General features: G+C 42.6%; 3 protein-coding genes and 2 long non-coding RNA genes across 9 annotated transcripts; all 5 read left to right on the plus strand.

Moving 5' to 3' along the window:
• Positions 1-17,607: 17,607 nt before the first annotated feature.
• On the plus strand, positions 17,608-17,980 carry LOC145430339 (uncharacterized). The gene is made up of 2 exons (XR_013910856.1): positions 17,608-17,746; positions 17,880-17,980. It is a non-coding gene; the product is annotated as an uncharacterized LOC145430339 (long non-coding RNA).
• Positions 17,981-25,019: 7,039 nt separating this feature from the next.
• On the plus strand, positions 25,020-26,750 carry LOC145430465 (uncharacterized). The gene is made up of 2 exons (XR_013911042.1): positions 25,020-25,408; positions 26,204-26,750. It is a non-coding gene; the product is annotated as an uncharacterized LOC145430465 (long non-coding RNA).
• Positions 26,751-27,192: 442 nt separating this feature from the next.
• On the plus strand, positions 27,193-28,461 carry LOC145430535 (kinesin-like protein KIF1B). The gene is made up of 5 exons (XM_080305758.1): positions 27,193-27,466; positions 27,645-27,826; positions 27,919-27,991; positions 28,092-28,204; positions 28,305-28,461. The coding sequence occupies exons 1-5, from the start codon at positions 27,326-27,328 to the stop codon at positions 28,459-28,461; spliced, it is 666 nt and encodes a 221-aa protein (XP_080161884.1). The 5' UTR covers positions 27,193-27,325.
• LOC145430466 (uncharacterized) lies at positions 27,919-42,240 on the plus strand. 4 transcript variants are annotated; one of them, XM_080305626.1, is made up of 15 exons: positions 27,919-27,991; positions 28,092-28,211; positions 28,305-28,457; positions 29,615-29,779; positions 31,030-31,170; positions 31,985-32,102; positions 38,528-38,629; positions 38,731-38,765; positions 39,478-39,630; positions 39,803-39,931; positions 40,142-40,180; positions 40,328-40,453; positions 40,963-41,089; positions 41,833-41,997; positions 42,106-42,240. In XM_080305626.1, exons 4-14 carry the CDS (start codon positions 29,711-29,713, stop codon positions 41,940-41,942), a joined length of 1,149 nt encoding a protein of 382 aa, XP_080161752.1. In that variant the 5' UTR covers positions 27,919-27,991; positions 28,092-28,211; positions 28,305-28,457; positions 29,615-29,710; the 3' UTR covers positions 41,943-41,997; positions 42,106-42,240. The 4 variants fall into 4 exon arrangements, with proteins under 4 accessions (XP_080161752.1, XP_080161753.1, XP_080161751.1 ...); XM_080305627.1 differs by lacking the exons at positions 41,833-41,997; positions 42,106-42,240 and adding an exon at positions 38,320-38,395 and having other exon boundaries at positions 40,963-41,803; XM_080305625.1 differs by lacking the exons at positions 41,833-41,997; positions 42,106-42,240 and having other exon boundaries at positions 40,963-41,803.
• Positions 42,241-42,276: 36 nt separating this feature from the next.
• Positions 42,277-47,190, plus strand: LOC145430467 (uncharacterized). Of its 2 annotated transcripts, XM_080305629.1 has the most exons (6): positions 44,630-44,709; positions 44,834-44,857; positions 45,095-45,350; positions 46,358-46,474; positions 46,549-46,670; positions 46,762-47,190. In XM_080305629.1, exons 3-6 carry the CDS (start codon positions 45,146-45,148, stop codon positions 46,834-46,836), a joined length of 519 nt encoding a protein of 172 aa, XP_080161755.1. In that variant the 5' UTR covers positions 44,630-44,709; positions 44,834-44,857; positions 45,095-45,145; the 3' UTR covers positions 46,837-47,190. The 2 variants fall into 2 exon arrangements, with proteins under 2 accessions (XP_080161756.1, XP_080161755.1); XM_080305630.1 differs by lacking the exons at positions 46,358-46,474; positions 46,549-46,670; positions 46,762-47,190 and adding exons at positions 42,277-43,807; positions 43,889-44,029 and having other exon boundaries at positions 45,095-45,235.
• Positions 47,191-70,297: the final 23,107 nt, after the last annotated feature.

The following is a 70,297-nucleotide window of genomic DNA, read 5'->3' on the forward strand; positions in this document are numbered from 1 at the left end:
AGTGAGGAAGGCGAAAAGCAAAGAGAGCATATGAAGGTAATATTGAAGTAGGCGCAGTTTTGAAGTGGTGAAAGGCAAAGGCATGAGTGCAAGCGTAATAAAAGGTAATAGGAGAGATGTCGAGCAGGCGGAGGACTTGGCTGGAGCAGGCGGAGGAATTGGCTGGAGCAGGCGGAGGACTTGGCTGGAGCAGGAAAAGGCAAAAGGGGAAACGCGAGTGCGCATCCCCGCCCCCCAAGCTAGGGCCGTGGCAGCGAGATCGTGGGGGTTTGAACTGGCGGCGCTCTGTACCAGAGTGCTCTGCCACACATCATACGCCAAACGGCCGGCCGAGAGAATGGTTAAAAAAAAGGACATTTATCATTTCTTCTCCAGCCAGCCAGCCAGCCAGCCCTTCTCATGGTTTTTCCAAAGTACACAGCACAGCAGATCCTGCAATATTCTTACACATCAATTACACATGGAAACCTACCTACCTACTTCTGTCTTCATTCTAAACAATTACACTTTCTGGAAAGTGCTTTCAATAAAACACAAAACAAAACCATCTTTTCTTTGCTTTTTTTTATTCAACATCTCTTCACGGTGTAGTGAGGAAGGCCAAAAACAAAGAGAGCCTACCAAGGTAATATTCAAGTAGGTGCACTTTTGAAGTGGTGAAAGGCAAAGGCATGAGTGCAAGCCTAATAAAAGCTAATAGGAGAGATGTAGAGCCGGCAGAGGACTTGGCAAGAGCAGGAAAAAGCAAAAAGGAAAGGCGAGTGCACGTCTCCCCGCCCCCCAAGCCAGGCCGAGAGAAGGCTTGAAAAAAAAGGACATTTATCATTTCTTCTTCAGCCAGCCAGCCCTTCTCATGGTTTTTCCAAAGTACACAGCACAGCAGATTCTGCAATATTCTTACACACTAATTAAGCATTGGAAACCTACCTACTCCTTTGTTCATTGTAAACAATTGTACTTTCTGTAAAGTGGTTTGAATTAAAGAGAAAAGAAAAGTATGTTTTGTTTTGTTTTTTTTCTTCAAGATCTGTTCACATGTACTTAGCAAGAGTGAGTACACAGCGTTAAAAAATGGTACTTAGTGTAGTGAGGAAGGCGAAAAGCAAAGAGAGCATATGAAGGTAATATTGAAGTAGGCGCAGTTTTGAAGTGGTGAAAGGCAAAGGCATGAGTGCAAGCGTAATAAAAGGTAATAGGAGAGATGTCGAGCAGGCGGAGGACTTGGCTGGAGCAGGCGGAGGACTTGGCTGGAGCAGGAAAAGGCAAAAGGGGAAACGCGAATGCGCATCCCCGCCCCCCAAGCTAGGGCCGTGGCAGCGAGATCGTGGGGGTTCGAACTGGCGGCGCTCTGTACCAGAGTGCTCTGCCACACATCATACGCCAAACGGCCGGCCGAGAGAATGGTTAAAAAAAAGGACATTTATCATTTCTTCTCCAGCCAGCCAGCCAGCCCTTCTCATGGTTTTTCCAAAGTACACAGCACAGCAGATTCTGCAATATTCTTACACACTAATTAAGCATTGGAAACCTACCTACTCCTTTGTTCATTGTAAACAATTGTACTTTCTGTAAAGTGGTTTGAATTAAAGAGAAAAGAAAAGTATGTTTTGTTTTGTTTTTTTTTCTTCAAGATCTGTTCACATGTACTTAGCAAGAGTGAGTACACAGCGTTAAAAAATGGTACTTAGTGTAGTGAGGAAGGCGAAAAGCAAAGAGAGCATATGAAGGTAATATTGAAGTAGGCGCAGTTTTGAAGTGGTGAAAGGCAAAGGCATGAGTGCAAGCGTAATAAAAGGTAATAGGAGAGATGTCGAGCAGGCGGAGGACTTGGCTGGAGCAGGCGGAGGACTTGGCTGGAGCAGGAAAAGGCAAAAGGGGAAACGCGAATGCGCATCCCCGCCCCCCAAGCTAGGGCCGTGGCAGCGAGATCGTGGGGGTTCGAACTGGCGGCGCTCTGTACCAGAGTGCTCTGCCACACATCATACGCCAAACGGCCGGCCGAGAAAATGGTTAAAAAAAAGGACATTTATCATTTCTTCTCCAGCCAGCCAGCCAGCCAGCCAGCCAGCCCTTCTCATGGTTTTTACAAAGTACACAGCACAGCAGATTCTGCAATATTCTTACACATCAATTACACATGGAAACCTACCTACCTACTTCTGTCTTCATTCTAAACAATCACACTTTCTGGAAAGTGCTTTCAATAAAACACAAAACAAAACCATCTTTTCTTTGCTTTTTTTTATTCAACATCTCTTCACGGTGTAGTGAGGAAGGCCAAAAACAAAGAGAGCCTACCAAGGTAATATTCAAGTAGGCGCACTTTTGAAGTGGTGAAAGGCAAAGGCATGAGTGCAAGCCTAATAAAAGCTAATAGGAGAGATGTAGAGCCGGCAGAGGACTTGGCAAGAGCAGGAAAAAGCAAAAAGGAAAGGCGAGTGCACGTCTCCCCGCCCCCCAAGCCAGGCCGAGAGAAGGCTTGAAAAAAAAGGACATTTATCATTTCTTCTTCAGCCAGCCAGCCCTTCTCATGGTTTTTCCAAAGTACACAGCACAGCAGATTCTGCAATATTCTTACACACTAATTAAGCATTGGAAACCTACCTACTCCTTTGTTCATTGTAAACAATTGTACTTTCTGTAAAGTGGTTTGAATTAAAGAGAAAAGAAAAGTATGTTTTGTTTTGTTTTTTTTCTTCAAGATCTGTTCACATGTACTTAGCAAGAGTGAGTACACAGCGTTAAAAAATGGTACTTAGTGTAGTGAGGAAGGCGAAAAGCAAAGAGAGCATATGAAGGTAATATTGAAGTAGGCGCAGTTTTGAAGTGGTGAAAGGCAAAGGCATGAGTGCAAGCGTAATAAAAGGTAATAGGAGAGATGTCGAGCAGGCGGAGGACTTGGCTGGAGCAGGCGGAGGACTTGGCTGGAGCAGGAAAAGGCAAAAGGGGAAACGCGAATGCGCATCCCCGCCCCCCAAGCTAGGGCCGTGGCAGCGAGATCGTGGGGGTTCGAACTAGCGGCGCTCTGTACCAGAGTGCTCTGCCACACATCATACGCCAAACGGCCGGCCGAGAGAATGGTTAAAAAAAAGGACATTTATCATTTCTTCTCCAGCCAGCCAGCCAGCCAGCCCTTCTCATGGTTTTTACAAAGTACACAGCACAGCAGATTCTGCAATATTCTTACACATCAATTACACATGGAAACCTACCTACCTACTTCTGTCTTCATTCTAAACAATCACACTTTCTGGAAAGTGCTTTCAATAAAACACAAAACAAAACCATCTTTTCTTTGCTTTTTTTTATTCAACATCTCTTCACGGTGTAGTGAGGAAGGCCAAAAACAAAGAGAGCCTACCAAGGTAATATTCAAGTAGGCGCACTTTTGAAGTGGTGAAAGGCAAAGGCATGAGTGCAAGCCTAATAAAAGCTAATAGGAGAGATGTAGAGCCGGCAGAGGACTTGGCAAGAGCAGGAAAAAGCAAAAAGGAAAGGCGAGTGCACGTCTCCCCGCCCCCCAAGCCAGGCCGAGAGAAGGCTTGAAAAAAAAGGACATTTATCATTTCTTCTTCAGCCAGCCAGCCCTTCTCATGGTTTTTCCAAAGTACACAGCACAGCAGATTCTGCAATATTCTTACACACTAATTAAGCATTGGAAACCTACCTACTCCTTTGTTCATTGTAAACAATTGTACTTTCTGTAAAGTGGTTTGAATTAAAGAGAAAAGAAAAGTATGTTTTGTTTTGTTTTTTTTCTTCAAGATCTGTTCACATGTACTTAGCAAGAGTGAGTACACAGCGTTAAAAAATGGTACTTAGTGTAGTGAGGAAGGCGAAAAGCAAAGAGAGCATATGAAGGTAATATTGAAGTAGGCGCAGTTTTGAAGTGGTGAAAGGCAAAGGCATGAGTGCAAGCGTAATAAAAGGTAATAGGAGAGATGTCGAGCAGGCGGAGGACTTGGCTGGAGCAGGAAAAGGCAAAAGGGAAACGCGAATGCGTATACCCGCCCCCCAAGCTAGGGCCGTGGCAGCGAGATCGTGGGGGTTCGAACTGGCGGCGCTCTGTACCAGAGTGCTCTGCCACACATCATACGCCAAACGGCCGGCCGAGAGAATGGTTAAAAAAAAGGACATTTATCATTTCTTCTCCAGCCAGCCAGCCAGCCAGCCAGCCAGCCCTTCTCATGGTTTTTACAAAGTACACAGCACAGCAGATTCTGCAATATTCTTACACATCAATTACACATGGAAACCTACCTACCTACTTCTGTCTTCATTCTAAACAATTACACTTTCTGGAAAGTGGTTTGAATTAAAGAGAAAAGAAAAGTATGTTTTGTTTTTCTTTTTATTAGTAATATGTTAAACTTGTTTAAATATTTGCAACATTATAATTATTTAAAAACTGTGTTTTACCATTTAAATAAAAAAATGTTATTCTCTTATCTTATTCTATTCCATTATTTTTCTTTTTGCTGTTGTTACTTTGCACAGTCCACTTTCTGCTGTGACACAACTAATTTCCGAGATGTGGGACTAATAAAGGTTTATCTTATCTTATCTCTGCTAACATAGCTGTAAACTTTTACAGCTATTACAATGAAAAGAAAAAGAAATAAGGTTTGAGTAAGCATTGAGCCACCAACCAACCTAATAATGAAGTGCCTAAAAATACAATTTAAAATGACTCTTTGCTAGGTATGAAAATGTGCCCGATATCCTCTGAAAAACTTTGAAAGAGCTTCTGAAAGTCTGGACAGCTATTACTCAAAAACACTTAAAGTTTGGCTTCTTTGAAGCAGAGTACAGTACTGTGTAACGCAGACACTAAAGCTGATGCGCCAGAATGTCATACGAACGATTCCTTAAATACATGGGGGAGCAAGCGAGTCAGATACCAAGGGCACAAAGATGAAGCAGGTCTGATCAGCAACAGTTTATTTCCCGAGGCAGTAGAAATAAAACAACCCAAATACTAAGAAAAAAGTATACACCAAAGGCCTATCTCCCCTCACCACACTCCCTGCCGGTAACTGATGCCCTCAGGGGTTGGTGCGTTGGTGGTTCTTGGTGTCCGGGGCTGGGCGCTCAGGTATGTACCAGCTCACTCCCAGTGACTACTTGGCGGGGCCTGGTGCCTGTTGCTCGGTCAGGCCTCTTCCGGGGCAAAGGGGGCCCTCGGGCCTCCGGCCTCTGGGCCTGGGGCTAGGTTTACTCTGGCACAGCTGGCCGCCGGCAGAGCCGGCGGGCACGCCACTGCAGCCCCCTCTGGCTTCTCCTCCGTGGCCACCAAATGGGACAGGCAAAAAAAAAAAAAAGAAAAGAAAAAAGTATACAATAAAATGTTCTCCATATGCTAAAATTCCCACGGAGACTAGATAAAACAATTCTAAAACCCATAAAAATACCATTTTCTACTTGCACTAAGATCCACTGGTGTAATTGTCCCACAACCCCAGATGAATGCTCATTATGGGTCCACCAGCAGGCCAGAAATTCCTTCTCCAGAGCGGGCTCCACGCCAGCCTCATCCCAGAATGACGAGGAGGAGCCTCCTGTCCCCCTCTCGTCCCTTCACTGGACCCGTCACATCCCAGCCCACCTCGCATTTTGCACCGGAGTCTGTCCCTATCAGCTAATTGTCCCATGCCCAGCCAATCCACAGTGGATTAAAACAATGTAGAATAAAACGCTAAAAACCATGCAATACGAACATTAGAATAAAATCATGCAATAAAAACTACTCGCAAATAAACGCTAAAATCAAAATAAAACCAATATAAAAGATAAATACAAAGTTCCACTGTGTGACAACTGTACTTGAGTTGTTAACAGCAGATGCGTAACACTAAAAATATATCTATAATACATAATACATAATAACTATATATTATTATGTATTGTGGCATGAATTATATTACTTCATGCCATTTATATATAAAAAAATATAATGCAGGTAAAAATAAGGACCATTTTGAAAACCTCACAGTCAGAAACTGTGAAATCTTTGCTTTAATCGAGAACTCGACACCTCATGTTTCAGGACACTTCTTTGAAGGCGAAGGGCATCTTCATTCGTGCAGTGGTCCCAGACTCTCCAGCTGCCCGGTGTGAGAAGCTGTTACCAGGAGACAGGATCTTGGCTGTTAATGGAATCAGCCTTCTTGGACTGGACTACCAAAAGTAAGAAATCTATCATATCTCATATTTAAAGAATTTTGCACGAGCAACTTTGTTTTCATATCTTTCCCTGTTTCAGCGGGAGGGAGCTGATCCAGTCGTCAGGGACCAGACTGAGGTTACTCGTGTCCAGATCAGACTGGATGGCTAAGATTATACAGAATGAGTGCTGACGCTACATTTGCTGAGAGACTTGTGACACACCATCAGCACTTAAAGATGATTCTGAGAGCTTTTGGAACTTTCAAGTGTTATGACCCAGTGATGTGTTTGTTGGTGTTGTGCCTCCCACCGGAGGATGGTGGCGGTATTTTCCCTTTTTTCTCTCCTAGGAGGTGGACACCTGGGCGTGGCTGCTAGGTATCTGGGTGGAGTCTCTACACACCTTCCGACTGGATAATTGATGGACCACCTCCAGTACTTAACGTCCGGATGACAGTCACCTGGGAGTGCTGTTTGGAACCCCGTTGACTCGGTCACAGAGTTGTGTGTTGTGTCATTGTAGTGCAGGCTGGAGTATTCACGTGTACCTCTAGCCTTGCCATGTAAATAATTGTAAATAAGTTAACCAGTGGCGGTCACTTTTTTGTTCCTTTGCTGTATAACTTTCACTGTCGCAGCCTAGTAGGCGTGAGAAGCCGTTTTCTTTTGTTGAACAAGTTTTCTCCTGTTTTTTGTTAGATAGTTAGGTAAGTGACTTGTCTTTTGTTTTGGCTTCTTTTTATTTTGGTGTAGGGAAGACTAGGGATTGTTTTATAGGGAGTTTTGTTTATTGTTTTGGCATTGCTCACTGCTGATGAAAATAAATGGCTGCTTAAATACTTAAAAAGGGTGTCGTTGTTGGGGTTTGTGCGTGGGTGGGAAGTGAGTGGGGCAAACTATTTGTTACGTTTATTTACTTGCCGGGACCAGAACGTAACATATTGGGGGCTCGTCCCTTTGGTGGTTCTTTTTGTGGCTTGTTTTCTTGGTTGGCGGTTTTTTCTTGTGTGGGGGGTGTGTGTGTGTGTGTTAGGATGGAGTTTAAGTTGGAGGACTTCACTCTGAGCCCGTCTGCGGAGAAGTTGGACAGGTGTAAAAAGGCTGACCTCTTGCTTGTTGCTGAATTCTTTGATGTGACTGTGCCGTTGACTGCGAAGAAGAAAGAGCTTAGGGAGCTCCTGTGTGTCCAGTTGACGGACAGGGGGTTGTTTGGTGAGCCGGGTCCTGCAGGGGGGGTTGAGCTGGGGGCTGTTGCTGGTGTTTCTGCCCCACTGAAAAATCTCCCTTTTCCACCTAGCCCTTCTGTGGAGGAGCTGCGGTTAACGCTGCGCATTAAGGAGGTGGAGCTAAAGAAACAGCAGTTGGAGGTGGACGCTATGCACTTGAGGATCAGGGCTCTGGAGGTAGAGAGGGGAGCCTCTGTGTCTGCCAGTCCTCCTGTACCTCGGTTAGCCCCGCAGTCACCATCCCCGCAGGTACCCTCCCCGGAGTCATCATCCCCGCAGTCGCCATCTCCGCAGCCACCGGCCCCGATGCCAGGTGGTGGCTTTGATGTGAGTAAACACATCAAAATGGTGCCGGCGTTTCGGGAAACTGAGGTGGATTCGTATTTCACAGTGTTTGAACGTATCGCAGGTGCGCTGCACTGGCCAAAGGATGTGTGGTCTCTTTTACTCCAATGTAGATTGGTGGGGAAAGCTCAAGAGGTATGCACCGCTCTTTCTCTGGAGGACAGTTTTGACTATGATACGGTGAAGGCTGCTGTCCTGCGCGCTTACGAGCTTGTGCCAGAGGCTTACAGGCAGAGATTTAGGGATGGGAAAAAATCCGCCAACCAGACCTATGTGGAGTTTGCCAGAGAAAAGAAAACTCTGTTTGATAAGTGGTGTCATGCTACAGAAGTAAAAACCTTGGAAGACCTGCGTGAGTTGGTGACGTTAGAAGAGTTTAAAAATCAACTACCAGACACTGTGGTAACCTACTTAAACGAACAGAAGGTTACGACTCTCGCCGCTGCTGCTATACGGGCTGATGAGTTTGTGTTGACACATAAAGTGGTGTTTTCGGCTCCTGCTCACAGTTTTCCGTCTTCCGGTGGCCCGCCCCGATGGTCTCCAAGGGGCACCCGCCGTGCCATCCCCTCATCCGTTGAGAACCGCGTGTGTTTTTTTTGCCATGAGCAGGGACACCTTATTGCGGTTTGCCCTGCTCTGAAGAGAAAAGAAATGACCAGGGAGGGTACATCTCCTTCCCCAATAAACCTTCTACAGACAAACTCTCCTACTTGGGGGGAGGTGATGGCACCCGAAAATGATAAAGTAGATAAGGAGTTTAAGCCGTTTGTGTCAAACGGCTTTGTTTCCTTGATAGGAGAAGATCGGCGGACTCCTGTCAGTATTTTGCGAGACACTGGTGCGAAACAGTCGCTCATTCGTGAGGGGGTCTTACCGTTTTCAGCTCAATCCTGTTGTGGGGCGGATGTGTTAGCCTGGGGAGTTAGGATGTGTGTAATACGGGTTCCTTTACACTTGGTGCAGCTTTCGTCTCAGTTTTTGTCTGGTGAGGTTAAGCTTGGAGTGCGACCCCAGTTACCGGTTGCAGGTATTGACATCATCTTGGGAAACGATCTAGCTGGCGGCACAGTTTTTCTGTCGCCAGAAGTAGTCGATATACCACTTACAGATAACAGTGGTTTCGATCGTGCCACATCAAAGGCTGTTCAAACCGTCAGTGTAAAGACATTTAGGCAGAGGAGAGGTGCGAGTGGATCCCAGCAACAGCAGCAGCAGAATAGGAGGCAGCCCAAGGGGACGAGAAGAACAAATATTCAAACCACAAGGGTCGCTGAAGCCACCATGCAATCAGACCCAAGTAGATTCACTTTTCAGGACAGTCAGCAGCAAAATGCTGCAACCAGGCCACCTGCTAGAAAAAGACAAGGACCTCGACGGCATAGGGACCGCAGAAGAGGCCAGCTGATGGTGGCTAATGCTCCATCTCCCACCCTTAAATTTGACACAGACTTTGATTTTGATTCCTCCAACGCGCAATTCATTAAGGAGGCGCTTGAGAAGAAGTTACAGGAGGGGCTGAATCTAAAAGATGGGAATTCTGAGGGAAGGGAAAAGGAGGGGTTGCAGCTGAGTTCAGGGGAGGATCATTTTGGTCCAAAGTGCTACTATGACAAAGCAAAGTTTTTCTTTGACAACATCTCATCTGATAATGGGCTCAGACTGACGTGGGCAGAAGAGCGAAAGCGCAATCTGGAGACTTTTGGTGTCCCTGGGCGGTTCCTGAGGGGCCAAGGATTCAGAGGTGGACGCCAGTGTTTTGGGGGCGGGTGCAGTGCTCGTGCAGGAGGATGAAAATGGCATTGACCACCCAGTCTGTTTCTTTTCTAGAACATTTCTAAAACAGCAACCAGCGCCTCATGCGTTGGTCCTTACTCCTACAGGATTTCAACATTGAGATCCGATATATAAGAGCTTAGAGAATGTTATGGCTGATGCCCTCTCTAGGTCGTAAATCAAACATCTTTGTGTGGGGTTGGATGTTTGATTTTTTTTGGGTGGGGGAAACTGTTATGACCCAGTGATGTGTTTGTTGGTGTTGTGCCTCCCACCGGAGGATGGTGGCGGTATTTTCCCTTTTTTCTCTCCTAGGAGGTGGACACCTGGGCGTGGCTGCTAGGTATCTGGGTGGAGTCTCTACACACCTTCCGACTGGATAATTGATGGACCACCTCCAGTACTTAACGTCCGGATGACAGTCACCTGGGAGTGCTGTTTGGAACCCCGTTGACTCGGTCACAGAGTTGTGTGTTGTGTCATTGTAGTGCAGGCTGGAGTATTCACGTGTACCTCTAGCCTTGCCATGTAAATAATTGTAAATAAGTTAACCAGTGGCGGTCACTTTTTTGTTCCTTTGCTGTATAACTTTCACTGTCGCAGCCTAGTAGGCGTGAGAAGCAGTTTTCTTTTGTTGAACAAGTTTTCTCCTGTTTTTCGTTAGATAGTTAGGTAAGTGACTTGTCTTTTGTTTTGGCTTCTTTTTATTTTGGTGTAGGGAAGACTAGGGATTGTTTTATAGGGAGTTTTGTTTATTGTTTTGGCATTGCTCACTGCTGATGAAAATAAATGGCTGCTTAAATACTTAAAAAGGGTGTCGTTGTTGGGGTTTGTGCGTGGGTGGGAAGTGAGTGGGGCAAACTATTTGTTACGTTTATTTACTTGCCGGGACCAGAACGTAACACAAGTTAAAGGATATGGACAATTTAAAGAAAATCTTCAATCTTCTATCAGGTTTTAGATGTTTTGCAGCTTTTTAATTTACATCACAGTGGCATCATAGTCCTTTTTTGTGTATGGTCAAGGTTACATTAGCGTTATCATTTCCATTGGTAGAAGACAAGACCTTTTCTCTCCATGCTCTCTCCAACTACAAGACCATCACCACAAGAACAAGAAAGCTGATGCAATAACACACATGGAACATTTTTCACAGTGTTATTTAAGTTCAACTCTCTTGTTTAGTCATTAGACATTTCTGGGTCCAAGTATTTCTTCACTTCAAAAGAAGCAGATGAGCCCTGAGGCACTACTGGGAGTAAAAAGCGTGGCTGTTCTCCGAAGTTTTGCAATATCATTTAACATTCAGACATCCAGAAGTAAGTAAGTTAGCTTGTTGACATGTTGATATACCATACTCTGATTCAAATATATTTTTAAAAACAACAACAAACAAAAAATTAACATGTAGACCACTGCAACAACTGTAAAGGTAAATGAAGACAGAAATCTGTCTTCCAGCAATGTTTGGAGGCTTCTTGACATATGATCATCTGCTACTTATGACAATAAAGCACATATAAGCATATCGACTAAGTGAAGATGTAGGATGTGGATTCAGTTGTTCTTATTGTACATGTCAAAGAGAAGGCTCTGAAAATGGACAAAACTTCAGTCAAGAGAACATCTGAAATAAGACCATCTAAAACAATGTGTTACTGGATGGTCTGGATTTCTTACCATGAACAAGTCCTGAATACTTTGAAAAACAAAGGGTTTTTTCTAATTGTATGTGTCTTGGCCCTTCATTCACATGTCAGTGTTTAGATTTTCAGACGTTTTTTTTTTTGCATTTATATATGGACAAGAAAAACAAAGATTTTGTCACGCAATGTCAAAGTTGTACACCTTTTTGATGACAAATTGTGTTAATGTTTGTAGGTTTCTTACTGGCTAACGTGTCTATAAACAGTTAGGATTATATCACTGCAGCAAAAGTGGAGAAAAAAAAACAAAAGCAGAAAACCCCTTTTTTAAAAATAAAATATGCAGATTAAAAGCCACTTATGCAGTGCCTTCACTTTTTCAGACTGTATTTTTTATATTGTCTATGGCTGCATATCAATAACTTGTAAAAAGAAAGATCAAACTCAACTTAAGAGAAAGTTGTTTATTTTTCTTCAATCATAATTGGAAATCAAGAGACAGGAAAGAGAAAGGAGGAAAGAGAAGCTGGGAAGTGAGTTTACAGAAGGAGAGGGAAAAGAAAAATAGAGAAGAGGGATAGAGAGAGAAAAGACGCTGTAATCATAGCAACAACCAACATATGCATAAGTAACACTAAATAATAAATACTGCATGTTGCCGAGCAGCACACAGTACTAATAATGCACGATATGTTTAGAGGCAGCAGCCAACCCAGACAGTGTGTGCTTGTGAGCGTGTTTGTATTCAAAAGGTTTCTCCATGTAAGTGTCTAATAGTACATGTGGGGAGCCATAGTCCTGCCCCCCCCGGACATGAAGCAGACATGGAGGAGATCCAGGCCATAGCCATCCAGAGGCCCCCCAGAGCACGAGAGCCCAAAGGGGGACCACCACAGGGGCACCTAGAAAAGAGCTGAGGAGAGCCCCAGACAGGAGTCACCCAGCAGCCACAGTGGGCCTTCAGCGATGACCATGCAGGCAGCCGGCCAGCCAGAGCAGACTGAGTCCTGGTCCCAAAGATCCGCGAGCCCTCATTGTAATTAAACATTTTGAGCCATCACCTCAAAGCAAGTCAAAATCAAATTTACAAGATTCCCTCATTTCTGTGTACTCCAACTGTGTAATCCAAAGACATGACATTAGTGTAAGTGGTAACTCCAAATTGGCTAAAGGTACGAATGTCAGTGTGAAGGGTTGTCTCTCTCTTATCCCTTTGGTAATTGGCTACATGGCCACAGTGGGGGTATGCTCCAGCCCAACTGATACTCTGAATTGGATAAATTGGTAGAACAGGTCACCTACTAACTGGAAGGTTGGTGGCTTGATCCCAGTCTGGTCCAGTCTGCATGCAAAGTATCCCTAGGCAAGATAGTAAACCCATGTTGCTCTCCGATGCATCCATCGGAGTATGAATGTTAGGTAGGAAGCACTTAGAAACAGTAGAAAAACATGCTTGTACATTCACCCATTCGCACAAGTTGTGTAAAATGCTTTGAGTGCTCAGGATACGGTAGAAAAGCGCTATATAAGAACTAGTCCAGTTACATGTTGCTGATTTGCTAGTTATGTTATAGTTGAGAAACTTGTAACATCACACATCATTTAAAGAATTCCACCCACATTTTACCCACACTGGTTTGCCTGTTTTCTGTTAACAAAGTCTGCAGACACAGTCAGTTGCAATCAATACTTTTGTTACCATGCGGATGGGAGAGCAAACAGACAGCCAACACGATGGTTGCATAGTCATGCACCTCTTTTATAGCATCACACAAACATCTCACATAAGCTCTATCGCTATGGTATCATGACGCACTCATAGCACACTATGCTCACAATGCGATGAGCCACTTTTGCATTATCTATGAAACAGTAGGTGGTTGTGTGCCAGGAGCGTGCTCTGTTCATTGCCCCTCACAGTCAGCAGATACATGTTAATCATGTTATGTTATGACGTGTTCTGCATTACATCCTGGTCTCTTTAAGGGCAAAAGTTATAAGGAGGTTATACTGTTGACATGTAGAACACGAGGCAAAGCACGACTTCATAAACAAAGGACTTGAGGTTAATTGACATTCCGAGCTAAAATTTTCCATTACAAGGGATAACCAGTTGACAGGGGATCCCATAGCCACAGCACTCTACACAACCCTGACCCATCTGGAACTGAAGGAGATTTATGCCAGGCTTATTTTCATTGACGTTATGTACTGTAACAGGGCGGCCCTTAGCGGCTTTATCTTCCCAGAGCCAACCACGAAGCCCAAGTACTCCACTTCTCTCTTGGCTATGGAGCACTTCTTGGGATTGATAGTCAGTCCAGCCATTCTAATGGAGTGTAGCACCTTCTGTAGGTGAATGACATGCTCTTCCCAGGACTCGCTGTACACCACCACATCATCCAGATATGCTGCAGAGAATGCTGACACATCTCTCAGTACATGGTCCATTAATCGTTGGAATGTCGCTGGCGCACCTTGAAGCCCAAATGGCATGACTTTAAATTGGTACATACCAAAAGGAGTTTTGAAGGCTGTCAGCTCTCTCGCTTCTGGTGCCAAAGCCACTTGCCAGTATCCTTTACACAGATCGAGTGTTGTAATGTACCTTGCTGATCCAACTCTCTCCAGCAGGTCATCCACCCTGGGCATTGGGTAGGGATCAAACTTGGATACTGCATTCAAATATCTGAAATCAATACAGAATCTCAGGGTGTCATCTTTCTTTGGTACCAAAACAATCGGGCTCACCACTCACTACTTGACACCTCAATGATTCCCAGGTCCAACATCAGTTTTATTTCTTTCTGCAGCACTGGCACCAACCGTTCTGAAATTCTGTAGCTCTTTTGTCGAACGGGTGCATCCTCCTTCACCCGTATCTTGTGCTGAACCAGTGATGTGAAGCCTGGTGTTTCTCGAAAGAGCTGTGGGTCCACGAGTGGTTTTATATCAGCCTGCTCAGTAGGAGACAAATGAGAAAGGTCAACTGAAGCACAAACTTGAATGTTAGTTGGAAAGAACTTCTCAGTCACCTCCTCATCCTTAACTGAACGCACCAGTAACTGATAGACCGGCTCTTGTCGGCTGTGGAATTCCTTCAACAAGTTCATGTGAAATGTCTGATATTTTTTAACTCTTTCTGGCATATTCAGTTCATAAGTGACTTTACTCACTTGTCTGACGATCTCGTATGGTCCATGCCATTTTGTCAGCAGCTTGTTATCGCTGGTGGGAAGCAATAACAGTACTTTCTGACCTGGAAGGAAGACCCTATCCCTGGCCTTCTGATCGTACCATGTCTTTTGATGTTTTTGTGCAGCTTTCATGTTGTCTTGCATCAATGATGCCATTTTCTCCAACCTCTCTCTCATGGTGATGACGTAGGCTGCGATGTTTTCGCCCTCTGCTTTGGATTCCTCCCAGCAGTCCTTAAGCAGATCCAGGGGGCCTCTCACTTGGCGACCATATAAAAGTTCAAAAGGCGAGAAGCCAGTGGAAACCTGTGGGACCTCCCGGTAGGCGAACAGAAGGTATGGCAGCCATTGATCCCAGTCAGCACCTGTGTCAGAGACAAACTTACGCAGCATACTTTTGAGAGTCTGGTTGTATCTCTCCACTAGCCCGTCCGTTTGGGGGTGATACAGGGTGGTCTTAAGTCCCTTTATCCCTAACAACTTATAAACCTGCTGCAACAACTTGGATAGAAAATTCGGTCCACAATCCGTCAGAATTTCTCTTGGTATGCCTACCCTAGAAAAAAGCTGCAGAAGACAATTAGCGACGTGACGGGCTTTAATTGATCTGAGTGGGAAGGCCTCAGGAAACCGTGTCGCATAGTCACATATGACTAATATGTAGCGATGACCTGTGGATCTCCTCTCTAAAGGGCCCACGATATCCATGCCTAGCCTCTCAAACGGTGTTTCAATAATTGGCAGTGGTTGCAACTGGGCTCGTGCTACTCCTTTGCCTGAGGTCAACTGACAATTTTCACAGGAACAGCAAAACTCAGAAACTTGGACATACATCCCTGCCCAAAAAAAACGGCTACTGATCCTATTCAGTGTTTTGTGAAAAGCCATATGACCTGCCCATGGAATTGAATGACCCAAATCCATAACTTTGTTTCTTAACTGTTGTGGGAGTGCTACAGCTTCACACTTCCCCTTTCTCTGGTACAAGATGCCTCCTTTAATCAAGTAAACAGTGTCTGCAAGACAGCTTACCTGACCTTGACTAGCCCCCTCTACCTATGTTACCTTCTCAAACCAGGGTTTTAGAGTAGGGTCGCTTCTTTGGAGTGCACCTAAATCTGAGGGAACATCAAACTCAAGTTGGTTATTTGGCTTAGGGAACAATGCTGTACCCTTTTCCCCTGAGCCTTTGAACTTTTCTCTTCTTTTCTGAGCCCTAGACTTCCTAATCTTCCCTGGCTCTGTTTCGAGAGACTCCTCAAAAAAGGGTAGCTCTTTCATCATTTCCTTTGCACTTTGTGCCCTTGTGACTACATGACAGGGTTTAAATGGCTCAACTGTCATATCTAGAGGAAGGGAGCTTCCAGATTCATCACCTTAGCCTTGAATGTCTTTCTCAGCACTCACTTGAGGGTCATAATCTGACTGATGTATTAGATCAAAAAGAGTGGGGATGTCATTACCAAGTATCACTGAATATGGCAAACTGGGAACCACAGCTACCACTAACAAGTGGGTTTGACCTCCCACTGTCAGGTAAACCTCAGCAGTGGGGCACCTGTGTTCGTCTCCATGCACACAACTTATTGTAGCCCCAACCCCACTTAGCTTTTCTCCTGAAATTATGCTAGAATGTACAAGAGTTTGGAAGCACCCAGAGTCAAGCAAAGCTTCCTCTTTACGCCCATTAATTAAAACAGGGACAGTACAAGCTTCCTTTCCTACCGGCTCTGTGGCTGGTCTTGGAACTGCACACAAAAGAGATGGTTTTGACTTAAGGGCAGGGCAAAATTGTTGTGTATGGCCAAAGTTATGACAGTGATAACATTTAATATCCTGAACTGAAGACTTAAAGGATTTCTTCACATTGTGAGGTCTATGAGAAGGGAGCTGCCTAGAACTAGAAAGATTTCTAGCCTGAACTTGACCAGAACCCTGTTCACCCCCAATGGACTTACTTGGTTGGGTGTAGTGGGTCTCCCGGCTGAAGTAGGTGCTCTTGCTTCCTTTTCTGGCTGAAGTGAAAACCTCTGCGAGGCTAGCTGCTTCCTTTGCCGTCTTCGGATCATGCTCACGTATCCAGATCTCCAGCTCTGGGTTAACCATTCTCAAAAACAGCTCCAGAATTATCTGCTCAGATATTTCTTCTACAGTTGATTTTTCAGGTTTAATCCATCTTGAAAACGGGTCTTTCAAGCTTACATAAAGTTCACGTGGCGTCTCACCTGGCTCAACTTTCAGAGATCTGAAGCGGCGTCTGTAGGTGTCAGCAGTGATCTCATATTTTACCAGAATTGCCTCTTTCACCTTATCATAATTCTCAGAGTCTGTTAAATCCATAAGAATGTAGGCTGTGCGGGCTCTACCTGCCAACAGGGGAACCAGACGAATAGCCCACTCATCTCTGGGCCATCGACACACGTTTGCCATTCTTTCAAACGTAGTCAGAAAATGTTCAATGTCATCTTCTGTAGACAGAGGAAAAAGTTTTGGTTCACTTAAAGACTTGGACCCACTGGCCACTGGAATGTCTTCATCTTTGAATCCAAGTTCTTGTTCTTCAGATGTTGTAGGGGGCGCTGGCGCCTCTGGTGGATCAGGCTTATCAATTACAGCGTTAACTTGTAGCTGGATTTGCTGAAATTGATGCTGCATGCCTTTCCACCTTTGCTCCTGACGTGACAAATCCTTCTCCCACTTTTGGTCTCTGGCTGCTTGAGACCGCATAAGAGATTTCACCAACCCTGTCAACTCCTCCAATTTGTCCTCAGGGCTTGTTGCTGCCATGGCCTCTAGCTCAGATGAAGCTCCAACTCCTTCATCAGGCTGCTCCTCTTGGCCTGGCTTTCTTCCACCTCTTGTCATCATCTTCTCACTGTGCCATGAGTGACACACTTCTGACACCACTTGTAACAGGGCAGCCCTTAGCGGCTGGAAACACAGTGAGATGGACCAAGGCAAGTGTAGTGGAACAAAAAAGCATTTATTTCCTATACAGCTCCCCTTACAACAATTAATTTGTCAAGCTTCTTCACAGCACAAAAATCCACACTCTAATGACAACTGGCAGCCTTAAATATGTTCAGCTGTCACAGACTAAACCATTATTCCACTCTCAGGTAAATTCTTAAATCCCAACCTTCCACCACAATATCCAATATATCAATAAGAATAAATAAATACATAAATACATTTTCACATTTACATATTAATAAATATTTCACACTTTAATGTTACACCAAACCCAATGTTATAAAAACCCAGAAACCCAAGCACAACAAGATTCACCACACTCTCTTTACCAATGGTCTCTCCCGGAACCTTTAAATGGTGTCTGGACCCCCGGGGAAACATTTGCCCAAACACCTTGAAGAGGACACAGGCAAGAAAGGTGAGTAATCATTATCTTACAAACACTTATTTGCACCACTTTTATCCCTAGATTTCACACACACACTTGCATTAGTTTTCCTTACTGGTAAACCTTAATCAAAATCTCAATCACCATTCTTTTCTCCTGACAGACAACCACCACATTCCTTGATGAGGAGCAGCTGTGCAGGATCTGAAATAAGGCTACCAACTGATTTTAAAATTCCCAATAAATAGTCAATAAATATTTAAACTTCTTGTGTGCAAATCCATGCTTAAAGTGCAATGCTAAATAAAGTGTTTGATAAGGTGCTTTTAATAAAGTGAAAGGTGTGCTCTAAAGTGCTATACAGATAATATAATATAAATAAATATAGTAAGGGAGTCCTCTTCCTTACATGTACATATATACATATATATATATTTTCTAGTATTTCTGATATTTGGAGAGTTGTGTAATCATTTGTACGCATGCTAAAAATCCACATAAGTACACCACCATAACCAAAAAAACCCCACACTGAACCTTTCAGGCAACATCAGCCTGGTTGCTTAAATGAATCTCTGCGTTCATTGTTGATCCCTTGTGGGCGACACAAAGTCTCACTCTGTACTTCACTTACTTGGAGCTTGTCTTGTTGGAGGAGGGCGATTTTTACCCCTCACTTTTCCTTACAACCTGCATCTTGTTTGCTAGAAGAAAAAAGGTACTCATTTAGAGAACATGTTGACAGTCGCCAAGCAATACTTTTGACCTCACATAGTTTAATAAAAAATGGTTGCAGATTATCAAAAGTCTTATCCAGGAGAATACATTCTGAACACCTGTACGGAGATTGCTAGTCACGCAAAACATAAGAATTACGAAATTAAACGTAAACTTGGAATTCCTTTGTAAACCAGTGTAGCATTTGTCATTTTGACACACGGTCCACACACTTTGACACACTTTTCTGCTCAGGTATAGCCTTACTGTCGATAGTCTGTGCAGGTGTGAAGGCGTTAGCGCGGTTAGCTCGTTAACGCGTTAGCGCCATGCAGCCCCACACACGGGGCGATCTGTGCTAACTCGCTAACAGAGATATTCCATGTTAATGCAGTTATGCCGTTAACGTCATTTTAACGAGATTAACGCTGACGGCACTTATTATAATATTAAATTTGGGACACATCATCAGTAGTGGACCTTGGATTCATTGGGCGTTTCAGCCATTATCACTAGACACCATCCAGGAAGGCCCTGCCAAGGTTGATCAGGCCCAAGAGTGTGTCACTGGTTTACGTTAGATTGTTATTTCTCTTCTACTTTCTTCTATTTAGTTAACTACAATTTTTTTTCTTCTATCAGTTCGAAATGAAAATTAATACTTACCCTTTAATATTTAAGGAGCCTCACTTCTTCAAAGGGATAGAAAAGGTAATAGAGAGAAGTAAGACAACTGACAAGACAGGAGAGAGGAGAGCCGGATGGGGGCGCCTGATCTGGCATCCCCCCACCGGATCGAATCGGGCTGTACGCTCTACTGAAAAGTTTTCTGTCAGTGCACTGCAAGAGAAATGTGTGGAATGCTGTGGCTACTGTAAAACAAATGCTTCTGTTTAGTTCATCAGCGACATCCCTAACACTGTATATGTATTCATCTGTGCAAAGAGGGAATTAATGGAATTTCAGAGAGCACTTGAAGAGATGGAAACTTAATAAAGAAGGCACAGATGAAGCTGAAAAGAGCAAAGGACAAGGGTCAACAGAGTTGCCAGTAACCCTGAAATGAGGTATATGGGGACAGGGTACTTTGACCGAAAACTAAGGACCTTCTGATGACTACTGAATACCTTTAGTAAATATTTGAATACCCAATAAAGTCAAAGTACCTATCAGTAAAGTAAATAAATAAACAAATAAAATTGCCACAGACTATATCCTGTCTATACTATGCACAGCAACATCAATGTAAATACAGGCACACGTATTAAGACAGGCAAACACACAAACGAAACAGATCTGTTCAGCTCAGTGTTTTCCACCAATAGGAATGCGTGTGTAGTCATCCTTCAGGAATGTTCTTCGAGTGTTAAGCAACAATTTGAAATATTTTTTACTGTGAACAAAAACATTTTATTGAAAATCCTGTAGGATGTATATCACAGCAAAACGTATAATAGACACGCCAAGTCCATCGCATCCACCGTGTCAATTTCACATTTTAACTCTCTGAAACATGAAATGGACATGCATGCAGATGTTGCATTAACGTATGGGAAGATGTGAAGAAGTTAAAATTGGAACAGGCTCATGAAGTTTATAGTGGTTTGTCCGCTTAATCTAAAACTAATTATACTCTCCTGAAAGATGCTATGAGGAGGTGTTTGGATCCTTGTGATAGTGAAGATTGCAACTGTGTGAATTATTCTACATGGAGGAAGTTACATAATGAAACAGTCCAGGAATTTTGCATTGCCTCACATAGGCTGGTATGTAGAGAGTACACTTCTACTGATAATGATACACATATGTGACACAAGACTTGCTGGCAAGGGATCATTTTATTACACATGTGGGATGTAGGATTTTGCATGTTACTCTTAGCAGTTCTAAACCAGCAACATTAGCGGCTGCAATAAATTTGACTGCAGAATTGGAACTTATTAGAGGTTTGCAAAATGGCCACTTGGCTCAGGATAGTAATGTAGTTGTAGAACAAAAGTCAAAGAGGGATGAGCAGCTGGAAGTTTTACTTGGTGTAGTGGAAGGGAGAGCGGTTCAGTGCCTGAAATTGGAGCCCACGCATTTTGCTTCTATTCCCACAGTTGTCTAAGGAGCTTGGAAAGAAAAGCGTCTGGACTTCTTTGAGTTGCTTGAAGACGTTTCACCTCTCATCCGAGAAGCTTCTTCAGTTCTAAGCAGGGGCGGATCTAGAGAAATTTTCTTAGGGTGGCATGAGGGTGGCAAAGAAATCAAATGGGGTGGCAAAATCAAAGCCTTTTTTTTTCTCCAAACACACATGTAGGTGGTTATATATGGTTAAAATGATTCAAATGCAGTAAGTATACACGTTTTTCATATATATATATATATAGTCTATAACTTAATTATTGTCTGTAGCCCACATAATTACACACTTTAGTTACATAAAACATGTGAGTTTTGATGTTATGTACTGTATAGCCTGTATAATAAATAAATATGTAGCCCAATAAGTATAAACTCCAGAAAGCTACACAACATGGGGCGGTTCATTTACAAACACAAGTCTAACTTAAGTTTCACACTGTTTTTTGTTAGAAAACAATCACATTGTTACAGCTTAAATTACACAAAATGTCAGAAATCTGCACTGTCATGAACAAAAATGTAAACCTAATTTTTCATGATTTGTTGGATTAACCCACTGAGGTCTGAAATAAAACCGGCCATTTTTGACTCCTTTTGAGTTTACGTTTGTGTTTCACCCTCAGATTGTTTAATTTCCCCCCCCCCCTTGCCTTGTTTGGTATCATTCTTTTCAGCTCAACTGAATTTAGTTGTTTTTCACTGACATACTGCATTAGTACTACTATTACTATTAATAGTACTATTACTGATCTGAAATCACACAAAGAACTTAAAATCCTAGTAGTATTTTTTTACTGTAAAAACCCCCACAGACATCTTGAGTAAATTTTTATAACTTGAAATGCAAATATAAAATAATTGTACATTTTGTAAACATATACAACTATTTATCTAAAAATGCAGCCAATACACCTGCTGTTTTTTTTTCTACAACCATTTAAAAATATTACTAAAACTAAAATGAGAGAACAATCAGGTGTTGCAATAAGATGCCCCACAAATGATGTGTGCCAGTAAAAAAAAAGTTTGTCCACCAAAAGACAGAGAACAGCACAGGGATAAACCTGCAGGCCTGACAACAGGAGGTGTATCACTCCGCTGGTTTTCTACTTAGTGACAGTGTTTACATTGCAAATGTGCCTTTGTGACATTCATTAGTGCCCTCACTGACACACAAAACAAAACGACTACACAACAGAACAACTACACAAGACAACACAACACTAAGAATCCACTCCACACTAAATGTTTCTTTACTGTTTTCGTGCTTTCCTTAGAAAACGCTTTAAACACACACACACAAAAACGTGATGACAGTATTTAGAAAAAAGCGTGCCTTATATATATTATCACAACTCTAGATTTACTGGCCTGTAATTAAAATTTAAAAACTTTAAAGTCATAACTTTCAATGTGGGCTGAAATAGAGACTCAGGGTGGCTGCAGCTTGTTGCTATGTCAGCTTACATCAGTCATGTGATTTGCAGGTGCAGCGTGGACCACAGAGGGTTAATAACACTCACCTTCCTTCCATTTCCAGAGTGTAACATCCAACCACCTGTGTAAAATCCGAAATTCCCATGGTGTTGTTCAAAATGTGCTCTGGCACAATCAGAAGCATTGCTTGTTACTTTTCTTTCCAAGCTCCTTAGACTACGATGACCTGGATGACTGAGAACCTTCACAGACATATTCCCAGTTATTCCCACTCTTCTCCCTCAGCCTGCTAGTTCCAGTAACAGGAGAAGGGTTTTGGTAGTGTGACTGTAGTCCACACATATGGTGAAATTGCCCTTATTTCCAGGAAAGGAGGCGTGCATAGGGCCCAATACCTGTCCATCCCAACCCTTTTAGTATCTGTCAGAGGCTTGGAAAGTGCTAAAGAAGGTTCTGAATGCATCGATGGTAAATTAGGTGGGTTTGTATTGGTTATTACAGGGAAATCATATTCCATTATACCTAAATCAGTTTGGTTCTGTATTACTAAGGGGGGGGGGGGGGGGGGGGGGGATCTGATTTGCAAGAGTATAGTAATGGGAGTGAAGAGCAGAAAATGGGGGGCTATGCATATTCTTGGGGGTTGTCAGTATGTTAGTTTGACTCTTTAGCCCTAGTTGCTAATTTCTTTTGGTTTTGTTAGGTTTTGTGAGGTTTTGACCTCACAAAACCTAACAAACGCATTTGACAGACATGGTAGTTTTGCATTCATAGATGAGGCGACGAAGATAGATAGAAAGGGGACTGGTGTTCTAGTGTGACGAGGGGAGGCTAGTTCCCTTCCTTACTTAGTATAGGGCTGGGAATAAGATGCCACCTATAAGTCCTTGCGGACTTTAGTTGCCATTGTAGCGCCAAAAAGTCATTGATTGAATTTAAACTGCTATAAATAACTTTTAAGCCTATGTATATGTGAAACGTACATTAAATGTATCCCTCATGAATGATATCAAGTTATCTTGAACCACAAACAACATTCCTGTCACAAGGTAGAAGCCTCAATCAGTTTTTTGACAGAGTGACTTTAATATATCCGTTATTTAACCCATACAACATCTGATTGACATTAAAAATGTATTTTTTAAGACCGATCCGGCCAAAGGATAGCAGAAATATAACAATAGATCTATAAAGATATTTTAAGTGGCCAAAAAGGACGGGATTGGTTAGGTACAATAACACAAACATATTTAAAAAACATGTAAATTTTTTTTTATATATAAGCCCTTTGCAAATCATGTACACTAAAGTCTTTTTACAAATATAAGTAAAGACATTACACATAAAAAACACTGAAACACAGACCAGATCAGATCCCAAGGGAGGTCTGGTGTTTCTGTAAGATCCGTATCGTTGTTTTATTGTCGGAGGGAACGTAGACGGGGAGAGATGATCCAAGTTCAGGCTGGGAGCTGTAATCGGAGCTCCAACCTAATGGTTTTCACTGCTTGCAGTGTCAATCATTTACATGCGGTTGTTTGCAGTGTATAGATCCCTTTGAAGTGTGCTGTTTTTTGCCCTCCCTCGGGTACATAGGTGGCCTCCCTTCAGCCTTTGTTTGCGATCCTCGTTTTAAAGTGCCAGCTGTGAAATAAAGTTTTGGGTCTTAGCTTGCGTGGCAGTGTTTTATTTTCGGCTCTCTGACTTATAATTGTGAATATTACAATATAAGCTCTGTTATCAGCTCCAATAACAGCTCTATTATCCCAACAAACAATGAAAAATAAATAAATATATTGTGTATTACTAAGTCCGTAAATTTTACACGAATCGTTCAATGATTACTTGGTCATGAATGCTTGAGCTTTGACAAAGAATCGCACACTTGTTGGAAAGTGACGCAAACAGAAGCCAGCGCGAGACCACAGGAGAAGCGGGAGTTGCGCTACAGTCTCGAGCTACAAAAACAGTGATAGTGCGTTAAGTTGAGACAAAGTCCAGCAGTTTTTCAGCTCGAAGCTCTCAGAGCTGTTTTCAGTGAGCTGCTTCTGCTTGTTGAAGCATGACTGAGACAGAGTTATACACGCTGTACAAAGGCGTCTATGTGCCTTCAAGTCTCCATCCGCCCGAGAGCCTCAGGTACTACGAGGAGTTTGCGTTTCGTCCGGATGACATCCTTATTGTAACGTACCCCAAGTCTGGTGAGTGATCGCGGTTCGACTGCAAATGGTTTCTTTTATGCTAAAGAGGGGTTTGTTTCAGTAGGCTGGAAGAGGATTTTTCAACCTGTCGTTTTCTTATTATAAGCAGCAATAACACTATATAATCGTCCTGGCGTTGGTCTAACACATCGTTTAAAACAAGGATTGCTCTTAGTTTCCATTTTATGCGACCACGTTAATGGTATGTATTTAGCATTAAATTTCATTGTGGGGTTTATTTTAAATGTGGGAACCTTGTTGGAAAGCTCTCATCCCCGACTGTCCGTTGAGTCTCCGGCAGAAACAGGTCTGTCAATGCCCGGCGTCTAAATATATATGGAACTCCAAAGTGTTCAAAATTAAATAAATAAATAGGTCAAGATGAAATAAATAACTATGTGAATAAATAAGACACAGATATGTAATGTGAGAATGATATTGTGAAATAATGGAACACATTTTGAAAAAAATGCTCATTATTGTGAAATATATTGCATTCTGCTATATAAATTTACTTATTATTGTGAAATATTATTTCATGGTCATTATTTTTCACAATAACAGATTATTCCTGAGGCATTTTATTTATTTCCAGCCGTTTTTAGTCCAAAATGACCTTTTTTCAAAGTCAGTCTTTATTTCAAAATCCCGTTTTTCCCGATGGTCTATTTATTTCATAATGCGACTTTTCAGCAGAATGACTTTGTCTGTCAATCAAAGTAAGTGGGCTGGACCTTTGCACCTATTGGCTTATCGTTTACCATCGACTAGTTTTCCTGGATACCGGCTCCGCGGACGGCTACTGCAGCTAGCAACAGCGTGCTAGGTCAAAAGTCACGGAGGATGGCGGACTGGTGTGAACTTCAGCCAGTTCTGCTCATTTAAGCAAATCAGATAGAGAGGGATCATTTACCTGTAGATACTGTTTTGAGTCGTTTAGATGTTTCTGAAATGCTTGGGATGATAATTGCTCTTCAAGATGTTCGCATCGATGACAGCATTGTCAAAGGTTTAAGATCAATTCAGCACCGTGTTCGTTTGGAATACGCCGAGGAAGAACAGTCTTCAAATGTTGGCCGTCCACGTCTAGAAATCCCGGTGCAGCACTCAGGACTTTAGTGCTGTCCGGGATAACCGTCGGGGTAATTGCCGATACATTTTCTGTGTCTCCGAGCACAATTAGGAGGAAAATGACGGAGGATGGTCTAAGGTAAGTTTATGCTGTAATTGAGCACCTGTGTGATTCTGTACACAGCATTGTTTAGGTGTTGACCTTAATTATGACGTTTGACAATGAATTATTATCGCTTACTTTTTTTGTTACTGTCTAAACTAAGTGGGGCAGCTACGGCTAAAGCTATCGGCGCCATCTCGGCGTTGAGACACGTTTAGCAGTGTTAGCTGTTAGTGTGTTAACTCGGAGACTGGGGTCAGTGGAGCTTGTAGGAACCTTTTACACAGAGAGTAGACCCACCAGCTTTCCACAGTCTACTTACTTATCACATCTTGTTAGACAACAGGGTCATTAGTGCTTTAAATAGTACATAGTTGAATGTTTCATTGCTGTTTGCAGTTGATTGTTCTCTGATAACGCATAACAAGGTTGATGTTAAATAGCGAGTTTATTGAAATGGTTTTGTCTATTTCAGCAGCATTATAGATATCATACTTTCTCTGGTGTCTTCGGTAAAGCTAAAACAAGAATACATTTACATCCTTGGTTCTTTCAGCATTAATTGGAAAACTTTGAGATTTGCTGTGCGCCTCCCAAGCCATTCTCTTTTATCCCACCTGTCAGGTATAGATGGCAATACTTTAAACAAAGTTAAATTTGTTATACCTGAAGAGAACCAATCCTGACCTAGAATGGGTGAATGAATAATTAGTTGGTAGCCAATGCCTAAGCAACTCACATAGGCCCTGGCAGACTCAATAAGTCCATCTAGGAACAGCTGCAGGAAACACCTCTTCAGTTTAGATTTAAAACATGTGCATGCTCTTTCAGGTTGATGAGGATTATGGTGTGGACTGGACAGGACAACATAATCGCTGCCCATCAAATGAGATCACCATTCCTGAGATTCAGCTCCCAGATGCACTGAATGAACAAGACCCTGCTGTGCTACCAATACTTCAAAATCACTTGTAGAAAGACATTATTACATTTAATCAGTTTCTATGTCAGGAGGATTTTTTTTTTTTTTTAATTTCTACAGCTTTGTAGCTAATACTGACTCAAAACAGCATAACCAATTTCATTTTCAACAAAACAGTGAGTGGCTATAAAACAGGATTTGTTTTATACAGCTGTCACTTTAATGATATTCATTTCTTGGTTGGATATACAGTACATGTCAACTCTGAGCAGATTTAATACAATGAACACAGTAGAGTAGTGTAACATCTTAATTCAAATAATTTTTTCTAGAAATTTTTTTTGTATCAGTAGCGAGTATAAACAAAACATATTGTGTAATTTATAATGTACAGTGAACAACTGATTTTGATATCTGAACTCTTCATCAGTTTATATTAAAAAAGCCATAAATGCACACCTGTAGTGTGTATTTTTCACTGTCAAGTGTATTAAAAAGAACTAGAACTCACTAGATTGTCCGTTTCTTTGAACACAGAGTACAGTAATGTGATGCAAGAAAGAAGAAATGGTCTAATTTTACCATGTGGTTATGGAATCAATCGTAAACCAGACCAAAACCTGAGTCAGTAGAGTTGAGACACACCTGAATGTCCATTAGAAATGACTCATAGGTACAGTAGTGTGCAGGAAGACGTAGTACTTCAAAACCGGTGGAAGACTTTGGAAGATTGCTGTTGACCACTTCCACAGTCATTTCTCGGCAAGACTTCCCATCCTGTCCAAAACTTGATGAGGGCTTTTTGTTGTGCACAAGATGCTGCAACAGAAGATTGTTTTAAACTATAATGACATCCTATATTCATTATTTTGAATCTTTTATGGTCTTTGTGTTTACGTCTTTGTGCAGAATCCGTGTTCCTGCTCTCATTTACTGTTTTAGCTGTTTGGTGGTTCTTGAAATTTTGTGAGGTTTGACCGGAGATTCTGTGGAGAGCTTCATCCTAATGAGGGCTCATGTCCTGAGCAGGGATGCAGAGGAGGAGGAAGGTCCTGGACACATCAGTGGCTTATGTGCGTGGAGAGGAGAACCTGGCCGGCTGGAGGCCCAGAGGAGATAGCCTCATCCTAGAGCACCAGTGGGAGCTGGAGAAGATGGAGCAGCTGCAGGAGGTGGGGCCTTAAAAGATTCATAAAGAAATAAATCTGTTTAATATCATTGAGGGAAAAATGACTTTTCAGCTCAAAGAACAAAGTGCTATTCTAAAAAGTTTTTTCTTAGAGTACAGACGTTACATGACTAACCTCCCCTCTTCTCCCCACCTCACATTCGCCCCCATCTTTCGTCCAGGTGGAAAAGACCCGTCACCTTCTGGGAGAGGCGGCTCCCGTGGGAACAGCTCCCACCACCAAGTCCCTGAGTGAGTCTCTGTCCCCCAGCGTGAGCTCCGGCACTCTGTCCACGTCCACCTCCGTCTCCTCGCACATCTCCAGCACCACCTTTGAAAGCGTGAGAAGGAGCTGGCCACCAAGGTGAGAAAAACGTGGGCTTAGTGGGCGTTCTTGTTGCTGCCTTCTTCCTTCTCTGCTCGGAGCTGATCGGTCTTGTTCCTGTTGTGTTGTAGTGGCCTGCGCCTTCTGACACACACCTTCAATACTGAATACAACCAGCTGGTGAACAGCATCAGTGACTGCAAGGTGAGAAATAATACAAAGAAATTAAAAAATAGCCTTTCTGTGTCACATCAGGGAGTTCCTATATTGACGTCTACCTCATCCTGCTGTTGTTTCACTTCAGCTTTCTCTCATCTCACCGATCGGACGTGATCCATCCGTGACGAGCTTCAGCAGTGCCACCCTCACCCCTTCCTCTACCTGCCCCTCTCTCGGACTCCCGCTGTGGCTCCATGGGCCAGAAGTAAACATATTTTTAGGAACATTGACCTCGATCTGCAAACGGTTATTGACAGGTTATCTATTTGATTCTAACTTGGTGTGATTTGTGTTAAAGGACCCCTGAGAACAGCTCACGTGCCTCCAGTCCCTCCTGCTCAGACTGTGAAAACTTCCCGATGGTTCCCACTCTGGAGACCTCCTACCTTGCGCGGGCTGCAAAGAACGAGTTCCTGAACTTGGTGCCTGATATTGAAGAAATGCGACCAGGGTGAGTAATGCCATATTAACCCAAATACTGTCACTATGACATGTGTCTCACAGACCAAATGTAAGTCGACACTCATGTTCTCTAGTTCAAGCAGAAATGATGTGGATCGATTCAAATTCCTGAGCCTGGATGATTTCAGCTGGAAACAAACCAACTCTGCTTCTTCCTCAGATAATTCAGTTCAATTCAATTTTATTTATATAGCGCCAAATCACAACAAAAGTCGCCTCAAGGCGCTTCATAGATACAGAGAAAAACCCAACAATCATATGACCCCCTATGAGCAAGCACTTTGGCGACAGTGGGAATACCAAGGCGTTCCCAGGCCAGCTGAGAGATATAATCTCTCCAGCGTGTCCTGGGTCTGCCCCGGGGCCTCCTCCCGGTGGGACATGCCTGGAACACCTCACCCAGGAGGCGCCCAGAAGGCATCCTTGTCAGATGCCCGAACCACCTCAGCTGGCTCCTTTCGATGTGGAGCAGCAGCGGCTCTACTCTGAGCCCCTCCCGGATGGCTGAACTTCTCACCCTATCTCTAAGGGAGAGGCCAGCCACCCTTTGGAGGAAGCTCATTTCTGCCGCTTGTATCCGCGATCTCGTTCTTTCGGTCACTACCCACAGCTCGTGGCCATAGGTGAGGGTAGGGATGTAGATCGACCGGTAAATTGAGAGCTTCGCTTTTACACTCAGCTCTCTCTTCACCACGACGGACCGGTGCAACGTCCGCATTACTGCAGCTGCAGCCCCAATCCGTCTGTTGATCTCCGGCTCCCTTCTCCCATCACTCGCGAACAAGACCCCGAGATACTTGAACTCCTCCACTTGGGGCAGGAACTCATCCCCGACCCGGAGTGGGCACTCCACCCTTTTCCGGCTGAGAACCATGGCCTCAGATTTGGAGGTGCTCATTCCTGCTGCTTCACACTCGGCTGCGAACCGTTCCAGTGCGTCCATAACCCTCCATATTTATTTAACCTTAAATTTGAGACTTTTTGTCATGTGGATTTATTTTTTCATTTCCAAAAGGGAAGCAGGTCACCACAGAATGTCTGCTCAAACATATTTATATCCAAATAACATGTGTAATGCATGCATGCATTCACATATTCACACACAAACAAACTATGAAAATGTCAACATTGATTCCTCCCTCACAGGTCCTCGGCTTTACTGAGGTTGAAAAACCAAAGCCGGCAGAAGAGAAACCGACACAAACACAGTCAGAAACGTCGTCGTCGTCACTACAGACGCCAATGCAGACACGGATGCAGACGCAGACGCAGATTCAGCAGCAAACCAGACTGCCGGGCTACCTGCTCAAGGTGGTAACAAAGCGAATAACTGTGATCTGACAGGGAAATTCAAGGTCTTAGCTCCAGAGTATCTCACACCAAACTTCCCACCACATATTAGATTAGATTAGATTAGATAGAACTTTATTAATCCCTCGGGTGGGTTCCTCTGGGAAATTCGATTTCCAAAAAAGCACAGCACCGACAGAAGTTACAGAGTTATACACACACACATATATATAAATAAAATATACGAAGGGGATAAATAGAATAAATAGGAATAAAAATAAAAATACAAGTGAATTGCACATTTCAAGTATTGAGTCTATTGCACTGTTGACTATTTACAAAAGTATTGCACAAGGTATTGTACAGTGAGGTGAAGAGGCACTACAGCTTAGTTGTTCCCCCCTCCTTTGTCCTCCTGTTTCCCCTCCCTCTCCCCTCCAGAGAGGAGTTAAACAGTTTGATGGCGTGTGGGACAAAGGAGTTTTTAAGTCTGTTAGTTCTTGTCTTTGGGAGAAGCAACCTGTCACTGAACAGACTCTTCTGGTTGTTAATGGCCGTGTGCAGAGGATGCCTGGCATTGTCCATAATGTCCATCAGTTTCTTTAATGTCCTTTTCTCTGCCACTGTCACCAGAGTGTCCAGCTTCATGCCAACCACAGAGCTAGCCCTCCTGATCAGTTTCTCCAGCCTGGATGAGTCCTTCTTTGCTGTGCTGCTCCCCCAGCACACCACAGCATAGAAAAGTACTCCAGCAACCACCGACTGGTAAAACATCCTCAGGAGCTTCCTGCAGATGTTAAAAGACCTCAGCCTCCTGAGGAAGTACAGTCGGCTTTGGGCTTTTTTATACAGGTGCTCTGTGTTATATCCAACACATAGCTAACACCTTAAAACAGAATTAGTAGAAAGCAGATTTATGCAGCAGGTGAAAAGTTCAGTGTCAACAAAAGCGTAACATCATACATGTTCTAAATGTTTAACATATTTGAGCGTTTGTTGCGTCTGTTTGTCCTTTTTCTGTATTCTTTCCAAAAGATGCAGGAGGCCTTGTAAATACAGATTACTACTGAGCCCTTCAGTTCCTTAAGACTTTGAATCCAATCATTCAGTGGATGTTAGTTATGAGAAAGCTATTACCAAATGAAAACAAACTAACATTGATACATTCAAAAAGGCCAATGCAGAGTTATGTTAGCCATATTAGCTGTCTTTCATCTGTCTTTGGTTCATCGTGGCTTTATAACACGTAAGTCTTCTCTGGCTGTTCACAGTGTCTGAAACCCCAGACCGACGAGGACGATGTCCACGCCAAGTTTGCCAAACTACTAACTGATCTGAACAAGGCTGATGCTCCATACTCCCTCAGTCTTGCCAACAGACTTTACGGGGATCGGTCCTACACGTTTCTCGAGGTGTGAGAGGAAACCTGTTGTTACTTAGACTTACAATAAATGACTAACCTGTGCAGTGAGCCCTGTTATAAGTCATGAGGCCAAAGCTGTGCACGTTTCTCCCTGCTCCCTGGATTTTCACTTACACAAAGTTTAGGACAGTAATGCTAATTTAATACCATGAAGTTGGCTACATCTAGTCAGTAGTAGTGGTAGTACACGTTCACTGTATTTACTGGAAACATTTCACAAGAATATGTTCTATGATAAAAAACAGACAAGTCTTCATAAAACACAGCAATAAAATAGAAACATTTGCATTAAAACTAAATAACACAAAAACAGTAAAACTGAAAAAATAGAACTAAACAGATAAAACAAAAATGAAATATAATCATTTTACAGTTTTATTTATTTACAGTTCATAACAAGAGACAAGGCACCATTTCTCTCCTTTGTGTTCCAGTCATCACAGCAGATTAAACTTTTAAAATATTTGCAAATAGTATAAAGAAATATATAAAGAAGTAAAACAGTAATTTATTAATACTTAGAAATACTAAAATGTACATTTGTCAGCAAAAACTGCTGCCATCTGAACCGAAACGTTACAAACCAGCTTACCCACAATCTGTGTATTTTTCTATGCTGGCTACTTAAATTGGCATCCAACAAGCTATTTGCTTTAATCTTTTATTAGACAAAGGCTGACTGGTTAGTTCAAGCTTCAACTGCATCCAAAGGACTGAAAATGTTTTAACACAGTGACTGAACTTGATTGAAGTCTCCGTAGTTTGTTGAATCTGTTTCGAGTGACTTATTTTCACAATTCCAGGAATTTTTAAAAGGCACCAAAAAGCATTACAACGCTGAGCTCGAGTCTGTGGACTTCAAAGGAAATGCAGAGGAGGCCAGGGTCCACATCAACAGCTGGGTGGAGAAGCAGACACAAGGTAAGCATAATGTAACTTTAAATGATCTCCACTGTAAATCCTTGGGGATCAGTTGTGTTGTGTTCAGTTGAGACATTATTACCGGATTGTCCACCGTCCACATTATTTTCTGTTTCCAGTTCTTCCAGTCTAATTTCTATTCAGTATTAAGCAGCACTATCTCTGGGTTTTACTGTTTGGTTTCATGCTATTAATAAAACCATCACAGCAGTATGTTGCTGTAAATAGCAGGCCAATTCTTCTATTCTTATTATATTATGTGATGGGTACTTCTACTTTGATCACTTGTGTCTTTAACATATTTTTATTTTTCAGGCCCATTTAGGATTGGCTGCTATTGATTCTATATCTTTATATTATCTTAAGTGCAGCAGGAAATTCATTCATTGTTTTTATAAAAGCGCGATACAAATACAGGCCATTTATAAATCTACCATCTATAATAATAGGATACAAGGACTTTCTATGAGGGTTATAGGACTGTGGTGCCACCTGGTGGAAATGAGACAATCTTAATCCCAGTTGAAAGAAGACATTATTTTTGTAGGAGCCATTTTTGGGTTGATACCTTATGTTGCCGCTAGAGGTAACCTTTTTAAGTTTCTTTTTTTTAAACTTTATTTAACAAACAATGAGTATACAACATACGAACAGATGAAGTATACAAAACAACAGAACATGAACACAAAAAGCCAAGAGTAAAAGAAAAAGGTAACAATTATAAGAATACACGCAAAAATTCACATACATGTATTGTTTTGAGAGCCTTTGTGTATGGAGTGCCAGGACTGCCATAATGCATTAATTAAATACACCATTAAATAATTAATTAAATGTGTCAATAATTAATTAAAATTGGAATTAATTAATTAAATAAATAGTTATGACACATGTAATTAATTAATTATGTATTTCACATTTTAATTAATTATTGACACATTTAATTAATTATTTAATGATATATTTATTTATTTCATTTTGGCAGTCTTGGCGCCTGGCTCTCATCTTGAAATAATTTTATCTGTCAGCCTCACCCATCAAACTCAGGGGGCGGGGTTAACGCTGATCGAGTCAAAACCATTGCTTTGGCCTGGTGGCCATTGTTTCTAGCACACAACAACCGGCATGTGGAAGCTAACAGAACTGAGCTTTGAAAAACCCTGTTTGTGTGTTACCAAATACCGTTTTAATATTTTTTTTTAGCCGAGAATGTAGTGGTTTAATCTTCATGTGTCTGGTCGGTTTGTCAAGATACAGCCTCTTTGCAAAAGTGTTTCGATGATTTCGGAGATGTCTGCCCAGTCTCACGGCAAAGCGTGGGATAGACCCGCTCGCCTCGCAAGCAATCCCACCGACAAAGCGCAGGCCCCGGTACACAGCTGTAGTAACCCCCGCTGACTTCTTTTACTGAGGTTATATTTATTGGTGTTTTATTTCCTGATGTTCTTATGTGTCCTACGTGTTTCAGTCGCCAATTCTGAATTATAACTAACATTAAAAACATGTTTAAGGAGGAGAGAGAGCAAATAAATCTGTTTAACATCTGATCTTTGGGTTTTTGTTCAGTATAAACGCATAAAAGAGATAACGTTGGTGTTTCCGTCATGTAGTAACTGCTGGCTTTAACTGTACAAAGGTTGTTCGACACTATGAAACACATACAGACTTCATGATGTTCGGCTAATATTTTTATTGCGAATATTAATCATGAGGGTAAACGGCCCTGTACACCACGGAGCGAGGTCAGCATATCCACGATATCCACGATATCCTCAGCTCCATGAGTTAACACAGTTTCCCAGCTGACTATCTAACTGCCAACTATTCCAGAGACGTGAAAATATACAGCATAAAGAAAAGTGTAAGAGACTCAGCAGCAGATTAGAATAACAGTTATACATTTAATAAATCACCAAATGAATCCAAGAAACGAGCAAACCTGTTCCGACAATTTGAGTTTGTATTCCCTCAGCTGCAGACTCGCTGCTGTTTAAATGTTTGAAAAGGAAGATTAGATATAAACAAACGTCAAACATAGACTCAGTCTGCCTTCACATTTGATATGAGGCCAGCACGTATAGTGGCTGTGTCCTGTTTAAGATCATACATGTAAAATTGTTGTCTGACCTCCGTCGATCCAGCCGCTCAGTCCGTGGTTACCATGGTTACTGCATAAGCAGCTATAATGTTAACAGCTGGCACTGAGGAAACCGGCAGACTGACCCGACAGACAAAACCTGAGTGAATGAAGTCCAGCGTTTAACCACTGAGAGCTAAAACTCAGCTGAGGTTTGAAAGCTGTGTGCTGGTGATTGGACATCAGCCGCTGATAAAGCTGTTCGCCTATAAAGTGCTCTGTAAGGAAACAAGCTCCAGCAGCTCTGCGCTCGGGGAAAACACTATATTTCCTTATCTTGTGCAGAAAAATGCGCTGACATTGCTTTATATCGAGTACCGGCTGCCCAGTTAAACTGTGACTATCACCAGGTAACGTAGGCGTGTTTCTTGAATTAGCAGCAGGTGTTAAACAGCTGACAGATGAGGAGGAGGATGCATGCAGGTAAACTGAGGGTCTGCTGAGCTGATCGCTGGTTTCGTGAGAAAAATGTCAGCTCGTTCTTTATGTTACAGAAGCACAGAGACACAAGACCAGGCGGAAAGTGACGATCGTTCGGTGAAAATGAGAATCTGCGAATGCAACATGTGGAACACGGAGAGTGAAATATGTAAACAAACCGGTTAACGTAACCCCCTGGGTGCACTCTGCATGCTAACTGTTAGCAGAGCTAGTGAAATCTCTGAAAACATCTGAGCACTTTTGCAAGCATGTTCTATGTTGACAACCTGACCAGACATACGGCGCGACATTCGCGGCTAAAACACTGTTAAAAGTGTAGCTGGTGACAGAAAAATGGGGTATTTTAAAACTACACCACCACCATTGCTGCCTGTGATTTGATCTGCATTCTGGGATAACTGGCTGCCCCAAGTCTACACAAGCAATCGATTATCTAGGATCGACCTGTTTTGACTTACTTTGCACGGCAACCAATCAAATGTTAGAGAAGCTGCATGGGCAGCGTTAACCCCGCCCCCTGAGTTTGATGGGTGAGGCTGACAGATAAAATTATTTCAAGATGAGAGCCAGGCGCCAGGACTGCCAAAATGAAATAAATAAATATATCATTAAATAATTAATTAAATGTGTCAATAATTAATTAAAATGTGAAATACATAAATAATTAATTAAAATGTGTCAATAATTAATTAATTAAAATGTGTCAATAATTAATTAATTAAATGTGTCAATAATTAATTAATTAAATGTGTCAATAATTAATTAATTAAATGTGTCAATAATTAATTAATTAAATGTGTCAATAATTAATTAATTAAATGTGTCAATAATTAATTAAAATGTGAAATACATAAATAATTAATTAAATGTGTCAATAATTAATTAATTAAATGTGTCAATAATTAATTAATTAAATGTGTCAATAATTAAAATGTGAAATACATAAATAATTAATTAAATGTGTCAATTGATTAATTAAAATGTGAAATACATAATTAATTAATTAAAATGTGAAATACATAAATAATTAGTTAAATGTGTCAATAATTGATTAATTAAATGTGTCAATAATTAATTAAAATGTGAAATACATAAAATTAATTATTTATGTATTTCACATTTTAATTAATTATTGACACATTTAATTAATTATTTAATGGTGTATTTAATTAATTCATTATGGCAGTCCTGGCACTCCATAGTGGTTACATATGATTAGAATAATTCAAATGCAGTAAGTATACACGTTTTTCATATAAATATAGTCTAGAACTTAATTATTGTCTGTAGCCCACATAATTACACACTTTAGTTACATAAAACATGTGAGTTTCTGTATAGCCTGTATAATAAATAAATATGTAGCCCAACAAGTATAAAATCCAGAAAGCTACACAACATGGGGCGGTTCATTTACCAACACAAGTCTAACTTATGTTTCACACTGTTAGAAAACAGTCACATTGTTACAGCTTAAATGACACAAAATGTCAGAAATCTGCACTGTCATGAACAAAAATTTAAACCTAATTTTTCATGATTTGTTGGATTAACCCACTGAGGTCTGAAATACAATCGGCCATTTTTGACTCCTTTTGAGTTGACGTTTGTATTTCACCCTCAGATTGTTTCATTTTATTTTTTCCCCTTGCTTTGTTTGGTGTCATTCTTTTCAGCTCAACTGAATTTAGTTGTTTTTTTCACTGACATACTGCATTAGTATTACTGATCTGAAATCACACAAAGAACTTAAAATCCTAGTAGTATTTTTTTACTGTAAAAAAAAACACAGTATATTTTTATAACTTGAAATGCAAATATAAATTGTACATTTTGTAAACATAAACAACTATTTATCTAAAAATGCAGCCAATACACCTGCCGTTTTTGTTTTCTTTTTCATTTTGTATAAGAATTTAAAAATATTGCTACAACTAAAATGAGAGAACAATTAGGTGTCGCAATAAGATGCCCCACAAATGATGTGTGCCAGTAAAAAAAAGTTTGTCCACCAAAAGACAGAACAGCACAGGGATAAACCTGCAGGCCTGATAACAGCAGCTGTATCACTCCGCTGGTTTTCTACTTAGTGACAGTGTTTACATTGCAAATGTGCCTTTGTGACATTCATTAGTGCCCTACCTGACACACAAAACAAAACGACTACACAACAGAACAACTACACAACACAACACACTAAGTAAACACTCCACACTAAACGTCACAAATCTCCCACATCTAAAAACTCTCTCGCTCTCTCTCTCTCACTTGCTTGCTCTGTCTCGCTGCCGTTACCGTCACTCCTAAAACTTTTCCCTCTTCCTAAACAATCAAATCCCACGCGTTGACTGTTTTTTTTAATTGGTCGACATGGTACATTTAGGAAAGTGGTGGCTTTTTTTCTTTCTTTACTGTTTTCGTGCTGTCCTTACAGAATGCTTAAAACACACACAAAAACGTGACGACAGTATTTAGAAAAAAGCGTGGCTTATATATATTATCATAACTCTGGATTTACTGGCCTGTAATTGAAATTTAAAAACTTTGAAGTCCGAATTTTCAATGTGGCTGAAATAGAAACTCAGCATGGCTGCAGCTTGTTGCTGTGTCAGCTTACATCAGTCATGTGATTTGGAGGTGCAGCGTGTCCGTAGACCACAGAGGGTTAATAACACTCACCTTCCTTCCATTTCCAGAGTGTAACATCCACCCACCTGTGTAAAAAGCCAAATTCCCATGGTGTTGTTCAGAATGTGCTCTGGCACAATCATAAGCATCGCTTGCTACTGAAAACAAGAAAAAAGCCGGTCCTGCTATGGGCTGAACCATTTGTTAATGGTGGAGGGGGGTAACACTATGCAATATTTTCAGTTTTAGCATTTATATTCACTGTTGACTGTAACTACACTCAAACTGTTAATGCTATCTTATTTTAATAAACAACACTGTCATATGCAAAACTGGGGTGGCACTTGGGGTGGCAAGGGATCATTTTAGGGTGACACTTGCCACCCCATGCCACCCTTCTAGGTCCGCCCCTGTCACTGTTATAGATGGATGAGTTCATTGACCTACTTGTGAATCTAGAGAAAGTTCCTCTCCTGTTTGTCTCCTGGTTTGCTTCTGCAATCTAAGATAGATATTTATGCACCGTAGCTACAATTCTCTATAAATATACTGTCCGTTCACGGTTGTAGTCCTGCATTCATTATGCGGTTTAAAGTCAGTTGGTTATCCTTACATTTCTTCTACAGTCTCGCACCCCTCGAATTCATAGTTACTTTGGATTATACTGAGCTTTTATATAGTCATCCCCATGTCAGAAAGCTTCCGCTCAAGTCTAATGCTATGAAAGCATACAAACTGTACTTTGTTTTTATTTTGCTGTGTTGCATTATGCATTTTTTAAATCTATATATACACATTGTACTGAAAACATCCTTGGAATCGCACTGGTTGCTTGCAAGTTGCCACAGTTGCTTGTAGTTTGCATGGAAGACTCCAACTTGTCTGTAAATACTTGTAAGCTCATGACAAGTGCTCATGTATGATTTTTAGTGTGAATGTAGTAACTTAACAGTTTTGGTAGTAATACAAACTAATGTATGTTCGTTGTGTGTGTGTGTGTGTGTTTGTAAGGAAGCTGCAGTGGCACCTAAAAATACAGCCAAGGCTACGGAGGCTGTTGAACCAATTAAAGGTGCTGCAGTTGACGGTGAGCCAAAAGTCTTGGCTTCCAAAGCAGAAACGGCCTCAACCACGCAGATTTGTATTTAGATCAGCTGGGTAATTTGCATCCTATCTAAACTACCACTATTGAACTTAACTACATTTCCTTTATTCCAAGACTCTGTGACTGCAGAGAAGATCTCAAAGGATCAGCCGGTCGCTGTTACCCACCCAACATTTTGGGAGCGGATACAAGAGCAACTGCGTCCAGAAAGAATCCGTAAGAAATCCCCAAAGATCTGTATGAAAGATTTCTCAATGTGAAGATATTTTCTATTTTATAATTATTTTTTTGTTTTTCTTTTGCTCTGCACTTCACAGGTTGTCTCAAGACAGTCAAACTTCCCAATTCAAAGGTAACATTAAAAAAACACTGTAAGAAAAACATGCTTTATCAAAGTGGTTAAGTTTTGATCTGAAATAGTTCAATTTGTTTTACAAGTTTGTAGTTGGGTTATATCTCATTGTCAGGTGACGCTCAAGTAGGTGTAAATGTAGAAAAATGTTAAAAATTCACTAGGGGTGTCACAATACCAGAGATTTTGTAGTCAGTATAGACACCAATAGAATTGCACTATTCTTGGTTACCAATTTAGTATTGTAATAAAACAATTATCTCATGTACTAACACATACTAAAAGTCCTTTATTGAAAAGCTAGTTTAACATGTTCAAATTATATGCTCAGTCATCCAGGACATGGTGGTTTTGAGTGCTTAAAAAGGTTTTTCCTTCCCAAGTTTGACATGTGCAATAGTGCTGTTTACACATTGCCTTTTGTGAATCAGTTATCACTGTTTATGGATCCACCTTAAATGAAAAGTACTTTCATAGCTGACTCTTACTGCCTTTTTTGTCAGTGAGTCAAGGTAGAGCTGCACTACGTGAAAAAAAGAAAGAAAAAAAGAAGTAAAGGAAAATTAGCATCAGAAACATTTTGTAATAGGTACCTGATTGTGTTCATAGTTGTAGACAGTGCTCAAAGTGAGGTTTATAAGTTAATGTTTGCATTTTTCAGATTTCTGTCTGGAATTGTAAACTGATCCTGAAATTCTTTTCGTTTGCACAGCTTGTTTCGCTTGATTACAAGGTGCTGTTAATAAGCAACCTGCCAGAGTATCACGATGGCTGTTATGCAGAGGAGGACATCGCCGGTCTGCTCACTCGACACCGATTTGAGTATTACGACGACACGATCTACGTTATACCACAGGCACGCATGGTAAGCACCAGTTTGCATTGGGCTGGGTTATGACCTTCATTTTAATGGCGCTCTAAATCTCTTTTGTAAGATGACCTAACTAACATTTAGTTAGTTAATACATATTTTGTGAGTGCCTGTCTTCATGGTTATGCAGTACAAATCAGTGTTTGGTGGTTTGTTTTTCCTTCAGGCTTTTGCCCTCATGCCGACAGCAGTGGCAGCTAAAAACATCGTGCTAGTATCAGAAAATCATGATTTTATTCTCAATGGGTCTAAACTTCGACTGCAGGTTGAGAAGGGCAACATTTTAATGACGCCGGTAAGCACTGTGTGTAGATAATGCAATCTACTGTTGTGACAGATGTTATTAAAATTATTTGAAAATATTTGTTTCTGCTTGTTTATTTAAAGTGTGATTATAAATGTAAAAAAATATTTCTTTTTGTAGAAAAAAAATACCTTTAAGCTGAAATAAATCGAACCGAATCCGAAGTGATGTAATGATTTTGAACTGTTTTTTTCCTTTCAGCTTGAGTTTTATAAGTCTCTGATGAAACGGCTATCCTATGTAAGTAACGCACATATCTCAGAAACAAAGACTGCACTAGAATACCTTTAGATTTATTGGTCAGAGTATAAAGTCATAACTGGAAGCACTCACATCCAAGTCGAAACACCTTGAAAAATGGGGACATACCCGGTTTTCTCGAAGCAGCAAGTGACTGACAATGGAGCACGATTAATCTACATCAGGAACATCTCGCCAGGCGAGTCCCGGGATCTCAGAGAAGCTTTGAAAAAAATGGATTGTGTAAGAAACTACCTGCCTCTTCTCAACAAGGTATAAACACACTCATAAATGCCAACAAGTGCATGTGTTAGAAGTCTGTGAAAGGCTGTATGAGATATGTGCTTGTGTAAGTGTAATCTTAACCATACAGAAAAATTGACAGATTAACCACACCAAACTAAAGGACATGCACCAACCTTCATAAATCCATCCTTACAAAGAGATAATGTGTCTAGATTTGGATGCTACTTATCTTGAGGAAAGCACAACTGCAAAACTATAGCGATAGTAAAGAGAGACTGCCGATAAGCTGCTCGCTGAGCAATTCTTCATATGCTCATGCGCACTAGTATTTATCACATTACAGCATTAGTGCAGGGGTCATGTTGAGCATGGCTCCAGTGCATCATTGAGCCAGGATTTCTGACTTTTGAATCCAGTGAACTCCACAGTAAAGCTGTACTTAGTTCACTCTTTCCACGTGTGCTTAGCACTTATTTTCTAACATTTACAATGTGAAGGTAAAATGTTCAGAATACATTTTCTTTCTTGTGTTTCAGGTGTTTATCGAATTTCAGTCTCTTCGTGATGCTGATCGCCTTGGCGTTTGGTACAGCCTTCTGAAACGGGCCACCGGCCACAAATTGTCAAGGCTGAAAATACCACAGTGTGGATGTACCTCACTGCGTAAGTGTTTTTTAAATGGGATTTTAAACAAAGATGATTTAAATGAAAAAAAAAGATGGGTTAAGTTAATGGAAGGTCATCTGGTAAGACCTTTCTTTCGCTTTCTGTTTGTGAAACACTCGTGAATAGATTTTTCAGTTCTCCCCTGGGCTGTGGATAAAGTGCAGACAAAACTGCTGATTTATTGTTGTTCACAATAAATCATTGTGACACATTCCCTCAACTTTTATCCACTAACACTGTGATTCTGGTTCCCACAAATCCTTTGATGCTCATTTGCCTTATTATCTCTCTGACCTCTTTTCTGGCCCCTCCAGAAATCTTTGCTCCATCAGTGGTCAATTTCCTTCTGCTTGTCTCTGCCCCAGACACATGAACCAGAGCCATTACTTAAACTGCACTTTTTCAGTCTGGCATTTGATCTAACCCACTAATCATTGTTTTTCTGATGTCTATGATACCTTGGGTATCTGTAAAGGTGCTTAAAGTTCAAATAAAAGCCAAAACATTGATATTACTGGATCATTGTAAACATTAAAAATCAGGAATCCTTGAGTAAATACCAAGAGGTGTCCATTTTTCCAAATACTCACCTCAAAAACCACATTTCTTTTTTTCTGCTAAACTTGGTTTCATTTTGTCTTCTCTATGTGGTCAGTAATAATAATAATATATATTTTTTAAAAAGTACCGCAAAGTTTCTCTTCAAATAAACTTTGGTTCTTGAACCTTGTGTCTTGCAGAAAGCCCAATCTCAAGGTTCTACGTTCTCCACAATCATGTTGACCGGTTTGCCAGAAGGAAACTACAGACAGGAGGATGTCACCAAGCTGGTGTGGCGTTACGTCCCTGATCAGACTGTTCAGACTCTGTACTACAAAATAATCGTTTTATCACTGCAGAGGAGGGTGAGGAGTAGACCCAGCAGGCTGATACAGAGAAATTTGCATTTGCAAATTGAATTCAATTTAATGATTAATATTGAATGTTTCCTCTGCATCATTTTTCCCCTCCAGGCCTTTGTGTTTTTTAACAGCTGGGATGCGTGCTGCGATTTCGCCAGGGATTACCTTAAAAATCCAGTTACTGTTGGAGAGTGGACGCTCAGAATCCACATTGTTTTACAAGACATGCTTCCTGGTACAAGTGAGGTATGAAAATGGAGCAATCGGGGGCTGTTAAATCAGGGGCATGCTCCTGTTTCACTCAAACTATTCAGATCCCAATCAAAACAGATTTCTCCTCTAAGGAGTGAGCACAGCATCATCCTTCTCTGGGCTAATATGAATAGAATGAGAATACTTTATTGATCCCTAGGGGAAATATATTGGTTACAGTACAAACAGTAACAAAGACAGATACAAGAAGTAAGGAATAGCACAATATATACAATATATACATACATATAAGTCACTTATTGATAAATATCTGAATAAGAAATGGAAAAGCTAAAAATATGCATGAATTTCAAATCAACTATTTATTGTTACTTTGTCTGTATTTGTTCCTTTTTGCAACAGCAGCACAAAAGCTGCATGAACTTTATCCACTTTTCTGTTCATAGGCGACAACCCACGTCATTCCGCCACCACTTTAAATTTCCACAGAGCTCCTTGTGAAGTCAGCCGCGTGTAAACTTTAAAGACCCAGACATAGGTTATAGAGTGTTTTACTGACTATTAAGTAATGCCCTTACTTATTTTGAAACTTCAGTCGCTGCTAACCTTCAAGCTTCAGCGTTTCCCATCTCAAGTTTCCTTGTGGGCTAGCTATTCAGGAGCTTTCTGAGAACTCTCTCCACAGCTACATGTTAAGAGGAATTGAGGTCTGACAACTGTTGCGGAAAGTCACTGAGTGTTAAGGATGGTGAGTTAGTGAACCCAGACGCGGACCTCTCGTTAAAGTTGAACAGTGTCTTTATTTACAGTGAAGCCAATCCACAGTTATCCATAGTGCAAGTCCCTTCAGTGCTCCTCTCCCCGTCTCTCCTCGTGTGTCCACACAACTCCCGTGAATCAGTGACGTCTCTCCTTCCGTCTCGTTCGCTTCCTGGGAAAAGGCAAAACAGCCACGATTAGCCTCCCTCCGCTATCAAACACTTGCTTTACCCTTGCTGAGCTCGAGTCACTACCAGGCTTGGTGCAATACTCCAGCGCTGTCTGTCACTCAGCCACACCATTAAATAGCTCTGCCAACGACGGTGGATGATTGGCAGCAGCTGGCGAGGAATCAGTCGCAGGTGGGACAGCAGGTCAGAGCGGCAGCACTTCCGGCTCGGAGATCTCCCATTGCTACGCGACCGCGTAACAATCGCAGCGGAGCAGGAGAGGAAAAAACAGAGCGAGAGAGAGGAGAACAAACACACACATACACACAGGTCGCCGGTCGGGGCACCGTCAGACCTGACACTGAGACTCAAATAGCATCAAATAGTTCCTGCAAAACCTTGGTTATATGTTGTGTCGTTACTGTCCTGAAGTATGAATCCTTTGCCACAAAGATGCAAACCAGGATCGAGTCACTTCTCACTTACAGTGGAGTCCAATATTTATCTTATTAAATGTGGTCAATAGAACATTAAAAACACTCTAAGCAGGAGGAGAGTTATTCAGTATTTATTGTACAAACAGAGGATCAGTGATTGATGTAATCCCCTTTCATCTTCTGCTCTTTTCACAGGAGAGCATGTATAGAAGCATGATGAAATGGAGCACCACTGTAAGTCAGCAGTCACATAAATCTGTCTTGTAAAAGCAGCAGGCTCGGGTCTCCCTGATCTTAACGCTGGTTGTTTTTCAGCATGTTCCAGAGTCGGAGTCTCTGGAGGACCGGCTGCTGAGTGTGGAGGTCTCCGAGGTGAATGTGGACCTTGTCATGATGATCATGGAAGTGGTGGCGTCCATCGCTGCTTTTGTCAGATTCTTGCCGCTTGCCAACAGGGTACGATTTCATAAACACGTGCAACTTTTTTATGTTTTACAGAAGGCTGCAAGGCTTGTCATGGTGTCTGCTGTTCTTTTCATATTGAGAAACATTTTAAATGAGTCTGAAGGAGACTTTGTGTTTTTTTAACACGAGTTGAGCAAGTTTAAATATTCCATGTACAGACAGTCCCTGCGGCAGGCAATCTGAATTTGACATGCCTTTGCAAACACTGGTGAAGAAGGACTGCCTGAAATGCAGCAAGTTCTCAACCAAGTAGTAATCTTATGACCTGTTCAGCCTTTTGTCCTGGCCCATCGAGCAGGGGAGATCCCTGCAGTTTGAGGCAGCGCTAAGTTATTCTTTTAGTGTTTCTTGCTCAGTGGTTTTATTGTTCAATCAAAAACTTTGCAAAAGTATAGAAATATGTTTGCACTTATTTCCCATTTGCAAGTTTAAAACCCCAAGATTTTTTTTTCTTTGCCTTGTACTATCGTACAGGGCAGTAGAGAAACTCGCCAGGACAAATTCTTTATCGCCCTGTACAATACAAATCGTGCCTGTAGCGCACCCATTGAGTACCACTGTGTTGCTCAAATATCCGTTCTGTTCTCTCAGATATGCATTGAGATGGCCGAACCTGGTGGATTAACACAGGTGATGGAGAGCAAAGTCACCAAGGACTATTTATCTGCTTGGTAAGTGTGTCCCACAATCAGAAGTGAGAAAAAGAGGAAATTTATTTTACACTGTGTTTGTTCATTTTCTTTAAAGTGTCTTCATGTCTGTCTGACCTTGTGCTTTTTTCTCTCCTCTTCATAGGAGTAAAGCTGGACGTATTGAGTCGTGAGTATCTTTCTTTTTCAGGTTTAGTGGCAGAGTCAAATATACCATACACTCCTCAAGGTCGTCTATAGTAAACAGTTCCCAAAGATGCAAAAAGAGAAGAATGTGATTTAGATATAAGCAACTCTAGATTAGGAATTTGAAATGGAATTTCTTATTTCACATGAACATTTTGTGACAACAAACCTCTTTTCGTGGTAACCTACTGGCATCTTTGCTTTTAAATTCCGTTTGAAGAGCCTGAAACAGCGTCTGCAAGACTCTGGTGACAACAAAGTTAACCTCAAAATGAAAACCAAGAAGACCGCAGAATCGACTGATGCAGTGACCAAAGGTGACTGCCAGGCGGAGAGCCAGAGGACCGAGGAGGAGGCAGTGACCCAGCCCGATGCTGCAGCCGCCCCTGCTGGACAGCAGCCAGAGCCCAAGTGTCCTGATGACGAGACACAGGAGGGAGAGGAGAATGATGGATGGAGCATGGCCGACATTAAAGGTACAAAGAGCTGCTTTAAATCAGCAAAATACACCGCTCTGACAGCCAAAACACAGTAAAGTGAATATAAAAAGAAAAGTTGTGATATTTTATGGCTCTGATCTCATATTTGTGCTCCTCACTGTGCTACAGACATTCAGCCTGGTGGTAGTAATATATTTTACATATGTGGTGGTTAAAAAAAGCTCCGTTGGTGCGATGACTATATCCCACACCATCACCAGCCTGAGATTTTGATACAAGGCAGGATGGATCCAAGATTTCTGACCCTACCATCCTAATGTCACAGCAGAAACTGAGATTCAACAGACCAGGCAGCGTTTTTATTTTACAGCGTTGCTGAGCCTGTGTGAATTGTACCCTCAGTTTTGCGTTCTTAGCTTAGAGAAGTCGAACCCAGTGTGGTCTTCTGCTGCTGTAGCTCATCTGCTTCAGTGTTGGATGTGCTGTGCGTTCAGAGATACTCTTGTGCATTGTAATAAGTGGTTGTTTGGCTTGCTCTGGCCTTCCGGTCAGCGTGAAGCAGTTATTTCATTCTCCTCTAAACTCAAAAATGCATTTCCTCCAGGGAACTGCCACTCACTGGATATTTTCTGTTTCAGACGATTTTATGTAAACCCTAGAGATGCTTCTGTGGGAAAATCCCAGCAGATCAGCAGTTTTTGAAATGCTAAGATCAGCAAACATGCCACGTTTAAGTGACTTAAATTATTTTTCTTCTTCATTCTGATGCTCAGTTTGAATTTCAGCAGGTCATCTGACCATGTCTACATACCTAAATCACTAAGTTGCTGCCATGTGATTGGCTGATTAGAGAGTCACATTAATGAGCAGTCAAACAGGTGTACCTAATAAAGTGGCCGATGAAGGTTTCAGCTTTTCAAGTAAATCGAAATCATTTGTTCAATTATTATTGAGTTATAATTGAATGTTTAAATATTTTATAAACCCAGTGGCTCCTGTAGCAGATTTGTTGATGATTAACGTGTCGCTCTTTTCATTTTCAGTTGTGGGTAAACGCAGGAGGGAGCTTGTCGGACCTGAGGCAAAGCCATCTCGCTCTCAGTCTCCGTGTGTTGTAGCAGATTTCAGACTGCCTCAGTTCAACCCTAACAGCCCCATCGGTCAGACACACACACTCTAAATTCAAATGTGTTGTTAATACTTGTCTAATCTTCCTGTTTCTGCTTCTCTGCAGGTCAGGAGTTTGTGGTCCCTAAATCAGGATTTTTCTGTAACATCTGCTCTGTTTTCTGCCTGAATGAGAAGACCGCCAAGGAACTCCACTGCTGCAGCCAGAAACACTACGACAACCTGCAGGTACGCACGCACATACATATACACGATTCAGCACACAAAATCACACTGTTGGCCTAACGATGTTTGTTTTCTCGCTTTTCTGTTTTTTTAGAAATATTATGAGGAACGTCGACAAAGAGCTACAAAAACTTTGTCTCAGACGTCTCCAGGCTCCGGTTCTGACTGATGGACCTGATCTACTGTATTTTTAACACATAACTGTGCAGAGTGTATATATATATGTATATGTGTGTGTATGTGTGTCCTGGATGACTGTGTACATGTTTGGGGTTTTGTGATTTGTTTCTTCCAAACGGCCGGCCGAGAGAACGTTTAAAAAAAAAGGACATTTATCATTTCTTCTCCAGCCAGCCAGCCAGCCAGCCAGCCCTTCTCATGGTTTTTCCAAAGTACACAGCACAGCAGATTCTGCAATATTCTTACACACTAATTAAGCATTGGAAACCTACCTACTCCTTTGTTCATTGTAAACAATTGTACTTTCTGTAAAGTGGTTTGAATTAAAGAGAAAAGAAAAGTATGTTTTGTTTTGTTTTTTTTCTTCAAGATCTGTTCACATGTACTTAGCAAGAGTGAGTACACAGCCAGCCAGCCAACCAGCCCTTCTCATGGTTTTTACAAAGTACACAGCACAGCAGATTCTGCAATATTCTTACACATCAATTACACATGGAAACCTACCTACCTACTTCTGTCTTCATTCTAAACAATCACACTTTCTGGAAAGTGCTTTCAATAAAACACAAAACAAAACCATCTTTTCTTTGCTTTTTTTTATTCAACATCTCTTCACGGTGTAGTGAGGAAGGCCAAAAACAAAGAGAGCCTACCAAGGTAATATTCAAGTAGGCGCACTTTTGAAGTGGTGAAAGGCAAAGGCATGAGTGCAAGCCTAATAAAAGCTAATAGGAGAGATGTAGAGCCGGCAGAGGACTTGGCAAGAGCAGGAAAAAGCAAAAAGGAAAGGCGAGTGCACGTCTCCCCGCCCCCCAAGCCAGGCCGAGAGAAGGCTTGAAAAAAAAGGACATTTATCATTTCTTCTTCAGCCAGCCAGCCCTTCTCATGGTTTTTCCAAAGTACACAGCACAGCAGATTCTGCAATATTCTTACACACTAATTAAGCATTGGAAACCTACCTACTCCTTTGTTCATTGTAAACAATTGTACTTTCTGTAAAGTGGTTTGAATTAAAGAGAAAAGAAAAGTATGTTTTGTTTAGTTTTTTTTCTTCAAGATCTGTTCACATGTACTTAGCAAGAGTGAGTACACAGCGTTAAAAAATGGTACTTAGTGTAGTGAGGAAGGCGAAAAGCAAAGAGAGCATATGAAGGTAATATTGAAGTAGGCGCAGTTTTGAAGTGGTGAAAGGCAAAGGCATGAGTGCAAGCGTAATAAAAGGTAATAGGAGAGATGTCGAGCAGGCGGAGGACTTGGCTGGAGCAGGCGGAGGACTTGGCTGGAGCAGGAAAAGGCAAAAGGGGAAACGCGAATGCGCATCCCCGCCCCCCAAGCTAGGGCCGTGGCAGCGAGATCGTGGGGGTTCGAACTGGCGGCGCTCTGTACCAGAGTGCTCTGCCACACATCATACGCCAAACGGCCGGCCGAGAGAATGGTTAAAAAAAAGGACATTTATCATTTCTTCTCCAGCCAGCCAGCCAGCCCTTCTCATGGTTTTTCCAAAGTACACAGCACAGCAGATTCTGCAATATTCTTACACACTAATTAAGCATTGGAAACCTACCTACTCCTTTGTTCATTGTAAACAATTGTACTTTCTGTAAAGTGGTTTGAATTAAAGAGAAAAGAAAAGTATGTTTTGTTTTGTTTTTTTTCTTCAAGATCTGTTCACATGTACTTAGCAAGAGTGAGTACACAGCGTTAAAAAATGGTACTTAGTGTAGTGAGGAAGGCGAAAAGCAAAGAGAGCATATGAAGGTAATATTGAAGTAGGCGCAGTTTTGAAGTGGTGAAAGGCAAAGGCATGAGTGCAAGCGTAATAAAAGGTAATAGGAGAGATGTCGAGCAGGCGGAGGACTTGGCTGGAGCAGGAAAAGGCAAAAGGGGAAACGCGAATGCGCATCCCCGCCCCCCAAGCTAGGGCCGTGGCAGCGAGATCGTGGGGGTTCGAACTGGCGGCGCTCTGTACCAGAGTGCTCTGCCACACATCATACGCCAAACGGCCGGCCGAGAGAATGGTTAAAAAAAAGGACATTTATCATTTCTTCTCCAGCCAGCCAGCCAGCCAGCCCTTCTCATGGTTTTTACAAAGTACACAGCACAGCAGATTCTGCAATATTCTTACACATCAATTACACATGGAAACCTACCTACCTACTTCTGTCTTCATTCTAAACAATTACACTTTCTGGAAAGTGCTTTCAATAAAACACAAAACAAAACCATCTTTTCTTTGCTTTTTTTTATTCAACATCTCTTCACGGTGTAGTGAGGAAGGCCAAAAACAAAGAGAGCCTACCAAGGTAATATTCAAGTAGGCGCAGTTTTGAAGTGGTGAAAGGCAAAGGCATGAGTGCAAGCCTATTAAAAGCTAATAGGAGAGATGTAGAGCCGGCAGAGGACTTGGCAAGAGCAGGAAAAAGCAAAAAGGAAAGGCGAGTGCACGTCTCCCCGCCCCCCAAGCCAGGCCGAGAGAAGGCTTGAAAAAAAAGGACATTTATCATTTCTTCTCCAGCCAGCCAGCCCTTCTCATGGTTTTTACAAAGTACACAGCACAGCAGATTCTGCAATATTCTTACACATCAATTACACATGGAAACCTACCTACCTACTTCTGTCTTCATTCTAAACAATTACACTTTCTGGAAAGTGGTTTGAATTAAAGAGAAAAGAAAAGTATGTTTTGTTTTGTTTTTTTTCTTCAAGATCTGTTTACATGTACTTAGCAAGAGTGAGTACACAGCGTTAAAAAATGGTACTTAGTGTAGTGAGGAAGGCGAAAAGCAAAGAGAGCATATGAAGGTAATATTGAAGTAGGCGCAGTTTTGAAGTGGTGAAAGGCAAAGGCATGAGTGCAAGCCTAATAAAAGGTAATAGGAGAGATGTCGAGCAGGCGGAGGACTTGGCTGGAGCAGGAAAAGGCAAAAGGGGAAACGCGAATGCGCATCCCCGCCCCCCAAGCTAGGGCCGTGGCAGCGAGATCGTGGGGGTTCGAACTGGCGGCGCTCTGTACCAGAGTGCTCTGCCACACATCATACGCCAAACGGCCGGCCGAGAGAAGGCTTGAAAAAAAAGGACATTTATCATTTCTTCTTCAGCCAGCCAGCCCTTCTCATGGTTTTTCCAAAGTACACAGCACAGCAGATTCTGCAATATTCTTACACACTAATTAAGCATTGGAAACCTACCTACTCCTTTGTTCATTGTAAACAATTGTACTTTCTGTAAAGTGGTTTGAATTAAAGAGAAAAGAAAAGTATGTTTTGTTTTGTTTTTTTTCTTCAAGATCTGTTCACATGTACTTAGCAAGAGTGAGTACACAGCGTTAAAAAATGGTACTTAGTGTAGTGAGGAAGGCGAAAAGCAAAGAGAGCATATGAAGGTAATATTGAAGTAGGCGCAGTTTTGAAGTGGTGAAAGGCAAAGGCATGAGTGCAAGCGTAATAAAAGGTAATAGGAGAGATGTCGAGCAGGCGGAGGACTTGGCTGGAGCAGGCGGAGGACTTGGCTGGAGCAGGAAAAGGCAAAAGGGGAAACGCGAATGCGCATCCCCGCCCCCCAAGCTAGGGCCGTGGCAGCGAGATCGTGGGGGTTCGAACTGGCGGCGCTCTGTACCAGAGTGCTCTGCCACACATCATACGCCAAACGGCCGGCCGAGAGAATGGTTAAAAAAAAGGACATTTATCATTTCTTCTCCAGCCAGCCAGCCAGCCAGCCAGCCAGCCCTTCTCATGGTTTTTACAAAGTACACAGCACAGCAGATTCTGCAATATTCTTACACATCAATTACACATGGAAACCTACCTACCTACTTCTGTCTTCATTCTAAACAATTACACTTTCTGGAAAGTGCTTTCAATAAAACACAAAACAAAACCATCTTTTCTTTGCTTTTTTTTATTCAACATCTCTTCACGGTGTAGTGAGGAAGGCCAAAAACAAAGAGAGCCTACCAAGGTAATATTCAAGTAGTCGCACTTTTGAAGTGGTGAAAGGCAAAGGCATGAGTGCAAGCCTAATAAAAGCTAATAGGAGAGATGTAGAGCCGGCAGAGGACTTGGCAAGAGCAGGAAAAAGCAAAAAGGAAAGGCGAGTGCACGTCTCCCCGCCCCCCAAGCCAGGCCGAGAGAAGGCTTGAAAAAAAAGGACATTTATCATTTCTTCTTCAGCCAGCCAGCCCTTCTCATGGTTTTTCCAAAGTACACAGCACAGCAGATTCTGCAATATTCTTACACACTAATTAAGCATTGGAAACCTACCTACTCCTTTGTTCATTGTAAACAATTGTACTTTCTGTAAAGTGGTTTGAATTAAAGAGAAAAGAAAAGTATGTTTTGTTTTGTTTTTTTTCTTCAAGATCTGTTCACATGTACTTAGCAAGAGTGAGTACACAGCGTTAAAAAATGGTACTTAGTGTAGTGAGGAAGGCGAAAAGCAAAGAGAGCATATGAAGGTAATATTGAAGTAGGCGCAGTTTTGAAGTGGTGAAAGGCAAAGGCATGAGTGCAAGCGTAATAAAAGGTAATAGGAGAGATGTCGAGCAGGCGGAGGACTTGGCTGGAGCAGGAAAAGGCAAAAGGGGAAACGCGAATGCGCATCCCCGCCCCCCAAGCTAGGGCCGTGGCAGCGAGATCGTGGGGGTTCGAACTGGCGGCGCTCTGTACCAGAGTGCTCTGCCACACATCATACGCCAAACGGCCGGCCGAGAGAATGGTTAAAAAAAAGGACATTTATCATTTCTTCTCCAGCCAGCCAGCCAGCCAGCCAGCCCTTCTCATGGTTTTTACAAAGTACACAGCACAGCAGATTCTGCAATATTCTTACACACTAATTAAGCATTGGAAACCTACCTACTCCTTTGTTCATTGTAAACAATTGTACTTTCTGTAAAGTGGTTTGAATTAAAGAGAAAAGAAAAGTATGTTTTGTTTTTTTTTTTTTCTTCAAGATCTGTTCACATGTACTTAGCAAGAGTGAGTACACAGCGTTAAAAAATGGTACTTAGTGTAGTGAGGAAGGCGAAAAGCAAAGAGAGCATATGAAGGTAATATTGAAGTAGGCGCAGTTTTGAAGTGGTGAAAGGCAAAGGCATGAGTGCAAGCGTAATAAAAGGTAATAGGAGAGATGTCGAGCAGGCGGAGGACTTGGCTGGAGCAGGCGGAGGACTTGGCTGGAGCAGGAAAAGGCAAAAGGGGAAACGCGAATGCGCATCCCCGCCCCCCAAGCTAGGGCCGTGGCAGCGAGATCGTGGGGGTTCGAACTGGCGGCGCTCTGTACCAGAGTGCTCTGCCACACATCATACGCCAAACGGCCGGCCGAGAGAATGGTTAAAAAAAAGGACATTTATCATTTCTTCTCCAGCCAGCCAGCCAGCCAGCCCTTCTCATGGTTTTTACAAAGTACACAGCACAGCAGATTCTGCAATATTCTTACACATCAATTACACATGGAAACCTACCTACCTACTTCTGTCTTCATTCTAAACAATTACACTTTCTGGAAAGTGCTTTCAATAAAACACAAAACAAAACCATCTTTTCTTTGCTTTTTTTTATTCAACATCTCTTCACGGTGTAGTGAGGAAGGCCAAAAACAAAGAGAGCCTACCAAGGTAATATTCAAGTAGTCGCACTTTTGAAGTGGTGAAAGGCAAAGGCATGAGTGCAAGCCTAATAAAAGCTAATAGGAGAGATGTAGAGCCGGCAGAGGACTTGGCAAGAGCAGGAAAAAGCAAAAAGGAAAGGCGAGTGCACGTCTCCCCGCCCCCCAAGCCAGGCCGAGAGAAGGCTTGAAAAAAAAGGACATTTATCATTTCTTCTTCAGCCAGCCAGCCCTTCTCATGGTTTTTCCAAAGTACACAGCACAGCAGATTCTGCAATATTCTTACACACTAATTAAGCATTGGAAACCTACCTACTCCTTTGTTCATTGTAAACAATTGTACTTTCTGTAAAGTGGTTTGAATTAAAGAGAAAAGAAAAGTATGTTTTGTTTTGTTTTTTTTCTTCAAGATCTGTTCACATGTACTTAGCAAGAGTGAGTACACAGCGTTAAAAAATGGTACTTAGTGTAGTGAGGAAGGCGAAAAGCAAAGAGAGCATATGAAGGTAATATTGAAGTAGGCGCAGTTTTGAAGTGGTGAAAGGCAAAGGCATGAGTGCAAGCGTAATAAAAGGTAATAGGAGAGATGTCGAGCAGGCGGAGGACTTGGCTGGAGCAGGCGGAGGACTTGGCTGGAGCAGGAAAAGGCAAAAGGGGAAACGCGAATGCGCATCCCCGCCCCCCAAGCTAGGGCCGTGGCAGCGAGATCGTGGGGGTTCGAACTGGCGGCGCTCTGTACCAGAGTGCTCTGCCACACATCATACGCCAAACGGCCGGCCGAGAGAATGGTTAAAAAAAAGGACATTTATCATTTCTTCTCCAGCCAGCCAGCCAGCCAGCCAGCCAGCCCTTCTCATGGTTTTTACAAAGTACACAGCACAGCAGATTCTGCAATATTCTTACACATCAATTACACATGGAAACCTACCTACCTACTTCTGTCTTCATTCTAAACAATTACACTTTCTGGAAAGTGCTTTCAATAAAACACAAAACAAAACCATCTTTTCTTTGCTTTTTTTTATTCAACATCTCTTCACGGTGTAGTGAGGAAGGCCAAAAACAAAGAGAGCCTACCAAGGTAATATTCAAGTAGGCGCACTTTTGAAGTGGTGAAAGGCAAAGGCATGAGTGCAAGCCTAATAAAAGCTAATAGGAGAGATGTAGAGCCGGCAGAGGACTTGGCAAGAGCAGGAAAAAGCAAAAAGGAAAGGCGAGTGCACGTCTCCCCGCCCCCCAAGCCAGGCCGAGAGAAGGCTTGAAAAAAAAGGACATTTATCATTTCTTCTTCAGCCAGCCAGCCCTTCTCATGGTTTTTCCAAAGTACACAGCACAGCAGATTCTGCAATATTCTTACACACTAATTAAGCATTGGAAACCTACCTACTCCTTTGTTCATTGTAAACAATTGTACTTTCTGTAAAGTGGTTTGAATTAAAGAGAAAAGAAAAGTATGTTTTGTTTTGTTTTTTTTCTTCAAGATCTGTTCACATGTACTTAGCAAGAGTGAGTACACAGCGTTAAAAAATGGTACTTAGTGTAGTGAGGAAGGCGAAAAGCAAAGAGAGCATATGAAGGTAATATTGAAGTAGGCGCAGTTTTGAAGTGGTGAAAGGCAAAGGCATGAGTGCAAGCGTAATAAAAGGTAATAGGAGAGATGTCGAGCAGGCGGAGGACTTGGCTGGAGCAGGCGGAGGACTTGGCTGGAGCAGGAAAAGGCAAAGGGGGAAACGCGAATGCGCATCCCGGCCCCCAAAGTTAGGGCCGTGGCAGCGAGATCGTGGGGGTTCGAACTGGCGGCGCTCTGTACCAGAGTGCTCTGCCACACATCATACGCCAAACGGCCGGCCGAGAGAATGGTTAAAAAAAAGGACATTTATCATTTCTTCTTCAGCCAGCCAGCCCTTCTCATGGTTTTTCCAAAGTACACAGCACAGCAGATTCTGCAATATTCTTACACACTAATTAAGCATTGGAAACCTACCTACTCCTTTGTTCATTGTAAACAATTACACTTTCTGGAAAGTGCTTTCAATAAAACACAAAACAAAACCATCTTTTCTTTGCTTTTTTTTATTCAACATCTCTTCACGGTGTAGTGAGGAAGGCCAAAAACAAAGAGAGCCTACCAAGGTAATATTCAAGTAGGCGCACTTTTGAAGTGGTGAAAGGCAAAGGCATGAGTGCAAGCCTAATAAAAGCTAATAGGAGAGATGTAGAGCCGGCAGAGGACTTGGCAAGAGCAGGAAAAAGCAAAAAGGAAAGGCGAGTGCACGTCTCCCCGCCCCCCAAGCCAGGCCGAGAGAAGGCTTGAAAAAAAAGGACATTTATCATTTCTTCTCCAGCCAGCCAGCCAGCCAGCCAGCCCTTCTCATGGTTTTTCCAAAGTACACAGCACAGCAGATTCTGCAATATTCTTACACACTAATTAAGCATTGGAAACCTACCTACTCCTTTGTTCATTGTAAACAATTGTACTTTCTGTAAAGTGGTTTGAATTAAAGAGAAAAGAAAAGTATGTTTTGTTTTGTTTTTTTTCTTCAAGATCTGTTCACATGTACTTAGCAAGAGTGAGTACACAGCGTTAAAAAATGGTACTTAGTGTAGTGAGGAAGGCGAAAAGCAAAGAGAGCATATGAAGGTAATATTGAAGTAGGCGCAGTTTTGAAGTGGTGAAAGGCAAAGGCATGAGTGCAAGCCTAATAAAAGGTAATAGGAGAGATGTCGAGCAGGCGGAGGACTTGGCTGGAGCAGGAAAAGGCAAAAGGGGAAACGCGAATGCGCATCCCTGCCGAGATCGTGGGGGTTCGAACTGGCGGAGCTCTGTACCAGAGTGCTCTGCCACACATCATACGCCAAACAGCCGGCCGAGAGAATGGTTAAAAAAAAGGACATTTATCATTTCTTCTTCAGCCAGCCAGCCCTTCTCATGGTTTTTCCAAAGTACACAGCACAGCAGATTCTGCAATATTCTTACACACTAATTAAGCATTGGAAACCTACCTACTCCTTTGTTCATTGTAAACAATTGTACTTTCTGTAAAGTGGTTTGAATTAAAGAGAAAAGAAAAGTATGTTTTGTTTTGTTTTTTTTCTTCAAGATCTGTTCACATGTACTTAGCAAGAGTGAGTACACAGCGTTAAAAAATGGTACTTAGTGTAGTGAGGAAGGCGAAAAGCAAAGAGAGCATATGAAGGTAATATTGAAGTAGGCGCAGTTTTGAAGTGGTGAAAGGCAAAGGCATGAGTGCAAGCGTAATAAAAGGTAATAGGAGAGATGTCGAGCAGGCGGAGGACTTGGCTGGAGCAGGCGGAGGACTTGGCTGGAGCAGGAAAAGGCAAAAGGGGAAACGCGAATGCGCATCCCCGCCCCCCAAGCTAGGGCCGTGGCAGCGAGATCGTGGGGGTTCGAATTGGCGGCGCTCTGTACCAGAGTGCTCTGCCACACATCATACGCCAAACGGCCGGCCGAGAGAATGGTTAAAAAAAAGGACATTTATCATTTCTTCTCCAGCCAGCCAGCCAGCCCTTCTCATGGTTTTTCCAAAGTACACAGCACAGCAGATTCTGCAATATTCTTACACACTAATTAAGCATTGGAAACCTACCTACTCCTTTGTTCATTGTAAACAATTGTACTTTCTGTAAAGTGGTTTGAATTAAAGAGAAAAGAAAAGTATGTTTTGTTTTGTTTTTTTTCTTCAAGATCTGTTCACATGTACTTAGCAAGAGTGAGTACACAGCGTTAAAAAATGGTACTTAGTGTAGTGAGGAAGGCGAAAAGCAAAGAGAGCATATGAAGGTAATATTGAAGTAGGCGCAGTTTTGAAGTGGTGAAAGGCAAAGGCATGAGTGCAAGCGTAATAAAAGGTAATAGGAGAGATGTCGAGCAGGCGGAGGACTTGGCTGGAGCAGGCGGAGGACTTGGCTGGAGCAGGAAAAGGCAAAAGGGGAAACGCGAATGCGCATCCCCGCCCCCCAAGCTAGGGCCGTGGCAGCGAGATCGTGGGGGTTCGAACTGGCGGCGCTCTGTACCAGAGTGCTCTGCCACACATCATACGCCAAACGGCCGGCCGAGAGAATGGTTAAAAAAACAGGACATTTATCATTTCTTCTCCAGCCAGCCAGCCAGCCAGCCAGCCCTTCTCATGGTTTTTCCAAAGTACACAGCACAGCAGATTCTGCAATATTCTTACACACTAATTAAGCATTGGAAACCTACCTACTCCTTTGTTCATTGTAAACAATTGTACTTTCTGTAAAGTGGTTTGAATTAAAGAGAAAAGAAAAGTATGTTTTGTTTTGTTTTTTTTCTTCAAGATCTGTTCACATGTACTTAGCAAGAGTGAGTACACAGCGTTAAAAAATGGTACTTAGTGTAGTGAGGAAGGCGAAAAGCAAAGAGAGCATATGAAGGTAATATTGAAGTAGGCGCAGTTTTGAAGTGGTGAAAGGCAAAGGCATGAGTGCAAGCGTAATAAAAGGTAATAGGAGAGATGTCGAGCAGGCGGAGGACTTGGCTGGAGCAGGCGGAGGACTTGGCTGGAGCAGGAAAAGGCAAAAGGGGAAACGCGAATGCGCATCCCCGCCCCCCAAGCTAGGGCCGTGGCAGCGAGATCGTGGGGGTTCGAACTGGCGGCGCTCTGTACCAGAGTGCTCTGCCACACATCATACGCCAAACGGCCGGCCGAGAGAATGGTTAAAAAAAAGGACATTTATCATTTCTTCTCCAGCCAGCCAGCCAGCCAGCCCTTCTCATGGTTTTTCCAAAGTACACAGCACAGCAGATTCTGCAATATTCTTACACATCAATTACACATGGAAACCTACCTACCTACTTCTGTCTTCATTCTAAACAATTACACTTTCTGGAAAGTGCTTTCAATAAAACACAAAACAAAACCATCTTTTCTTTGCTTTTTTTTATTCAACATCTCTTCACGGTGTAGTGAGGAAGGCCAAAAACAAAGAGAGCCTACCAAGGTAATATTCAAGTAGGCGCACTTTTGAAGTGGTGAAAGGCAAAGGCATGAGTGCAAGCCTAATAAAAGCTAATAGGAGAGATGTAGAGCCGGCAGAGGACTTGGCAAGAGCAGGAAAAAGCAAAAAGGAAAGGCGAGTGCACGTCTCCCCGCCCCCCAAGCCAGGCCGAGAGAAGGCTTGAAAAAAAAGGACATTTATCATTTCTTCTCCAGCCAGCCAGCCCTTCTCATGGTTTTTACAAAGTACACAGCACAGCAGATTCTGCAATATTCTTACACATCAATTACACATGGAAACCTACCTACCTACTTCTGTCTTCATTCTAAACAATTACACTTTCTGTAAAGTGGTTTGAATTAAAGAGAAAAGAAAAGTATGTTTTGTTTTGTTTTTTTTCTTCAAGATCTGTTTACATGTACTTAGCAAGAGTGAGTACACAGCGTTAAAAAATGGTACTTAGTGTAGTGAGGAAGGCGAAAAGCAAAGAGAGCATATGAAGGTAATATTGAAATAGGCGCAGTTTTGAAGTGGTGAAAGGCAAAGGCATGAGTGCAAGCGTAATAAAAGGTAATAGGAGAGATGTCGAGCAGGCGGAGGACTTGGCTGGAGCAGGAAAAGGCAAAAAGGGAAACGCGAATGCGCATCCCCGCCCCCCAAGCTAGGGCCGTGGCAGCGAGATCGTGGGGGTTCGAACTGGCGGAGCTCTGTACCAGAGTGCTCTGCCACACATCATACGCCAAACGGCCGGCCGAGAGAATGGTTAAAAAAAAGGACATTTATCATTTCTTCTCCAGCCAGCCAGCCAGCCAGCCAGCCAGCCCTTCTCATGGTTTTTCCAAAGTACACAGCACAGCAGATTCTGCAATATTCTTACACACTAATTAAGCATTGGAAACCTACCTACTCCTTTGTTCATTGTAAACAATTGTACTTTCTGTAAAGTGGTTTGAATTAAAGAGAAAAGAAAAGTATGTTTTGTTTTGTTTTTTTTCTTCAAGATCTGTTCACATGTACTTAGCAAGAGTGAGTACACAGCGTTAAAAAATGGTACTTAGTGTAGTGAGGAAGGCGAAAAGCAAAGAGAGCATATGAAGGTAATATTGAAGTAGGCGCAGTTTTGAAGTGGTGAAAGGCAAAGGCATGAGTGCAAGCGTAATAAAAGGTAATAGGAGAGATGTCGAGCAGGCGGAGGACTTGGCTGGAGCAGGCGGAGGACTTGGCTGGAGCAGGAAAAGGCAAAAGGGGAAACGCGAATGCGTATACCCGCCCCCCAAGCTAGGGCCGTGGCAGCGAGATCGTGGGGGTTCGAACTGGCGGCGCTCTGTACCAGAGTGCTCTGCCACACATCATACACCAAACGGCCGGCCGAGAGAATGGTTAAAAAAAAGGACATTTATCATTTCTTCTCCAGCCAGCCAGCCAGCCAGCCAGCCAGCGAGCCCTTCTCATGGTTTTTACAAAGTACACAGCACAGCAGATTCTGCAATATTCTTACACATCAATTACACATGGAAACCTACCTACCTACTTCTGTCTTCATTCTAAACAATTACACTTTCTGGAAAGTGCTTTCAATAAAACACGAAACAAAACCATCTTTTCTTTGCTTTTTTTTATTCAACATCTCTTCACGGTGTAGTGAGGAAGGCCAAAAACAAAGAGAGCCTACCAAGGTAATATTCAAGTAGGCGCACTTTTGAAGTGGTGAAAGGCAAAGGCATGAGTGCAAGCCTAATAAAAGCTAATAGGAGAGATGTAGAGCCGGCAGAGGACTTGGCAAGAGCAGGAAAAAGCAAAAAGGAAAGGCGAGTGCACGTCTCCCCGCACCCCAAGCCAGGCCCAGAGAAGGCTTGAAAAAAAAGGACATTTATCATTTCTTCTTCAGCCAGCCAGCCCTTCTCATGGTTTTTCCAAAGTACACAGCACAGCAGATTCTGCAATATTCTTACACACTAATTAAGCATTGGAAACCTACCTACTCCTTTGTTCATTGTAAACAATTGTACTTTCTGTAAAGTGGTTTGAATTAAAGAGAAAAGAAAAGTATGTTTTGTTTTGTTTTTTTTCTTCAAGATCTGTTTACATGTACTTAGCAAGAGTGAGTACACAGCGTTAAAAAATGGTACTTAGTGTAGTGAGGAAGGCGAAAAGCAAAGAGAGCATATGAAGGTAATATTGAAGTAGGCGCAGTTTTGAAGTGGTGAAAGGCAAAGGCATGAGTGCAAGCGTAATAAAAGGTAATAGGAGAGATGTCGAGCAGGCGGAGGACTTGGCTGGAGCAGGCGGAGGACTTGGCTGGAGCAGGAAAAGGCAAAAGGGGAAACGCAAATGCGCATCCCCGCCCCCCAAGCTAGGGCCGTGGCAGCGAGATCGTGGGGGTTCGAACTGGCGGCGCTCTGTACCAGAGTGCTCTGCCACACATCATACGCCAAACGGCCGGCCGAGAGAATGGTTAAAAAAAAGGACATTTATCATTTCTTCTCCAGCCAGCCAGCCAGCCAGCCCTTCTCATGGTTTTTCCAAAGTACACAGCACAGCAGATTCTGCAATATTCTTACACATCAATTACACATGGAAACCTACCTACCTACTTCTGTCTTCATTCTAAACAATTACACTTTCTGGAAAGTGCTTTCAATAAAACACAAAACAAAACCATCTTTTCTTTGCTTTTTTTTATTCAACATCTCTTCACGGTGTAGTGAGGAAGGCCAAAAACAAAGAGAGCCTACCAAGGTAATATTCAAGTAGGCGCACTTTTGAAGTGGTGAAAGGCAAAGGCATGAGTGCAAGCCTAATAAAAGCTAATAGGAGAGATGTAGAGCCGGCAGAGGACTTGGCAAGAGCAGGAAAAAGCAAAAAGGAAAGGCGAGTGCACGTCTCCCCGCCCCCCAAGCCAGGCCGAGAGAAGGCTTGAAAAAAAAGGACATTTATCATTTCTTCTTCAGCCAGCCAGCCCTTCTCATGGTTTTTCCAAAGTACACAGCACAGCAGATTCTGCAATATTCTTACACACTAATTAAGCATTGGAAACCTACCTACTCCTTTGTTCATTGTAAACAATTGTACTTTCTGTAAAGTGGTTTGAATTAAAGAGAAAAGAAAAGTATGTTTTGTTTTGTTTTTTTTCTTCAAGATCTGTTCACATGTACTTAGCAAGAGTGAGTACACAGCGTTAAAAAATGGTACTTAGTGTAGTGAGGAAGGCGAAAAGCAAAGAGAGCATATGAAGGTAATATTGAAGTAGGCGCAGTTTTGAAGTGGTGAAAGGCAAAGGCATGAGTGCAAGCGTAATAAAAGGTAATAGGAGAGATTTTGAGCAGGCGGAGGACTTGGCTGGAGCAGGAAAAGGCAAAAGGGGAAACGCGAATGCGTATCCCCGCCCCCCAAGCTAGGGCCGTGGCAGCGAGATCGTGGGGGTTCGAACTGGCGGCGCTCTGTACCAGAGTGCTCTGCCACACATCATACGCCAAACGGCCGGCCGAGAGAATGGTTAAAAAAAAGGACATTTATCATTTCTTCTCCAGCCAGCCAGCCAGCCAGCCAGCCAGCCCTTCTCATGGTTTTTCCAAAGTACACAGCACAGCAGATTCTGCAATATTCTTACACATCAATTACACATGGAAACCTACCTACCTACTTCTGTCTTCATTCTAAACAATCACACTTTCTGGAAAGTGCTTTCAATAAAACACAAAACAAAACCATCTTTTCTTTGCTTTTTTTTATTCAACATCTCTTCACGGTGTAGTGAGGAAGGCCAAAAACAAAGAGAGCCTACCAAGGTAATATTCAAGTAGGCGCACTTTTGAAGTGGTGAAAGGCAAAGGCATGAGTGCAAGCCTAATAAAAGCTAATAGGAGAGATGTAGAGCCGGCAGAGGACTTGGCAAGAGCAGGAAAAAGCAAAAAGGAAAGGCGAGTGCACGTCTCCCCGCCCCCCAAGCCAGGCCGAGAGAAGGCTTGAAAAAAAAGGACATTTATCATTTCTTCTTCAGCCAGCCAGCCCTTCTCATGGTTTTTCCAAAGTACACAGCACAGCAGATTCTGCAATATTCTTACACACTAATTAAGCATTGGAAACCTACCTACTCCTTTGTTCATTGTAAACAATTGTACTTTCTGTAAAGTGGTTTGAATTAAAGAGAAAAGAAAAGTATGTTTTGTTTTGTTTTTTTTCTTCAAGATCTGTTCACATGTACTTAGCAAGAGTGAGTACACAGCGTTAAAAAATGGTACTTAGTGTAGTGAGGAAGGCGAAAAGCAAAGAGAGCATATGAAGGTAATATTGAAGTAGGCGCAGTTTTGAAGTGGTGAAAGGCAAAGGCATGAGTGCAAGCGTAATAAAAGGTAATAGGAGAGATGTCGAGCAGGCGGAGGACTTGGCTGGAGCAGGCGGAGGAATTGGCTGGAGCAGGCGGAGGACTTGGCTGGAGCAGGAAAAGGCAAAAGGGGAAACGCGAATGCGCATCCCCGCCCCCCAAGCTAGGGCCGTGGCAGCGAGATCGTGGGGGTTCGAACTGGCGGCGCTCTGTACCAGAGTGCTCTGCCACACATCATACGCCAAACGGCCGGCCGAGAGAATGGTTAAAAAAAAGGACATTTATCATTTCTTCTCCAGCCAGCCAGCCAGCCCTTCTCATGGTTTTTCCAAAGTACACAGCACAGCAGATTCTGCAATATTCTTACACACTAATTAAGCATTGGAAACCTACCTACTCCTTTGTTCATTGTAAACAATTGTACTTTCTGTAAAGTGGTTTGAATTAAAGAGAAAAGAAAAGTATGTTTTGTTTTGTTTTTCTTTCTTCAAGATCTGTTCACATGTACTTAGCAAGAGTGAGTACAGAGCGTTAAAAAATGGTACTTAGTGTAGTGAGGAAGGCGAAAAGCAAAGAGAGCATATGAAGGTAATATTGAAGTAGGCGCAGTTTTGAAGTGGTGAAAGGCAAAGGCATGAGTGCAAGCGTAATAAAAGGTAATAGGAGAGATGTCGAGCAGGCGGAGGACTTGGCTGGAGCAGGCGGAGGACTTGGCTGGAGCAGGAAAAGGCAAAAGGGGAAACGCGAATGCGCATCCCCGCCCCCCAAGCTAGGGCCGTGGCAGCGAGATCGTGGGGGTTCGAACTGGCGGCGCTCTGTACCAGAGTGCTCTGCCACACATCATACGCCAAACGGCCGGCCGAGAGAATGGTTAAAAAAAAGGACATTTATCATTTCTTCTCCAGCCAGCCAGCCAGCCAGCCAGCCCTTCTCATGGTTTTTACAAAGTACACAGCACAGCAGATTCTGCAATATTCTTACACACTAATTAAGCATTGGAAACCTACCTACTCCTTTGTTCATTGTAAACAATTGTACTTTCTGTAAAGTGGTTTGAATTAAAGAGAAAAGAAAAGTATGTTTTGTTTTGTTTTTTTTTCTTCAAGATCTGTTCACATGTACTTAGCAAGAGTGAGTACACAGCGTTAAAAAATGGTACTTAGTGTAGTGAGGAAGGCGAAAAGCAAAGAGAGCATATGAAGGTAATATTGAAGTAGGCGCAGTTTTGAAGTGGTGAAAGGCAAAGGCATGAGTGCAAGCGTAATAAAAGGTAATAGGAGAGATGTCGAGCAGGCGGAGGACTTGGCTGGAGCAGGCGGAGGACTTGGCTGGAGCAGGAAAAGGCAAAAGGGGAAACGCGAATGCGCATCCCCGCCCCCCAAGCTAGGGCCGTGGCAGCGAGATCGTGGGGGTTCGAACTGGCGGCGCTCTGTACCAGAGTGCTCTGCCACACATCATACGCCAAACGGCTGGCCGAGAAAATGGTTAAAAAAAAGGACATTTATCATTTCTTCTCCAGCCAGCCAGCCAGCCAGCCAGCCAGCCAGCCAGCCCTTCTCATGGTTTTTACAAAGTACACAGCACAGCAGATTCTGCAATATTCTTACACATCAATTACACATGGAAACCTACCTACCTACTTCTGTCTTCATTCTAAACAATCACACTTTCTGGAAAGTGCTTTCAATAAAACACAAAACAAAACCATCTTTTCTTTGCTTTTTTTTATTCAACATCTCTTCACGGTGTAGTGAGGAAGGCCAAAAACAAAGAGAGCCTACCAAGGTAATATTCAAGTAGGCGCACTTTTGAAGTGGTGAAAGGCAAAGGCATGAGTGCAAGCCTAATAAAAGCTAATAGGAGAGATGTAGAGCCGGCAGAGGACTTGGCAAGAGCAGGAAAAAGCAAAAAGGAAAGGCGAGTGCACGTCTCCCCGCCCCCCAAGCCAGGCCGAGAGAAGGCTTGAAAAAAAAGGACATTTATCATTTCTTCTTCAGCCAGCCAGCCCTTCTCATGGTTTTTCCAAAGTACACAGCACAGCAGATTCTGCAATATTCTTACACACTAATTAAGCATTGGAAACCTACCTACTCCTTTGTTCATTGTAAACAATTGTACTTTCTGTAAAGTGGTTTGAATTAAAGAGAAAAGAAAAGTATGTTTTGTTTTGTTTTTTTTCTTCAAGATCTGTTCACATGTACTTAGCAAGAGTGAGTACACAGCGTTAAAAAATGGTACTTAGTGTAGTGAGGAAGGCGAAAAGCAAAGAGAGCATATGAAGGTAATATTGAAGTAGGCGCAGTTTTGAAGTGGTGAAAGGCAAAGGCATGAGTGCAAGCGTAATAAAAGGTAATAGGAGAGATGTCGAGCAGGCGGAGGACTTGGCTGGAGCAGGCGGAGGACTTGGCTGGAGCAGGAAAAGGCAAAAGGGGAAACGCGAATGCGCATCCCCGCCCCCCAAGCTAGGGCCGTGGCAGCGAGATCGTGGGGGTTCGAACTAGCGGCGCTCTGTACCAGAGTGCTCTGCCACACATCATACGCCAAACGGCCGGCCGAGAGAATGGTTAAAAAAAAGGACATTTATCATTTCTTCTCCAGCCAGCCAGCCAGCCAGCCCTTCTCATGGTTTTTCCAAAGTACACAGCACAGCAGATTCTGCAATATTCTTACACATCAATTACACATGGAAACCTACCTACCTACTTCTGTCTTCATTCTAAACAATCACACTTTCTGGAAAGTGCTTTCAATAAAACACAAAACAAAACCATCTTTTCTTTGCTTTTTTTTATTCAACATCTCTTCACGGTGTAGTGAGGAAGGCCAAAAACAAAGAGAGCCTACCAAGGTAATATTCAAGTAGGCGCACTTTTGAAGTGGTGAAAGGCAAAGGCATGAGTGCAAGCCTAATAAAAGCTAATAGGAGAGATGTAGAGCCGGCAGAGGACTTGGCAAGAGCAGGAAAAAGCAAAAAGGAAAGGCGAGTGCACGTCTCCCCGCCCCCCAAGCCAGGCCGAGAGAAGGCTTGAAAAAAAAGGACATTTATCATTTCTTCTTCAGCCAGCCAGCCCTTCTCATGGTTTTTCCAAAGTACACAGCACAGCAGATTCTGCAATATTCTTACACACTAATTAAGCATTGGAAACCTACCTACTCCTTTGTTCATTGTAAACAATTGTACTTTCTGTAAAGTGGTTTGAATTAAAGAGAAAAGAAAAGTATGTTTTGTTTTGTTTTTTTTCTTCAAGATCTGTTCACATGTACTTAGCAAGAGTGAGTACACAGCGTTAAAAAATGGTACTTAGTGTAGTGAGGAAGGCGAAAAGCAAAGAGAGCATATGAAGGTAATATTGAAGTAGGCGCAGTTTTGAAGTGGTGAAAGGCAAAGGCATGAGTGCAAGCGTAATAAAAGGTAATAGGAGAGATGTCGAGCAGGCGGAGGACTTGGCTGGAGCAGGAAAAGGCAAAAGGGAAACGCGAATGCGTATACCCGCCCCCCAAGCTAGGGCCGTGGCAGCGAGATCGTGGGGGTTCGAACTGGCGGCGCTCTGTACCAGAGTGCTCTGCCACACATCATACGCCAAACGGCCGGCCGAGAGAATGGTTAAAAAAAAGGACATTTATCATTTCTTCTCCAGCCAGCCAGCCAGCCAGCCAGCCAGCCCTTCTCATGGTTTTTACAAAGTACACAGCACAGCAGATTCTGCAATATTCTTACACATCAATTACACATGGAAACCTACCTACCTACTTCTGTCTTCATTCTAAACAATTACACTTTCTGGAAAGTGGTTTGAATTAAAGAGAAAAGAAAAGTATGTTTTGTTTTTCTTTTTATTAGTAATATGTTAAACTTGTTTAAATATTTGCAACATTATAATTATTTAAAAACTGTGTTTTACCATTTAAATAAAAAAATGTTATTCTCTTATCTTATTCTATTCCATTATTTTTCTTTTTGCTGTTGTTACTTTGCACAGTCCACTTTCTGCTGTGACACAACTAATTTCCGAGATGTGGGACTAATAAAGGTTTATCTTATCTTATCTCTGCTAACATAGCTGTAAACTTTTACAGCTATTACAATGAAAAGAAAAAGAAATAAGGTTTGAGTAAGCATTGAGCCACCAACCAACCTAATAATGAAGTGCCTAAAAATACAATTTAAAATGACTCTTTGCTAGGTATGAAAATGTGCCCGATATCCTCTGAAAAACTTTGAAAGAGCTTCTGAAAGTCTGGACAGCTATTACTCAAAAACACTTAAAGTTTGGCTTCTTTGAAGCAGAGTACAGTACTGTGTAACGCAGACACTAAAGCTGATGCGCCAGAATGTCATACGAACGATTCCTTAAATACATGGGGGAGCAAGCGAGTCAGATACCAAGGGCACAAAGATGAAGCAGGTCTGATCAGCAACAGTTTATTTCCCGAGGCAGTAGAAATAAAACAACCCAAATACTAAGAAAAAAGTATACACCAAAGGCCTATCTCCCCTCACCACACTCCCTGCCGGTAACTGATGCCCTCAGGGGTTGGTGCGTTGGTGGTTCTTGGTGTCCGGGGCTGGGCGCTCAGGTATGTACCAGCTCACTCCCAGTGACTACTTGGCGGGGCCTGGTGCCTGTTGCTCGGTCAGGCCTCTTCCGGGGCAAAGGGGGCCCTCGGGCCTCCGGCCTCTGGGCCTGGGGCTAGGTTTACTCTGGCACAGCTGGCCGCCGGCAGAGCCGGCGGGCACGCCACTGCAGCCCCCTCTGGCTTCTCCTCCGTGGCCACCAAATGGGACAGGCAAAAAAAAAAAAAAGAAAAGAAAAAAGTATACAATAAAATGTTCTCCATATGCTAAAATTCCCACGGAGACTAGATAAAACAATTCTAAAACCCATAAAAATACCATTTTCTACTTGCACTAAGATCCACTGGTGTAATTGTCCCACAACCCCAGATGAATGCTCATTATGGGTCCACCAGCAGGCCAGAAATTCCTTCTCCAGAGCGGGCTCCACGCCAGCCTCATCCCAGAATGACGAGGAGGAGCCTCCTGTCCCCCTCTCGTCCCTTCACTGGACCCGTCACATCCCAGCCCACCTCGCATTTTGCACCGGAGTCTGTCCCTATCAGCTAATTGTCCCATGCCCAGCCAATCCACAGTGGATTAAAACAATGTAGAATAAAACGCTAAAAACCATGCAATACGAACATTAGAATAAAATCATGCAATAAAAACTACTCGCAAATAAACGCTAAAATCAAAATAAAACCAATATAAAAGATAAATACAAAGTTCCACTGTGTGACAACTGTACTTGAGTTGTTAACAGCAGATGCGTAACACTAAAAATATATCTATAATACATAATACATAATAACTATATATTATTATGTATTGTGGCATGAATTATATTACTTCATGCCATTTATATATAAAAAAATATAATGCAGGTAAAAATAAGGACCATTTTGAAAACCTCACAGTCAGAAACTGTGAAATCTTTGCTTTAATCGAGAACTCGACACCTCATGTTTCAGGACACTTCTTTGAAGGCGAAGGGCATCTTCATTCGTGCAGTGGTCCCAGACTCTCCAGCTGCCCGGTGTGAGAAGCTGTTACCAGGAGACAGGATCTTGGCTGTTAATGGAATCAGCCTTCTTGGACTGGACTACCAAAAGTAAGAAATCTATCATATCTCATATTTAAAGAATTTTGCACGAGCAACTTTGTTTTCATATCTTTCCCTGTTTCAGCGGGAGGGAGCTGATCCAGTCGTCAGGGACCAGACTGAGGTTACTCGTGTCCAGATCAGACTGGATGGCTAAGATTATACAGAATGAGTGCTGACGCTACATTTGCTGAGAGACTTGTGACACACCATCAGCACTTAAAGATGATTCTGAGAGCTTTTGGAACTTTCAAGTGTTATGACCCAGTGATGTGTTTGTTGGTGTTGTGCCTCCCACCGGAGGATGGTGGCGGTATTTTCCCTTTTTTCTCTCCTAGGAGGTGGACACCTGGGCGTGGCTGCTAGGTATCTGGGTGGAGTCTCTACACACCTTCCGACTGGATAATTGATGGACCACCTCCAGTACTTAACGTCCGGATGACAGTCACCTGGGAGTGCTGTTTGGAACCCCGTTGACTCGGTCACAGAGTTGTGTGTTGTGTCATTGTAGTGCAGGCTGGAGTATTCACGTGTACCTCTAGCCTTGCCATGTAAATAATTGTAAATAAGTTAACCAGTGGCGGTCACTTTTTTGTTCCTTTGCTGTATAACTTTCACTGTCGCAGCCTAGTAGGCGTGAGAAGCCGTTTTCTTTTGTTGAACAAGTTTTCTCCTGTTTTTTGTTAGATAGTTAGGTAAGTGACTTGTCTTTTGTTTTGGCTTCTTTTTATTTTGGTGTAGGGAAGACTAGGGATTGTTTTATAGGGAGTTTTGTTTATTGTTTTGGCATTGCTCACTGCTGATGAAAATAAATGGCTGCTTAAATACTTAAAAAGGGTGTCGTTGTTGGGGTTTGTGCGTGGGTGGGAAGTGAGTGGGGCAAACTATTTGTTACGTTTATTTACTTGCCGGGACCAGAACGTAACATATTGGGGGCTCGTCCCTTTGGTGGTTCTTTTTGTGGCTTGTTTTCTTGGTTGGCGGTTTTTTCTTGTGTGGGGGGTGTGTGTGTGTGTGTTAGGATGGAGTTTAAGTTGGAGGACTTCACTCTGAGCCCGTCTGCGGAGAAGTTGGACAGGTGTAAAAAGGCTGACCTCTTGCTTGTTGCTGAATTCTTTGATGTGACTGTGCCGTTGACTGCGAAGAAGAAAGAGCTTAGGGAGCTCCTGTGTGTCCAGTTGACGGACAGGGGGTTGTTTGGTGAGCCGGGTCCTGCAGGGGGGGTTGAGCTGGGGGCTGTTGCTGGTGTTTCTGCCCCACTGAAAAATCTCCCTTTTCCACCTAGCCCTTCTGTGGAGGAGCTGCGGTTAACGCTGCGCATTAAGGAGGTGGAGCTAAAGAAACAGCAGTTGGAGGTGGACGCTATGCACTTGAGGATCAGGGCTCTGGAGGTAGAGAGGGGAGCCTCTGTGTCTGCCAGTCCTCCTGTACCTCGGTTAGCCCCGCAGTCACCATCCCCGCAGGTACCCTCCCCGGAGTCATCATCCCCGCAGTCGCCATCTCCGCAGCCACCGGCCCCGATGCCAGGTGGTGGCTTTGATGTGAGTAAACACATCAAAATGGTGCCGGCGTTTCGGGAAACTGAGGTGGATTCGTATTTCACAGTGTTTGAACGTATCGCAGGTGCGCTGCACTGGCCAAAGGATGTGTGGTCTCTTTTACTCCAATGTAGATTGGTGGGGAAAGCTCAAGAGGTATGCACCGCTCTTTCTCTGGAGGACAGTTTTGACTATGATACGGTGAAGGCTGCTGTCCTGCGCGCTTACGAGCTTGTGCCAGAGGCTTACAGGCAGAGATTTAGGGATGGGAAAAAATCCGCCAACCAGACCTATGTGGAGTTTGCCAGAGAAAAGAAAACTCTGTTTGATAAGTGGTGTCATGCTACAGAAGTAAAAACCTTGGAAGACCTGCGTGAGTTGGTGACGTTAGAAGAGTTTAAAAATCAACTACCAGACACTGTGGTAACCTACTTAAACGAACAGAAGGTTACGACTCTCGCCGCTGCTGCTATACGGGCTGATGAGTTTGTGTTGACACATAAAGTGGTGTTTTCGGCTCCTGCTCACAGTTTTCCGTCTTCCGGTGGCCCGCCCCGATGGTCTCCAAGGGGCACCCGCCGTGCCATCCCCTCATCCGTTGAGAACCGCGTGTGTTTTTTTTGCCATGAGCAGGGACACCTTATTGCGGTTTGCCCTGCTCTGAAGAGAAAAGAAATGACCAGGGAGGGTACATCTCCTTCCCCAATAAACCTTCTACAGACAAACTCTCCTACTTGGGGGGAGGTGATGGCACCCGAAAATGATAAAGTAGATAAGGAGTTTAAGCCGTTTGTGTCAAACGGCTTTGTTTCCTTGATAGGAGAAGATCGGCGGACTCCTGTCAGTATTTTGCGAGACACTGGTGCGAAACAGTCGCTCATTCGTGAGGGGGTCTTACCGTTTTCAGCTCAATCCTGTTGTGGGGCGGATGTGTTAGCCTGGGGAGTTAGGATGTGTGTAATACGGGTTCCTTTACACTTGGTGCAGCTTTCGTCTCAGTTTTTGTCTGGTGAGGTTAAGCTTGGAGTGCGACCCCAGTTACCGGTTGCAGGTATTGACATCATCTTGGGAAACGATCTAGCTGGCGGCACAGTTTTTCTGTCGCCAGAAGTAGTCGATATACCACTTACAGATAACAGTGGTTTCGATCGTGCCACATCAAAGGCTGTTCAAACCGTCAGTGTAAAGACATTTAGGCAGAGGAGAGGTGCGAGTGGATCCCAGCAACAGCAGCAGCAGAATAGGAGGCAGCCCAAGGGGACGAGAAGAACAAATATTCAAACCACAAGGGTCGCTGAAGCCACCATGCAATCAGACCCAAGTAGATTCACTTTTCAGGACAGTCAG

Source organism: Astatotilapia calliptera, chromosome 8 (assembly GCF_964374335.1).
Source record: "Astatotilapia calliptera chromosome 8, fAstCal68.1, whole genome shotgun sequence".
NCBI classification, from domain to species: Eukaryota; Metazoa; Chordata; class Actinopteri; order Cichliformes; family Cichlidae; genus Astatotilapia; species Astatotilapia calliptera.

Coding starts and splice junctions, on each gene's coding strand:
- LOC145430466 (XM_080305625.1), top strand. CDS start 29,711: ATGCAGACACGGATGCAGACGCAGACGCAGATTCAGCAGCAAACCAGA. Junction 32,103..38,527: donor GGTGGAGAAGCAGACACAAG/GTAAGCATAATG, acceptor CTTTATTCCAAG/ACTCTGTGACTGCAGAGAAG. Junction 38,630..38,730: donor ACTGCGTCCAGAAAGAATCC/GTAAGAAATCCC, acceptor TGCACTTCACAG/GTTGTCTCAAGACAGTCAAA.
- LOC145430467 (XM_080305629.1), top strand. CDS start 45,146: ATGAAAACCAAGAAGACCGCAGAATCGACTGATGCAGTGACCAAAGGT. Junction 45,351..46,357: donor GAGCATGGCCGACATTAAAG/GTACAAAGAGCT, acceptor TTTCATTTTCAG/TTGTGGGTAAACGCAGGAGG. Junction 46,475..46,548: donor CAACCCTAACAGCCCCATCG/GTCAGACACACA, acceptor GCTTCTCTGCAG/GTCAGGAGTTTGTGGTCCCT.
- LOC145430535 (XM_080305758.1), top strand. CDS start 27,326: ATGCAGAGGAGGAGGAAGGTCCTGGACACATCAGTGGCTTATGTGCGT. Junction 27,467..27,644: donor AGATGGAGCAGCTGCAGGAG/GTGGGGCCTTAA, acceptor TCTTTCGTCCAG/GTGGAAAAGACCCGTCACCT. Junction 27,992..28,091: donor ACAGCATCAGTGACTGCAAG/GTGAGAAATAAT, acceptor GTTTCACTTCAG/CTTTCTCTCATCTCACCGAT.